General features: G+C 40.4%; 1 protein-coding gene across 1 annotated transcript; it reads right to left on the bottom strand.

Moving 5' to 3' along the window:
• Window positions 1–13,858: 13,858 nt before the first annotated feature.
• IQCJ (IQ motif containing J) lies at window positions 13,859–41,086 on the bottom strand. The gene is given in 6 exon segments (XM_040265293.1): window positions 13,859–13,897; window positions 13,899–13,961; window positions 16,226–16,361; window positions 28,555–28,635; window positions 37,489–37,553; window positions 41,063–41,086. Coding segments are annotated over 6 exon segments (408 nt in total).
• Between the last annotated feature and the right edge of the window lie 31,003 nt (window positions 41,087–72,089).

The raw sequence follows: 72,089 nt of genomic DNA, 5'->3' as shown, positions 1-72,089 counted from the left end.
CAATGCCTACATTTATAGTCCTCATAGTCCCCCAAAAAGTTAAATAAGGTTAGTTTGTATGGCTTGCTGTAAGGTATTGAAACTTGACATTCTTTTTCTAGCTATTCTCAAATCACTAGTCTGAGTCTATCTTAGACCATATCTTAAAATATAAAGATATTTAGTAAGTCATGAATGGTCAAAGAACATGTTCTCTGTGCCAGCACCGTGATCTGCCCAGTATAGTTCTATCAGTTCTGCTGCACCCAAAATGAAACTCCAGGAACAGAGATGTTTCCTGTGGTGCACAGGGGTCAGACATCAAGCACCAGAAGAGTACGCTGGAGAAGCGTGTTACTGAGTTAACTGCAGAGTGTTGCATTCAAAATGGGTTTTCCATCAAGACAGGTCTTATTAATGGAGTCAGGTGCTGTGTAATGTACTATGTCAAGTGTAGAAGTACAGATTAGATGGTGTCAAAGACACAAGTGAAATCTAAAAGAGAGTGAAATCTAAAAATACATGTATATATATATGACTCACTGACTCACTTTGCTGTACAACTGAAATTAACACAAAACTGTAAATCAACTATACTCCAATAAAAAATTTTTAAGAAGATACACATACGATGAGAATTAGGAGCACAGGAGAAGGTAGACAAGATGGAAATGGCCTGAATCCATCCCAGTGACTGGCTGCCTGGATGTGTTTTATATGCTGTGGCTTGAGTTTACTTCTGAAGCTTCATATGGAGGGGATGGGATTTGAAAGACGAGTTGCAATGAGAAAAGCATGGTACAGACTTCTGTCTCTTTGGAGGATATTTCTGGTATTTTAGCTTCCCTTGGAAAGTCTCTAAGCTCTGTTTAGTTTCCTGAAACAGTTCAGGTTACTCTGCAGTTTCTAGCAGTATTTAATATAAATCTCAAATCAGTTAGGTCATATCTATTTAGGTCCAATGTGTCCTGTAAAGTAGGAATGGCCCTTGTGAGTTACAAAAGAAAGAAAGAAGGTATATTAACAATAAAACATGGTAACTGAGGACAAAAATCATGTGGTGGTAATCTCTATGCAGAAGCACTGACCCAGGGCACCTGATGTAATCTGAACCCCACCCTTACTTATTACAACAAGCCTAGAATCCATTTGGAACCAGTCAGGGTCCTGCTTTATTGAAATAATCCCTAAGAATACCCATTTTCCTCTAAAAAGCTACCCTTTGGGAACTTCATATAGCACATTCCACTTGCAGGCTCTCCTTTACTGAAACTGCTCCTCTTGGAACTGTAGCTGGGAGAGTTGCTTCTGGCTGGAAGCTGTGATGGAGACATGCAACAGAAATGTATCTGTGAGTACCTGGGATGGAAGAACTATTTCGCAGAACTAACTTCCCTCTCTTAATGTCAAAAAAGGTTGAGATCAATAGAAAGAACCACCCTTGTCAGTCAGCTCCCCTTATGTTCAGCTGCCCTGCAAAGCATCCTAACTAGGGTGATTTTCATTATGTAAGTGAAAGTGTTAGTTGCTCAGTTGCAACCGACTCTTTGTGACCCCATGGACTGTAGCCCTCCTGGCTCCTCTGTCCATGGGAATCTCCAGGCAAGTCTGTTGGAATGGGTAGCCATTCCCTTCTCCAAGGGATCTTCCTGACCCAGGGACTGAACCCAGGTCTCCTGCATTGCAGGCATATTCTATACCATCTGAGCCACCAAGGAAACCTTCATTAAGTAAACACGCCCTAAAGTCCTTTGTAGCCAAAGGTTACAAAGCCTTTGCAAGGGTGGGTGAACCACAAAAAAAGAGATTCATGAGCATATTTTTACATTGGCAAGAAAAACAAAATGTCACTCAACTAAATTTAAGATTGTTCACACACATCTGCTACCACCAGAATGTTATAAAATATCAAAAAAGAAAAAGAGAAAAAGAAATGAGAATAGTTCACAGTCTAAATAGCTCTGGACATTTTTCTATTGTTCAAATGACTTATGCTATTTCAACAATGATTGAAAGGCTATCAAAGCAGAAGCCAAAACATGTTTGTGGTCTGTCATGTAGCAACAATTTCTGGTTAAATAAATATACAGACAACCATATCTCAACTAGAAAATGTATATGTTAGATAGCTGTTGTTATAAATATATCACTAAAATGTGTGCAAAAAAGCAAGAAATATAAAATGTTACACATCAGACAATATCATAAGTAAATCACATCCCTGAGAGATAGAGACAGAGAAAAGACTGCTAGAAAATATGTTTCTGAATCAGGTACATTTCCTCCCATTTCAGAGAATAAAGAAGGTACATCTTACAATATGAGCCTCAAATCTTCTAAATTAGAATATTACAGTCTAATTAACCAGAGCAGTTTGTCCAAAGTCTACCACTGCAAGAAATGGATACAGTTTATTCATAAAGCCACAATCAAAGTTTTAAAATCACAAAAGTGGGCTCAACAGTGTGCAAAAGGCTCTATTTATTCTTCTCAAAAATCAAAGGATAATTATAAAATACAGGGAAATAAAACTCAAAGAACTAGAATCATAAATCTATCTTTAATTATTTTCAAAAATGGAGTTCTTTTAAACATTGACATCAATTAAAGAAATCATCAGTGGATCGATTAAGCAAAGCTGACAAAAATATATAACAAGAGCTCCTTAATATAAAACTAAGTCATAAGTCTCCAAAATTTTGCACCAAACACACTGTCAAAATGTTTAAGTGCCATTTATCCAAAAATCAAATGCCAAATTACTGGAGTTAAGAAGTAACAGTAAATTTACTTGGAAGTTATAATAGAGAAATTAGTTATATTTGAATTAGCTGTTTAGTTAAGTGAGTTACATTTATAATGGTTTTTACATATGAGGAGAACTACTGAGGGAAATAAATTCCATATTACAATAATATAAAAGGTAGCTTTATTGGACTTTAAAATAAATGCTTCACCGTATTGTGCGAAACCTCACTTAATTGTCCTGAGAAAAGATAATTATTTGTTAAATTGCTTTTTTATGATACTCTGTTCCCTTAGACAAATTTGAATAGTTAATCAAAATATCTATGGAGATCATTCTTCATAGCAATTCAAAGTATCATGTCTTCATTGCCCCGTGTGATATAACAGCATCATAGAACTACACCTTTGACAATTTTAATGAGGTTGTTATAAGATATTTTGAATAAACTATTTTTTAAATTTCTGCTTTGAACAGTTAAATTGGACTACTTTGAAACAAATTAAATACTTCAGAGATGCTAAAAGTACCTCTCCAGTGGTCCATATCTAATCATTTTATAAAAGGATCTGCCCTTTCCACTTACTATCGGCTTTTACTATATATATTTTATACCAGTAAGTTTAAAGCTTTGTAAGTCATCAGATATACTCTATGAATGCCAACATTAGAATACCCAGACACTTTCTCTTTTGGCAAGTAAAATAAAATCTGCAATTTAAAAGTTTAAAACTGTCCTTTCAAACAAGTGCAAATCAGAAAAACTTTCCAAAGAGCCTCGTGTTTACAGAAGGCAACAAACTGTACTTTTAGGGCTATTTAAATAAGTATATAAAAATGCTATTCAAAGCTATTGTTTTGTACAACTGCAATTAATTTATGAAAAATTAAAACAAAAACTCAGATTATCAAAATCTAGTCATAGTTGACATTCATGTATCAACTGCTGCAATAAGAAAGCAATTCTTCAAATTAACATACTAACACTTTTTAATATTGTATTGTTAAATGGTTAACCCTGAATTTGAAATGTGATGAATACCATCACTTTTTATAGCTTAGACTGACTTGGTTAGAGTTTGGAGTTTCCTCTTTCTACCTGTAAAAATATGATAAACCTAAAATAGATGATAGACATTTGGAAAACTTACATTGTCAGATTGCTTGCCCTGGTCACAGTCCCACGTCGGCGTTGTTCGCTGGCCAGATCTCTCCATGGTGCTGAAGAGCTACTCTTGCCCATTTGAGAGGAAAGAGTTGTTTATTCAAACTGGCTTTGCAAGAAATCCATAAATGACTGTTTGCGTTAGCAAGTGAAGTTCTCTGAAGAATTTCTGTAACACATACTACAAACGAGATGCTTTGCTCTTCAGTTATCAACCACGATCCTCAGGCAGCTCAAAGAAGATTTTGGAGCACAAATCTTCAAGTATTGACAAGAAAGAGGGAAAGCTCTTTGGGAGATGAAGTTTGCTGATTTTTGTCAATGTTCTTCAAATTTGAGGGAAAAAAGAGAGAGAGAGAGACTACAAGGCTATTTAGAGAAGAGAGGATTCCAGAAAAGTTCTTGATCTTAATGCAGAAAACAAGCTCCCATTAGTCCAAAGAAGCCAATTCGCTTCATTCTATCATTGCCTCTATTTTTTTGATAAAAATATAATAAAATGAAATAAAGCTCAGAATTCCACAAGGCACTGCAGACACTGTGTAAACAGGTATGCCTCACTCTAGCCCCAGCCTCTGTCTGCTGAAGATTATGACAGCAGAAATCAGGCTCGTAAGGCTTTCACAGATTATCTTTTTCTGAGGCTGAAACGTATAAAGAGCCACATGATACCCAATGATGTCATCTCTAAAGCAGGTCACAGTTGCTGCTGTATGTAGATGAAGTCCTTCTAGTGAAGTATTTGGCATGGTGATTTTCTTGAAAATCTACTTGCATTAAACAGTGTGGTCTTCTATCAATATACTTAACCCTATCAATACCATAAAGAGAAAATCAATTTATTCCCCACATGTGAAGCAGAATTTCTGTTTAAATCAAGATCAGCTTCTGCTGCTCCTTTAGGTTGTAATTAACCCATGGTGAAGATAGCAAAGAAGGGATTTCCCCTCACAGAGATATGCAGGGAATGAGAGGACTTGCAGAGATATAGAATCTACTTCTAAAACATCTCTCAGAATTTTTAGCAAGTTTTTAAAAATTACGTTGTAACATCAATCCATGAAAATTGCAAAATAAAAATTAAGGCAACTGTCCTCAACTGCAGACATTTTACTTGATGGAATTTAAAATTTTCCATAGACAAAAATTTTACTATCTCATAAAGGATTTGAATATGTTTTCAAATGTTGATAGGAAACTTTTTTTATTCACTATTTCTAGAAGTTTTTCAGCTTTGAATAAAGTAACAAGACTTTAGCTATACTATAAATTTTACATGTAACTGTAATAAATTGTATACACAGATATTATTTTAAAGAATGTGTAATAATGACAAATTTCTATTCTGTGTAGTGTAATATATTTTCTCTTTCTCAACTATGTAGTCACACATCATAATTTAGGGTTTTCAGTTATAGTTGACATTCTTGTCAACTAATAATTAAATCATCAAATATCTTTTCATGCCAACTAAGAGCTCTCAAAATCAAAGTGAAGAATAAATTGAAACTAATCTAATCAGTGCTTATTGAATGTATCCTCTTTTAATATAAACCAAAATGGATCAAACAACAGAAGCCTTCCTTGGTGAGCACTGTATTTATATTTTTGAGAAAGAAAAGAACCATAAATCTTAGAAAGAGAAAATAGAATTTTCAACACAATGAGTGCCACTGGGAAAATTCTATTAAAACAATAATGGGTGTTTTGTTATCAGAACTTTGAAAATTTGCCTAAGCACCTCCTCAAGGCACATCATTACAGTACAAAAATATCGAGATGAAAATTAGAAAAAATATTGATCACCAGGATGATCATGTAAGTTTCTTAAATAAAATAGATTTTTTGCAATTTCTATAACTCAGTGTTTTCTATACTTTAGTGATAATGAAAGTTACCTAGAATATTAAAATAAAAAATACAGAATTCCCAGATATTTTGATTCAAACTATCTACTGTGATTATAGAATCTGTATTTTTTTAAGCTCTCAAAAATAATCCTTATTCAGAAAACTGCAGTAATGAATAAATTACAAAGTATTCAATATCTAAATGCAAGGGAAGTACAAAATATTTATGATGTTAATATTTGTCATAATAAAAGGCCAATTATTGCTGCATGAAGCATCCAATGTTGGAGGTTCCCTTCTTCCCTTCTCCTCAGGTTTCCATGAGAAAGAAATGTCCTAAATACTACCAGTCTTTGATTTCTACCCTTCGATCCATTTCAGGAAGGTGGAAGGAGTTACTCTAATTGGAGGATTAGGCCAAGGTCCTGGCAACGAGCTTCATTCTTCCTCTGCTTTTTAATGGGATCCACCTCCCTGCACAAGATCTGAGGGTGAGGTTGGCAGTATTTAGTGCTTCCTGGGACTCGTAAATTTCCCTAAAGCCAAAGTTTAGTAGCAGAAAGCACCATGGCTGCAAGTCCTAAGAATACTCTCAAATCCAGCTTTGACAGGAAATAAAGCTCAGATTTCTACATCCCTCTGCCTGAATCGCTTGCCTTTCAAAATATGTTTCCAAATTAAAGGCAGAAAAGGAGTTAGTTATTTATTAACTCCCTAAAACCCCACCTCCTGATACTGCTATGTTGTTGACTAGGCTTGGTCTTTGTAGCCAGTTAATGTAATAAGTTTTATATGTGAACCAACTGAGTAAATTTTGCATCATATAGCTCTGTGATAGAGACCTATTTTAAAAAAAAAAGGAGATGTCATGTGTAAAAGTTCCATTGGAAGTTTTCAAAATGCACTATTCAATTTATATTATTATTGAGCCACTTATAAACTCCAGTTCTTAGAATTTGATTCAGTAACTACTAACTCTAGTAGTGTTCCATGGATCAGTAATCCAATAAGATGTTACTCTTAATGAGTTTCCTGGTCAAAGAAGTTTGGGAAACATGGAGACATGACTGCCTTCTTTAAATTCAAAATGTGTATTAGCTTATTAGTAAGGCCCCAATAAGTCCTGAAGTAAATAAATTGACTTATTTCACCGTTCACAGAATTAGCATCTATCAGTATCTTATGAGACTAGTACTGCAGGTTTTACATTTTGGGAAATTCTGCTCTGGAAGATATTTTAGCAGTCAGATTTTTGTACCTAACCATCTATACAATTAATCACTGAAATGTTATTGAGGATCTCTTTTAAGTTGTCAGTACATCTGTTAAAAGAATTGCCAACCACTACTGGGGAATTATGTAAATTATGCAAGGGCAGAAGTTGTGTGTATTTAGATGGTCATTTTTACCTCCAGTGCTAGGAAAGGCCCAGCACACAGTAGGCACTCAAATATTTGTTGAATGAGTGAACAAATGCTGTAGACTTAACCCAAGGATGTGAATAACTCCCCTTCCCCTCAAGATGTCTTATTTACAAAAGCTGCATCCTAAAGAGTGACTTTCCTGTGGCTCAGACGGTAAAGCGTCTGCCTACAATGCTGGAGACATGGGTTCAATCCCTAGGTTGAGAAGATCTCCTAGAGAAGGAAATGGCAACCCACTCCAGTATTCTTTCCTGGAAAATCCAATGGACGGGGGAGGCTTGTAGGCTATAGTTCCCAAAGAGTTGGACATGACTGAGCAATTTCACTTTCACTTTCAAAGAGTCTTAGTCCAGTGAGCTATCCAGGAAAAAAGAATACATTAACAGACCTCACTCCAGTTCCACCACATCCAATTTCTCCTTGAATTCTAAAGCATCTCTCGATGCTCATCCAAAGAGTAAAATGCTGATTTGTGATGATGAAACAGGTTTTGTAACAGAAGGTGCATCTGGTTCTAAACTAGGGATTCAACATTTTATCTCATCTAAGCTGTAGAATTAAGGACAGGATCTTTATGAGGACAAATGCTGAGACTGGACTTGAGGTAAACTTCAAAAAGAACAAATTCTTTTTCAACCCTCTTTGTGTAAAATGAAGTACTTAATGCCTAGATTTTTGCATCTGTATCCCAAGGTCAATAACTTTTAGACTGCTTAGAAGGATTTATGATTTTACTATGGATGAATAAGTCAGTTATCAAATAAGGAATTGTCAATTTTGCATACCATTCTGAACTCAGGAAATGTTCAACGTTAGCAGTTCTTAAAATAATTTTTTAATCCTTAAACTGAAACAACATGCTCACCTTTAAACCTAACAGAAAAATGTCCACAAATCATTAAGTCAAAAGGATGATTTGGGAAAAGGAATCAGTATTACCAACCAATATTCAAATACCTAAAGAAGAGAGTGTTTGTGGTATACAGATACTATTTTTTGCTGGAGAGGACGTGGAGAAAAGGGAATCTTCCTACACTGTTGGTGGGAATGTAAATTTGTGCAGCCATTAAGGAAAACAGTATGGAGGTTCCTCAAAAAACTAAAAGTAGAATTGCCACATGATCCTGAAATCCCATTTCTGGGATCATATATAGGAGAAAACCATAATTCAAAAAGATACCTGTACACCGATGTTCACAGCAGCACTATTTACAATAACCAAATATGGAAACCACCTAAATGTCTGTTGACAGATGAATGGAAAAAACATGTGGTACATATATACAGTGGAATATTACTCAGCCATAGAAAAGAATGAAAAAATGCCATTTGCAACATTATGGATGAACCTGGAGATTATCATACTAAGTAAATCAGAAAGAGAAAGACCAATGCCGTATGGTATCACTTATACGTGAAATCTAAAATATGACATAAATGAACTTACGTATGAAATATAAACAGCTGCACAAAAATAGAGACGTGGTTGCCAAGGGACGGGGAGTGGAGAAGAGAAGGACTGGGGGTTTGGGGTTAGCAGATGCAAACTATTATATGTAGGATGGAAAAACAACAAGGTCCTATTGTATAGCACAGGGAACTATATTCAATACAAATCATAATGGAAAACAATATGAAAATGAATTATATATTTATAACTGAATCACTTTGCTACACAGTAGAAATTAATACAACATTGTAAACCAACTATGCTTCAATAAAGTAATTTATAGAAACATATTATTTTTGTACAATTCCATTTTATTCATTCACACTGTCATATATGGTTATAAATTATATAATTTCTAAAAGTTTGAAAAAGAAAACAGTTGTTCTCTAAAACCCTAGTTTGAAGAAGAAAAAAATGTATTTACTTCTATATCAAGAAGTCTTCTCTTTTTACATATGATTACTGTTGAGAAACCTATATGCAAGTCAGGAAGCAACAGTTAGAACTGGACATGGAACAACAGACTGGTTCCAAGTGGGAAGAGGAGTACGTCAAGGCTGCATATTGTCACCTTGCTTGTTTAACTTATATGCAGAGTACATCATGAGAAACGTTGGGCTAGAAGAAACACAAGCTGGAATCAAGATTGCCGGGAGAAATATCAATAAACTCAGATAGGCAGATGACACCATCCTTATGTCAGAAAGTGAAGAGGAACTAAAAAGCCTCTAGATGAAAGTGAAAGAGAATGAAAAAGTTGGCTTAGAGCTCAACATTCAGAAAACTAAGATCATGGCATCCGGTCCCATCACTTCATAGGAAATAGATGGGGAATCAGTGGGTGACTTTATTCTTTTGGGCTCCAAAATCACTGCAGATAAAAGACACTTACTCCTTGGAAGGAAAGTTATGACCAAACTAGATAGCATATTCAAAAGCAGAGACATTACTTTGCCAACAATGGTCCATCTAGTCAAGGCTATGGTTTTTCCAGTGGACATGTATGGATGTGAGAGTTGGACTCTGAAGAAAGCTGAGCTGTGAAGAATTGATGCTTTTGAACTGTGGTGTTGGAGAAGACTCTTGAGAGTCTCTTGGAGCGCAAGGAGATCCAACCAATCCATCCTAAAGGAGATCAGTCCTGGGTGTACATTGGAAGGACTGATGCTAAAGCTGAAACTCCAATACTTTGGCCACCTCATGCAAAGAGTTGACTCATTGAAAAAGACCCTGATGCTGGGAAGGATTGGGGGCAGGAGAAGAAGGGGACGACAGAGGATGAGATGGCTGGATGGCATCATCGACTTACTGCACATGAGGTTGAGCAAATTCTGGGCGATAGTGCAGGACAGGGAAGCCTGGCATGCTGCAGTCCAAGAGGTTGCAAAGAGTCGGACAAAACATCACCGACTTGATGCACATGAGTTTGGGTGAACTCCGGGAGTTGGTGATGGACAGGGAGGCCTGGCGTGGTGCGATTCATGGGGTCACAAAGAGTCAGACATGACTGAGTGACTGAACTGACTAAATTCTCTGAACCAAAATTTGAAACAAAGAGATTGGCAAAAAATTTGTGCTATTTCATGATCTGAAAGACTAGATAGATAGAACTTGGGTGCAGGAAGCATTAGAACTCATGGAACCTAAATTTATAACAGCTGAGCATAATACTGTAAGTTGTCCCTGACCTGGAAAATCTAGGTTATTAAATTATTAAGTAGCACAAGGCTTATATTCCCTATAATGTCACAGCTCTCAAGACTGTACTGGAAGTCCAGTCTTTTAGGGCCTGAGTTTCCTCCTAAAACAAGTGCAACTTTGTAAGACTTTCTCCCTTTAGTTACTAGATTGTTCCTGATGTATGGATCTTCCCGACCCAGGGATTGAACCTGGGTCTCCTGCATTGTAGGCAGATGCTTTACCATCTGAGCCACCAGAGAAGTCACATTTAAAGCCTAGAGGTTGTAAATGTCAAAAAGGATAATAAAACTTGAGGATAATTAAGCATATTTAATATAGGCACACTAATATAGGTATGGTGGGTCATCTGGCTGCCTGTTATTGACTACCCAGCACTTATGCCAAAAGCCAGGACCATTCCAACAGCCCCATAAATATGAGGGCTCCACAGCTTTTCACCAGGACAATTAGGGTATCAGGGTCTTGAGCTGGTCCAGACCACTGCCCCTGAACCTGGTTAAGAATTATAAGAACTACAGAAAGTACTCAAGAATCACAAGAACTGTAATTGCTCCTGACCAGGAGTGAAGTAGGGCCTCGTGGTGGTGGTGGTTGTGGGGGTGTGGGCAGCTGCTGGAAGGGCACTTTCGGCACTGGCCTGCCTCAGAGGTGAGACCAGGAAACCCTGTTCTCCCCAACATGCTGCAGAGCCCCCGATTTGTTTTTCCTCAGGTCTGAAGTGAGTAGAATAATCTAGATTTTCTTTTCAAACCAGTCAATCCTAAAGAAAGTCAACCCTAAATATTCATCGGAAGGACTGATGCTGAAGCTGAAGCTCTTATACTTTGGCCCCCTGATGCAAAGAGCCGACTCACTGCAAAAGACCCTGGTGCTGGGAAAGAATGAGGGCAGGAGGAGAAGGGGAGACAGAGGATGAGATGGCTGGATGGCATCATCGACTTGCTGCACATGAGGCTGAGCAAATTCTGGGCGATAGTGCAGGACAGGGAAGCCTGGCATGCTGCAGTCCAGAGGTTGCAAAGAGTCGGACAAAACTGAGCGACTGAACAATAAAATTTTTCTTTTACTACGTATGTAGGTATGATTTATCAAAAGAAACTTGTTTAGAGGCAAAAGTGCTTGCACCTGACTTCAACTTTGAGCATTGAAAATTCATTTTTAAAGGATCAATACTAAAATAAATGCATAATATATTACTTTTTAAAGTACAGCTCCAATCTCAAAACCTATTCATGTATGCATATATACCCTGAACATATGAAAAAAAATATATATATATATATACACACACACACTTTAGGGCACAATTTGATTCTCATGGATTCATCTGGTGAATTGAAAGCAGGCTGCGCGCAGCCTCGGCTCCCTCAATGGGAATCAAGGTAAAAATGTGACCTGTGCTCTTCACAAGTTCTCCACAGTGTTTTGAAGGCATGGAGTGTTTTCAAGAGTGGGCTCAGAACTGACTAACGTTTATTGAGAGACCTCAGGGCCCAGGCTCTGTGCTGTTTTACATATGCAGTGCCATTTAATCTTCACAGCAATAACAATCTATCTCTGTCTCTAAATCTCTTATTTCCAGTTGGCAGTTGAAGAAGTGAAGCGAAGTGGAGTGAAGTCACTCAGTCGTGTCCGACTCTTTGCGATCCCCAGGCACTGCAGCATACTACGCTCCTCCGTCCATGGGATTTTCCAGGCAAGAGTACTGGCCTGGGTTACCATTTCCTTCTCCAGAAGATCTTCTCGACCCAGGGATCGAACCCAGGTCTCCCACACTGTAGGCAGATGCTTTACTGTCTGAGCCACCAGGGAAGTCCTTGAAGAAGGGCCTCTCAAGTGATAACCTTAGACTCACAAGAAGTGGCAGAACTGCTATTTTAAGTCAGGTCCTCAGGTCCTCTTACCAAGCCAGGGCTCTATTCCCTGATCCACACTGCCCCCTACAGGCCAGACGGTAACAGTATGGGAACCAATGGGGGAAAGTGGGTGTGGCCAGGAAGGACGGCCCAGGCAAAGGGAATTCTGTCAAAACAAATAGGACTCAGAATGTCTTCAAACAATGAAACTTTTTTTTGTATTTATGCAGGGATATGCTATTGATTTGTAAAAAAGGTATAAACCTAATACTTTACACGGTACCATTCTATAGTATCTTTCCATGATATCTTATTGCACAAATCACAGATTTCTTAAAACGGGGAACAAAAAGAATAAGTATTTGGTCACATGAATTTGCTTAAGAAAAAAAAAAAAAAAAAGCACAAAGCATTTTCCAGTGTTGTCCTCTATGCAATAACTAATATTTTTACGGTTAAAAAAAGTTATTCTTTGCTTCTCACTTTGATACCCACAAGTTACTTTTCTTAATAACAGCTGCTATTCAAAATTGTTATTTCTAAAACAAATTTTTCTATTACCACATGATACACTGTGGTAAAGGGCACTTAATATGCAAATTGCTAACATAACTTAATATTATCTTCCCTCCTGTTGCTCTTTAATTTGGCACTGAGCAGCTGAGGTTTGAGATTTTAATCAAAGAGCATTGAATGAGGCAATTTATAAAATCAAATGAGCGTTCTTTTTTCAATTATTTCATTCACTGTTTATACCTACTAAATTGTAAAACAGTCCTAGAAATGCATTAATGCAATGATTGTGTCTTTCACTGCTTGACCATGTCTAAATGAAGATTTATTTTTCAAGTGCTACAATATAGTAGAACAGTAAAGCATACAGGCTCCAGCCCAGTGAGTAACCCAAGGCAAGCTGGTTATCTCTCAAAGTCTCATTTTCATCATCTGTAAAATGGAGATAATAACAGTACCTCCTTTATATGGTCATAGAGACGATTAAAGGAAATAATCCACAGAAAGAATTAGCGAAGTGCCTGGCACACAACAAGTGCTCAGTTCTTACTAAGATGATGAATTCGAGAGCTCATACAGAAACATTACTGTCACTGTTTAATTTACAGCCAAAACGTTCTAAGAACTGTATTAACTACATGCTTGGCCAAAAGAGAACAGGAGCATGCAAAAGCATCATTCTCAGCTCAGCCCAAGGACTCCCCCGGATCAGGTTTCTGGCTTCCCATGTAGCACATGCCCAGAGCAGACAGCTAGGATGAACAGTAATTGCAGTTATTATAGGCATGGGGCGGGTGAGCAGCTGGCAAGGCCCACGGGTTAGGCAAGGGCAGACTGGCCTCCAACTGAGGCTGTGTTAGAGGTTAGTAGAGGCTTAGGAGGAAACAGGCAGCTGATCAGACTGGAGAAGACAGACAATGGTCTCAGCAGCAACAGTGACAGATGAAGAGGACTGCAGTTCAGCAAGCTGAGAGGATCCCGCAGGAGACAGGGGCCTGGGAAAGCCCCTAGGGAGACACCTCATTGACAGAATTTTACTTGGACCAAAGGCTTCTAGCCCTGAAGTTCCAAAGGACTTTCTGATTATTTGAAAAAGCTCTTCTCTTTATGACAGGCTTAGCCAAGGTGAGCTGGGGGTCATCCTTATCCCGTCCGTAAACTTGAGGTCTACTCATCAGAGGGTGGTAAAACCAAGTCTTCCTATCTGGGGCTCCCCTGAGAATATATATGAACCCAGTGGGTGTGGCAGGTCAGTCAAGGTAGAGCAAAGTCACTTTCTTTTCATGGGACGGTCACCAACAAAAGATGTGAGAATGAATGAATCTTTTTGAATGAAGCCTCAGCAAAGGGGTAATTATGGAAGATAAAACAACCTTCGTTATACCAGTTCCAAACAATGAAGCATAAAGTTTTAAACAATTTTGGCCTTGGTATTTTACCTGCCTGACAAATGAGAGACTTGGGAATGTGCCAACATCTTATATTTTCATGTTTTATTCTGTATTTAGTGTCACACCATTGCCATCATCAATACCAAAGTTGTTCTCATAGTCAACATTAGAATTCCGGGCAGTATCTGCTTGCTTTCTGAAGCTAATTCCAGTAATGATTTTTGAAAGTCTGTTTTGATTTTCAGTGTTTGTAGGCAGTCAGGAGTGAGCCAGACTCCCACACAGGAAATAGAGTCATCTTTGTCCATGGGCACAGAGCTAAGGCATGATGACATGGTGGTAGAGCAGGGTGCCACTCTCAATTCAGTGTGACATACCTTATGGGAAACCAAATTGCTGGGCACACCAGAAAGGGAAAATCTCCGCTACTAAGAAACCTTAGGGCACCTGGAGTCTAGGCTACATTAAATAAGGCAAAACCATTAGCAAAGCTGTGCAAAGATAGATGTAAACATAGACCAACGAGGGGGAAGAACATGCATTTTAGGCACAAAAACACTTGAGGTGCTAGAATCAAAGCAGTGCAGCAGCATAAATATAAAGCAAAGATAGATTCTTCCAGAATTTCAATAAGCCAAAAGGTTAACTATCCTAAAGCAATACCAAAACCATCAGGGATTTCTAGACAGTTGGTATTGTCTGGAATTAGGGCTGAGAAAGCACAAAGGTGGTAATAAACTCAAGCCTTTAACTCAGGGGCAGAGTGATTTCTCATACTCAGTTTCCATCACTCAAATCAAGGCTTCAAAGTCATTTACTTTATACCTTCTATTAACATTCACAGTGAAGGTATCCTAAACACTTAATTTTCACATTCTTTTTCACTGACAAATCAAGAATTAAATACAAACTTTGCTAAACGCAGACATTTTACAAAGTGGTTCATGAGCACCCTCTAGTGATAGTGAGGCCAGTTAAGACAACACATGCCCCCTACCAAAACTGTCTTTAAAAAGTGCAGATGCACCGTATTCCATTTCTAATGTCAGCTAAAAATAGATCTTCTGCCACCGTTATTTGCACTTACTTCTCTCTTTAGAATCCGTAACTAGATAAAGCCATTTATTAAAGAATATGCAATGCAATCATCTGAAAACATTTCAAAGTACCTTTGCTTGATCCCAATGTGAATGCATTATTTTGGCTGTTAGGAAGCATTTTTACAACCAAATAAACGTGATTACAAAGTAGTCAAGGATGATTTTTTTAAAATAACAATACACTTGTATAGTTCATTTCTCTTCCTAACTTATTTCAGTACTCCAGTGACTATGGAAACTGATCACAATGGCTAAATCCACACAACTCTGTGTTACAATTGCCTGATCATTTATTTCCTTATACATTTAGTGTTTTTTTTTTTTTTTTAAACAGAGGCTTCCCTCAAATTCCTCCATTCCTCAACCCTGTACTCCAGAGTTCTTAAACTAGTGGACCTGAGAAAATTGTGGTCTGCCGGCATGGTCTATTTACATTTAAAATTTTCTTACTGGTCGCAAACATTTAAAAATCTTCTGAAGAAGGAAAATGATCTTTGGCAACACTTGGCAACATACTTCCAGGAGCCGGGGGAAGTGTGTGTGTGGGGGGGGGGGGTGGGGAGGGGTGTCCCTTTAGGTGAGCCAGTCACAACTCAGTCCCCATCAGTCACATGGGTTACTTACCTGGCCCTGAAAGCCTTTAAGATGCAATCTCTGATTCCAAGACCCCTTTCAATTCTTCTCATGAAAGTTCTCTTTAAAATCCTAGTAACCAAGCTAATCTATCCTATTTGTGCCACAAAAGGCTACCAACCATGCAGATTAAAAGGAACACACTATCATCAAGAAAAGTAAAAAGATATTCTCAGTAACAGAGGAATGCCAACACACAAATGAATAGTTTAGACTGATTTCAAATGCAGTCAATTCCCTAAGCCTTGATAAAGTTCACTTTGCCTTCATGACCCACATCTTTGAGATGACAAAACCCTCACCACAGCAAACAAGCAACGTGTAGATCACACACCACCTGCTCACATCCCCACATTCCTCTCTGGGAGCCAAAGCCCTGGAGGCCAACCAAGTCAGGAGAAGGTAATGTGCACTCACGGGTGTGCTGCTATCTGAGAAGGTGTTCATGCTGACAGAGCTGCTCAGCTTGTCCGAGGACACAGAGGGCGGGGACGGGCTCCGCTTCTCCAGGGGCTCCTGCCGCTGCAGGTATTCACGCCACGCTCGCTGAATGCTGCCAAAAACAAACAAAAAGCACAGGCCCCGTCACTCCAGGCATAGACTCAGACTCTGACAAGCACGAGGAGTCCGAAGGAATTGACTTTGACCAGGAACTTGAAGCACAGAGAACGTGACATGGGAAGTCAGAAGACCTGGGCTGTCTGTGTTATTGGTTTGACCTTCACAAGCTTACCTGAACTAAACCAGTCTACAAGAAACAACTTAGTCAGAAAAAGTCATCTGTCAAAGTGCAATCAGTTTGCACATGTAAAGGTACATGCTTTGACTTATGGGACACAAAACCTTTCAATTTCTCATCACTTTTTCAAGTGAGAATAATAAATTATTGTTGAAGAACTGTTCTGTGCCAGAGTCAGCACTTGGCTCTGGATAGAGGAGACAGCACAGCCCTAGGGGGCCATTCACACAGACTTCAAGGTGAAGGGTGTTCCATGATGTTAGATGGTATAGTCTATGTGACCAAATGCATTGGCTCTGCTCTGGGACAAGACAGGCAAGTACCGTGCGGTCATGGATTTTACATACTGTGGAAGGAAACCGGTAATGTATGATGAATAAATAAAGACATGGACAGAGAAGACAAAAATATTTGAAATTGTTATGTACTATTCAGAAAATTAACTCATGATTGGGTGGCTTCTTGAGATTTCACCCAAGGAAGTTTTTTATGTCCTATGGTTCAGTTCAGTTCAGTCGCTCGGTCGTGTCCAACTCTTTGCGACCGCATGAACCGCAAGAACGCCAGGCCTCCCTGTCCATCACCAAATCCCGGAGTTCACTCAGACTCACGTCCATCGAGTTGGTGATGCCATCCAGCCATCTCATCCTCTGTCGTCCCCTTCTCCTCCTGCCCCCAATCCCTCCCAGGGTCAAAGTCTTTTCCAATGAGTCAACTCTTCGCATGAGGTGGCCAAAGTACTGGAGTTAACTCTCAAAAGAGTCATCTTCTGATCTGAATAACAGAAACCTCTTCTTCATTTTTGCTTGGAAAATCCCCTGGAGGGAGGAGCCTGGTAGGCTACAGTCCATGACATCGCAAAGAGTAGGACATGACTGAGCAACTTCACTTCACTTCTTCATGAAAGCTAAGTGACTTTTCTCCATTTGGACTAGTTTCTAATCTCTGAAGAGAGTAACATCTAGATTTTCACATGTGACCAGGGAACTGAATTTATTTTCTCCTGGGACTTGCCATACATGAACACCTATTGTCAGGATTCAGCTTTTGAAAATAGTTTTAAATGGCTGCGCTGATTCTCTCATGATCTCTTCTCAACTCCTGGAAGCATTTGATCTTTTTCAATTCTTCCACATACAACCAAAGTCACTGAAGGTGTTTTTATATAAACAACATTTGTTTTCATTTGGCTAGAATGGTTCAGAGACTGTCCATTCTCAACAATCAGAGGACACACAGAACACATGAACATTGGTATGTGTTCCCTAATTTATTAAGGCTTTGTGAGTTATGATGTTCAAGGAAAAGTCCAGAAGCTACAGTGAAACAACCTTGGGATCAGAGGCCAGTTTTCCCTGAAACTATGAAACTTCAGCTTCTGGGGCCCTTACTTAGAGGCCAGGAGCTTCTTGACTTGGGTCATAGATAGTCACTGTTTCCTTATTTAATGTCTTCTCAAAATGTACCCTTATTTATTTATTTTCCTTTGGTTTAAAATTTTAAACAGGATCTCAGAGAGACTCCTGTAAGATTAAGAGGGTCTTATAAGTGTGGCTGAGTGTGGTAATCCCATTGTTTCTTCTGGGATCCATTTTACTAAAAGAGTATCAAACTTTTGGCAGCTAATTTCCATATCATCCAAAGTGCTTGAAGTGCTGGGCAAATGCCAGAGCGCTGCTGAGAAGTTTTGTCGCCTTAGGACACACCTACAGCTTGTAAACCTGCCGATCAAAGACTTAAAAGCATGTGATTTTTTAAAAGTAACTTAAAAAATAGAGAATACTGACAACCCGTAGGATACCCATACGTTTATAGGACTATGAAGTATTCCTCTCTCCAAGCCCCACTTTTTAATTGCCTTGGTTATTCAGAAAATATAGAAAGAAAATATTGTAGCCTTTTGAGAAGTTGGGCTTCCCTTGTGGCTCAGCTGGTAAAGAATCCACTTGCGATGCGGGAGACCTGGGTTCAGTCCCTGGGTTGGGAAGATCCCCTGGAGAAGGCAAAGGCTACCCACTCCAGGATTCAGGCCTGGAGAATTCCATGCACTGTATAGTCTACGGGGTCGCAGAGTCCAACAAGACTGAGCGATTTTCACTTTGAGAAGTTACTTTTTAGCTTGATGAACAGCAGGGGGCAGCATGACACTTTCAAAAAAAAAACACAAAACAACGCTGGACAAAAATCCAGGTGAGATGTGCAAAGAATTTAAAGCATTCTCTTCTCCCTTGTAGTTATGGGATCTGGAAAGTGACATACCAGTTTTCCTAAAGTCGAAGATTAAGAAGAGAGTATTTTTTCCTTCCAAGTGGAAGAATATTATCTTCTTTTCTTAATTGATAAAATGTGACATTTGTTGTTTGTTGTTTATTCTCTAGTTAGTATCTGACTCTTTGTGACCCCATGGACTGCAGAGCACCAGGCTTCCCTGTCCTTCAATATTTCCCAGAGTTTGCTCAAACTAACGTCCAATGAATCGGCGATGCCATCCAACCATTTCATCCTCTGTTCAGTTCAGTTCAGTTGCTCAGTCGAATCCCACTCTTTGCAACCCCATGAATGGCAGCACACTAGGCCTCCCTGTCCATTACCAACTCCCAGAGTTTACCCAGACTCATGTCCATCAAGTCTGTGAAGTGATCCAACCATCTCCTCCTCTGTTGTCCCCTTCTCCTCCTGCCCCCAATCCCTCCAAGCATCAGGGTCTTTTCCACTGAGTCAACCCTTCACATGAGGTGGCCTATAAGTATCGGAGTTTCAGCTTCAACATCAGTCCTTCCAATGAACACCCAGGACTGATCTCCTTTAGGATGGACTGGTTGGATCTTCTTCCAGTCCAAGAGACTCTCAAGAGTCTTCTCCAACACCACAGTTCAAAAGCATCAATTCTTCAGTGCTCAGCTTTCTTCACAGTCCAACTCTCACATCCATACATGACCACTGGAAAAACCATAGTCTTGACTAGAAGGACCTTAGTCAGCAAAGTAATGTCTCTGCTTTTGAATATGCTATCTAGGTTGGTCATAACTTTCCTTCCAAGGAGTAAGCGTCTTTTAATTTCATGGATGCAATCATCATCTGCAGTGATTCTGGAGCCCCCAAAATAAAGTCAGCTACCGTTTCCACTGTTTCCCCATCTATTTCCCATGAAGTGATTGGACCAGATGCCATGATCTTACTTTTCTGAATGTTGAGCTTTAAGCCAACTTTTTCACTCTCCTCTTTCACTTTCAAGAGGCTCTTTAGTTTCTCTTCACTTTCTGTCATAAGGGTGGTATCATTTGCATATCTGAGGTTATTGATATTTCTCCCAGCAATCTTGATTCCAGCTTGTGTTTCTTCCAGTCCAGCGTTTCTCATGATGTACTCTGCATAGAAGTTAAATAAGCAGGGTGACAATATACAGCCTTGACGTACTCCTTTTCCTATTTGGAACCAGTCTGTTGTTCCATGTCCAGTTCTAACTGTTGCTTCCTGAACTGCATACAGGTTTCTCAAGAGGCAGGTCAGGTGGTCTGGTATTCCCTTCTCTCATAATTTTCCACAGTTTATTGTGATCCACACAGTCAAAGGCTTTGGCATAGTCAATAAAGCAGAAATAGATGTTTTCTGGAACTCTCTTGCTTTTTCCATGATCTAGTGGATGTTGGCAATTTGATCTCTGGTTCCTCTGCCTTTTCTAAAACCAGCTTGAACATCTGGAAGTTCACGGTTCACGTATTGCTGAGGCCTGGCTTGGAGAATTTTGAGCATTACTTTACTAGCATGTGAGATGAGTGCGATTGTGCGGTAGTTGGAGCATTCTTTGGCATTGCCTTTCTTTGGGGTTGGAATGAAAACTGACCTTTTCCAGTCCTGTGGCCACTGCTGAGTTTTCCAAATTTGCTGGCATATTGAGTGCAGCACTTTCACAGCATCATCTTTCAGGATTTGAAATAGCTTAACTGGAATTCCATCACTTCCACAGCTTTGTTCGTAGTGATGCTTTCCAAGGCCCACCTGACTTCACATTCCAGGATGTCTGGCTCTAGGTGAGTGATCACACCATCGAGGTTATCTGGGTCATGAAGATCTTTTTTGTATAGTTCTTCTGTGTATTCTTGCCACCTCTTCCTAATATCTTCTGCCTCTGTTAGGTCCATACCATTTCTGTCCTTTATCGAGCCCATCTTTGCATGAAATGTTCTCTTGGTATCTCTAATTTTCTTGAAGAAATCTCTAGCCTGTCTGTTGTTTTCCTCTATTTCCTTGCATTGATCAGTGAGGAAGACTTTCCTATCTCTCCTTGCTCTTCTTTGGAACTCTGTAGCCCCTTTCTATTCCTGCCCTCAATCTTTCCTAGCATCAGAATCATATATATACAAATACCTTTAAAATAGGCATTAAAATGTCTATTGATATAAGTCCACTCACTTCCTTAATTAAAAAGCTATTTCAATTTTTGAATATTTTCCTTATTATCCTTGTCTACATATACGAAAACAGTTTTACTTAGTCGAAAGCATATTATATTTCGTTCTTTTTTCTTTAAATTTAGGGGTCAAAAATGAAAGGCCAGTCACATCACTTTAGGCTACTGTTCTAAATTGCTACACTATTTCTACACTATTTCTTTTGAATGGTAGAGCCTTGCTATTATTACTCTCTGAATCATAGAAAAGTATTTGCATCACACACTTACTCCTCTTTGCACTGATACGATGTTCATAGATTAAATTAGTCTAATATTAGCCCTCAGAATACCATCTCTAAATGTTATTTTACTGGAGGAGAGAATTAAAACAAAATGCAGAGGCATTTGTCCCTCGGTCAAAGGGAATGACTTTCACTCTCTTATTCCAGCTTTATGACAATTCCTACTCACAAGTCTCCTTTACCGCTGCCGTGGAAACCCTGAACACCAACTACCTTGACATTTTTACTTCTGAAACTAAGCAATACTATCAATACAATGCTTTAAAAGCTGGTTGCAGAGAGGGAGTACTCTCTGTGTGTTCCCATATGTTGAATTATAAATAAAGTACAGAAATTTACTTCAAAAGAGATGATAAATACATGTTTCAATTTCTTTGCCAGCTCAATTCCAATTTATCTTCCCTTGTCTCAGGGACGGCATAATCATCTGCCTCTACCCTTTCTTTGTCAGTTTCACAGGGCGGGTGCTTCTCTCCCACACTCACAGCTACTTGGGGACTCACAACCTGGGCAGCTCTGGTCATCTCTGGATGTCCTTACAGAGAAGAGCAGAAGAGAACACTCTGAGGGATGCTTAGAGGAGGTTTGAGGGAGTCCTGGTTTTCAATTAGTTTTCAAGGATGGATAGGATTTAGACTGCTAGGGAGGAAGAGGAAAAGACCTTGGACAAAGGCCTGGAAGTGAAGGTACCAGGCAGGATGCAGGAGGATCCCAGAAAAGCTGGCAGAGCATGAGGTTATGAAGATAGGAAGAGGATCCTGATGTCAACAGGGTCAGGTGGGGGCGAGACTGGGTCTGCTCCCTCTCGCTGTGCCCAGGGAGTGGTAACTGTTTATAAGAACACTTTCTCCACTGGTTTTGGTCCATATCCTTACTCCTCTGCTATAAAACGGCGCCTGTGTGCTGGGGCTGACCAGCTTTCAAATCAGCAAATGAGTTTCTTTGACATGAAGTCTGGGCACTTTTTTAAAGGATGCTTCTGTGCTGAGCCCTGGAGTGGGTGAATCTGCACACAGGCTCTTTAAGAGAGCTTCCTCAGTTCACCATAACCTCTAGGATTGCGTGAGCATGAGTCAAACGGTCCTCAAAGCCAAATGCTTGGGGGACTTATCTCTCAGGGGCCAGTCATGAAAGTTGGGGTGTTCAATGCAAAGTATAACTCTTTGTCTCCTCAGAGAGAAGCACAAGGTTTTGAGTGCACTCCCAAATAGGAGTCATCACACCAGCGTTTCATGAAGAGATTGTGTCTCCTATCCACTTTGATGTGGTTTTCCTCTTGTCTGCCCAATGTGAAGGGGTCACTCCACCAGGTTTTAATTTTCCCTCCCAGAGGGAATCGTTCCATTCATAGTTGTAGATTCAGTGTGTCTGTGGGAGGACATAGTTCAGAATCTTTGTGTGTTGATGTCTTGAAGCAGAACCTCCCGGAAACGAAACATGTTTGCACATGCTTAGTCATTCAGTTGTGTCTGACTCTTTGCGACCCTTAGGGACTCTAGCCCTCCAGCCTTCTCTGTCCATGGGATTCTCCAGGCAAGAATACTGGAGTGGGTTGCCATGCCCTGCTCCAGGGGATCTTCTCGACTCAAGGATTGATCTTGGATCTCCTGCATTGCAGGCAGATTAGAGTGATGTAGGTTCTTGCTCAGTTTTACCTCTTATTAGCTGTGGCCTTGGGAAAAGTACTAAACTTTCAGGCCTGCACTTTGCTGATGCGCAAAATGGGAACAACAATAATGTCTTCATAATTCTTGCAAGGAATCAAAGATATGGTATTTATATTTAAGTCACTTAGCCCCAAATTTGACAAATAGAGGTTCTAGATAAATCACTATAATTACTTAAGAAAACCAGACACTTTCAAATATTTTTTAAGTGTGTGTGAAGTCGCTCAGTCGTGTCTGACTCTTTGCGATCCCATGGACTGTAGCCTACCAGGCTCCTCCCTCCATGGGATTCTCCAGGCAAGAGTACTGGAGTGGGTTGCCATTTCCTTCTCCAGGGGATCTTCCCAACCCAGGGATCGAACCCAGGTCTCCAGCATTCCAGGCAGATGCTTTAACCTCTGAGCCACCAGGGAAGCCAAGTAATAGGTGCAAATCATAAGGGCTTCCTGGTGGCTTAGTGGTAAAGAAACTGCCTGCCAATTCAAGAGGTTCAAAGTCTATCACCAGGACAGGAAATCCCCTGGAAGAGGAAGTGACAACCTGCTCCAGTATTCTTGCTGGGAGAATCCTATGGACAGAGGAGTCTGGAGGGCTGTAGCATATGATATACTGGATTTCTGAGGATCTTTACAGGAAATATTTTATTAGCCCAATTTGATATAAAAAATATGTTTAGAAAAGGTACAGTTGCATGGGGAAGACACACTAGAGTAAATTTTTTCTTAGATTTTCTCATTGAAAGCTCACTATGATCTTTTAAGATATGGTTCGTGTTCTAATTTTATAGAAGAATGCAATGAAGGCCCAGAGAGATAAGCAATGGTCACTCAACAGACAAGGAGCAGGGCTGGGATTTGAACCTAGGGTGCTCTAGCTTCAAAGTCTGCTCTCTCAACCTCTCATCCCTCATGGCTTCTTTTAATGAATCTTTTGACAAAAATTGATAGGTAGTACTTTCAAACAAAGGCACCTCAGGTTTTACTGAGATTCGAGTTTGACTTTATTTGGGGAACTGTCTTCCTTCTCAAGACTATGTCTGTCTGTCTCTGTCTCTCTCTCTTTTAGAGTCAAAATGTTATTTCGTCACTAAATAAAACATACTAATAACAAGTAAGGAGAGGAATTGAACATATTTAATGAGAAGACTTTTACAAGATGATTTGTATTTGATAGATCGTTATGTTATTCCATTACAAAATAAACATATTGTTAAAAACATAAAGAGACAGACCACACAGAGTTAATAAACAATTTTTAAATGATGGCCTGTGTTCAGAAGATGCACTTTAGGTCTCATTGCAACACGCAAGGAGAGACCCTGATGTGAAGGGCAGGGATTTGAAGGGGTTTGGAGGGTCCATTTCCTTCCTCTGCAGCCAGGCCTCCCTGCTAAAACCTGCACTTCTCTGCTGTGTGCACTCATTCCCAGACCCTTGGGCAGCCTTGGCCCTAGCTCAAACCTTGTGCTCTGTGACAACCTAGAGGGATGGGATCGGGTGGGAGGTGGGAGGGGACATATGTATACCTATGGCTGATTCATGTTGATGTATGGCAGAAACCAACATAATATTGTAAAGCAAATATACTTCAATTAAAACAAAATTGTTTAAAGAATACTTTCTGTCTTAGGGCTGCATGGGAGCATTTGTCATGGTGCTTTCACTATTACTTTTGCTTTTACTAAGTTTTCTGAATTAAGAGGCTTTCCTTTGCTTGATCTTCCTGCCTTTCACCTCCCCAAAGTGACTTTTTATTAATAGCTGTGCAATCCTGATTGCTTTTGCCCTTTTGATGCAGTTCTTTGATCCTCCGAGTCTAAAACACAAAATTACCTCTTAACGGCGGCATTCTTGAGCCAGGGGATTTGCTCTTCCTGATATTTCCTCTAAATTCCACTCTCAACACACTTGTTCTTTCCCCCACAGGCCTCTAATTCCTTCCAGGTGGCAAATACTTTGCATTGCCACCTTCTGGTTGTGGTGGTTTAGTCTCTAAGTGAAGTGAAGTCGCTCAGTTGTGTCTGACTCTTTGCGACCCCATGGACTGTAGCCCACCAGGTTCCTCCATCCATGGAATTTTCTAGGCAAGGGTACTGGAGTGGGTTGCCATTTCCTTCTCCAGGGGATCTTCCCGACCTGGGGAGCGAACCCAGGTCTCCCACATTGCAGGCAGATGCTTTACCATCTGAGCCACCAGGGAATCATTTCACTAAACCTCCTAGCAAATCAAGGTTCCCCCAAAGTACTATTAATTAAATGAACAAGAGTCTAGATTTTTCTCTTTTTCTTCAAGGCCCCTGACGAGATCTGTGGTGTACTTTCCTGACTAAGGACTAAGTCTCTAAGTCATGTCTAATTCTTTGTTACCCCATGGACTGCAGATTGCCAGGTTCCTCTGTCCATGGGATTTTCCAGGCAAGAATACTGGAGTGTGTTGCCATTTCCTTCTCCAGGGGATCTTCCCCATTCAGGGAATGAACCTGGGTCTCCTGCATTGCTGGCAGATCCTTTACCAAGTGAACCACCAGGGAGGTGCTCTTATCAAACTGCCTCCTTTTAATGTTGTCCTGAGTGTGAGGGAATGACTGAGATCCTTTCCTGCTCCTACTGATCCCCACCAGAGATTGGCCTGCCAGAGTACATCCCATCTCGGGGCTTGCAGGAGCTGGACTGTCCAGAAAACCTTCACTGGAACCTACTTCTCTCTCCTCATCAGGGAGGGGATTGAAGAGTCTACAGGAAAGCAAATGTAATGATGTAGTAACCCCAGCTTCTCCTTCTCCCCATACCCCTTCTACCTGGGAAAGATAGGTTTCCAGCTGGTTCCCACCAAGAGAAGACAGAAGACCATAACAGAAAGCCTGTGAAGTTTGACAGTAACTCTGGAATATGGAATAAAACCCCACCTTTCATACTCAAGGCTCTGTAGGTCTAAAGGTCCCTTGAGAAGCAGGAATGGGTGTATGCCAAGATATTCCTTGTTGAGAATGCCAGGGTCAGCCTGGGGAAGACCATCAGCAAAGCAAGAGACACAATGAGGGGTGCAACCCACACCACTGGTGGGGGCTCAGGGGAGAGCCAGCAACCCTTCCCACAGAGTCCCAACTCTTTTAAGGAAGGAACTGCCTAGGGTGTGAAAGCTCACCATCAACAGGAAACCTGGAGCAGCCTTGGTGCTTAGCACTCAGAAGGTGGGAGAGGTGACCCCAGGAGGGGAGGGGAGGAGGAAGGAGAGGAGACAGGGAAAGTGAAAGAGGAGAGGGAAGGGAAGGGAGCCGGCTGCACAGCTGTAGGGAAGATATAATGTGTGTAGAGGGGAGGTGTTCAAACTGTCATGAGAGTTAAGAATTTAATAACCAGATTAGACAAGAGTCACTGAACTGGAGTCAATTCTCCGATGGGACTCAAATTCCATTATTGGGTAAGATTAAGTTTTCTCTCCCTCATCCCCCTCCACTGAGTGGAAATGGGGTTCAGAGTTATTAGAAGAGATAAAACCATTCTGTTTGCACCTCACTGAGCTGAGACTCCTCCATCATGCCAGCTACACATAAAATCCCAGATTCTCGGAGCTACTGGGCTCTTAGGCACAGAGATTCTTTTTTTTTTTCCTTTGCCTGCTCCTCTCTCTGGCACCTACCCCTCCGTCTCTACAGATTGGAGAAGATGAAAACTAAAAAAGACCAGGGAGGTTTCTTAACTTCATTTCAGCATACATGTTAATCACTTTAATTTTTCACACAGCCAACCTTCCTTTCCAGTGCTTTTTCAGTTAAGAGGACGTTATCTTAATGAGAAAATTCCTAACAATAAAGCAACCTATGTTTGGAAACTAACATCTTGTGGAATGAGGCTGACACACAGCTTACATAAAACGATTTGGTAGCCTGATTCATTATTCACATAGTAAGTGTGACACACAGCTCCTTAGCAGGGAGCCCAACTGGTTGAGAAGCCACATCTGAACTTTACCTTGAGAAGCAGCCCCGTGTGCTCACTCAGAGGCAAGCTTTTTACTGATAACCAAGGTCAATGTAGATTTATAGAGGTGTATACTCAGATTTGCTTTTATCCAGCAGGATATTATATATCTGCATCATTTCTGTTTCAATTTCTACATTCAGCAATGGCTTACTTTTTCAAAGCTGTACACCTCAATGCTCCCCTCTTCAAGGTGACTTCTTTCCTAAAAGATTCCTCTTTGGGCTTTTTGCAAATGATCAGTGTTCCTGACCAAGCACAGACATGTTCAGATTCTCCAGATACATGCTTTTCAGAGTGTTAAGCTGTGTGTGTGTGAGAGAGAGAGAGAGAGGGAAGGAGGGAGGGAAGGTGAGGAAGAGGGGGAGAGAGAGAGAGAAAGACTATATACACTCACGGTAAGGCTCATAACTTATCCCCCCCCCCAAAATCTGAATGGGAAAGGATCACAGAGTACAAACATAAACAGTTTAAAATTGCTTCTAAAGTGATTATTTGGAGAAGGAAATGGCAACCCATTCCAGTATTCTTGCTTAGAGAGTCCCATGGACAGAGCAGCCTGGCAGGCTATATAGTCCATGGGGTCACAAGAGTCGGACACGACTTAGTGACTAAACCAACTAGCCAACCAAAGTGACTATGATGGGTCCTTTCTTAATAAAGTTTTCAGTTCAGTTTAGTCGCTCAGTCGTGTCCGACTCTTTGTGACCCCATGAATCACAGCACGCCAGGCCTCCCTGTCCATCACCAACTCCCGGAGTTCACTCAAACTCACATTCATCAAGTCTGTGATGCCATCCAGCCATCTCATCCTCTGTCTCCCCCTTCTCCTCCTGCCCCCCATCCCTCCCAGCATCAGAGTCTTTTCCAATGAGTCAACTCTTCACATGAGGTGGCCAAAGTACTGGAGTTTCAGCTGTAGCATCATTCCTTCCAAAGAACACCCAGGGCTGATCTCCTTCAGAATGGACTGGTTGGATATCTTTTCAGTCCAAGGGACTCTCAAGAGTCTTCTCCACACCACAGTTCAAAAGCATCAATCCTTTGGCGCTCATTTAGAAGGTTGTTATTTTGTTCTAGAATACAGCCTGTCTGTCTTTGGATCTCATTAGTTTTATTTTTGTTAATACTGAGGTGTATATAGCAGTATTTTTATGCTTTAGTCATTTGCAGTGGGAGAAGGAGAATCTCGTTAGGCCATATTAAGAGAGAGTAAGAAAGGAAAGGACAAGAAGTGAGAAAGAAAAGGAAAGGATTTTTTTCTCAAAATAATTGACAAGAGCTGGACTGCAAATGGAAGGAAGACGGTGGAAAGAGTGCGCGCGTGTGTATGTAAAAGACGTGGTCTAAGGTGGAATAAATCAAGTTACTAAGAAGAAAGGCAGTGAAAAATACTAGTGAGATTTGAAGAATGTTACTTTGCCTGGAAGGGAAAAACCAAGAAACAAAGTGATGACCATCAAATACTTCCCTACGTTATCCATCGATGGTGCTGTGTGCTCAAAACAGCTTTGTTGCTACTTACAACTGGGAAGAAATACTGTTTAATATATAAATATAAATGTGAATAAATGTGTGATTCTTATACCCATGAACTCCAGAATAGTTCAGAGATTAATAGAGTAAAAACACAAAAATTTTAACGTGAACTTTAAAATAACTTACATTTTCACTTTTGAGTCCAAGGGCTGTAGATTGAGGTGACACTTTTGAATGTTATTCTCCACATCCATGGCCAGTTGGTGACTACAAACAGAAATAATGCCTCAATATAAATGAATCCATAAACCTGTCATTTATGTCAATAAAAGTGCCAAATTGACACTGTAATTGACATAGCAAGTACATATGCACTTTTGTTCATTTTATTATACAGTCCTAAAAATTCTTATTGATGGATAGTAGATAAATAACCTGGAGAAGGCAATGGCACCCCACTCCAGTACTCTTGCCTGGAAAATCCCATGGGCAGAGGAGCCTGGTAGGCTGCAGTCCATGGGGTCGCTAAGAGTCGGACACGACTGAGCGACTTCACTTTCACTTTTCACTTTCATGCATTGGAGAAGGAAATGGCAACCCACTCCAGTGTTCTTGCTTGGAGAATCCCAGGGACAAGGGAGCCTGGTGGGCTGCTGTCTATGGGGTCGCACAGAGTTGGACACGACTGAAGCGACGCAGCAGCAGCAGCAGCAGCAGATAAATAACCATACGATAGAAAGAAAGTGTGGTTTTGCCTTTTATCATTGCTTTTCTTTTTATTTCTACCACTTAGCTCAACATTCATATCTAAGGCATGCAAATCATTTACTTTACACAAAGACAAAGGCAGAATATTAAACTGTTTCAGAGGAATAAAAGCCATGAGTAGAATGTTACAAACCCCATGGTATTGTCCAACTAGTAAGTTGTAGAGAGTCTCATTCATTCCCAATGGTGTCACTACCACTGAACCTTTTCTCCTTTCATTCTGCAAGCTTTTTCAGAGCTCCCACTGTGAACAAAGCATCAGTCAGCCCTGGATAAAGATGGAGGAACTGTGACTATATGCCATTGCTCCGATGAACCTAAGACAATAACTGGGTGCTACAATGGTCAAGGAAGTCTATAGCAGCTGTGCTGGGTCTTGAAGAATGGACAGGGATTAGTAGGTTAACATGTAAAGGTAATACCTATGAGGAAGATCCTAAAAGATGATGCTGTTAAAGTGTTGCACTCAGCATGCCAGCAAATTTGGAAAACTCAGCAGTGGCCACAGGACTGGAAAAGGTCAGTTTTCATTCCAATCTCAAAGAAAGGCAATGCCAAAGAATGCTCAAACTACCGCACAATTGCACTCATCTCACATGCTAGCAAAGTTAGTCTGAAAATTCTCCAAGTGAGGCTTCAACAGTACATGAATGGAGAACATCCAAATGTTCAAATTGGATTTAGAAAAAGCAGAGGAACAAGAGATCAAATTGCCAACATTCACGGGGTCTAGAAAAGGCAAGAAAATTTTTAAAAAAACATCTACTTTGCTTCATTGACCACACTAAAGCCTTTACTATGTGGATCATAACAAACTGTGGAAAATTCTTCAAGAGATGGGACTACCAGACCACCTTATCTGCCTCCTGAGAAATCTGTACGCAGGTCAAGAAGCAACAGTTACAAGTGGACATGGAACAATGGACTGGTTCCAATCGGGAAAGGAGCAAGGCTATATATTGTCAACCTGCTTATTTAACTTATATGCAGAGTACATCATGCAAAATGCCAGGCTGGATAAAACACACTGGAATCAAGATTGCTGGGAGAAACACCATTAACTCAGATATACAGATGACACCAACCTTATGGCAGAAAGCGAAGAGGAACTAAAGAACCTCTCAATGAAAGTGAAAGAGAATGAAACAGCTGGCTTAAAACTCAACATTCAAAAAACTGAGATTATGGCATCTGGTCCCATCCCTTCATGGCAGATAGATGGGGACACAATGGAAACAGTGACAGACTTTATTTTCTTAGATTCCAAAATCACTGCAGATAGTGACTGCAGCCATGAAATTAAAAGATGCTAGCTTCTTGGAATAAAAGCTATGACAAACCTAGACAGCATATTAAAAAGCAGAGACATTACTTTACTGATGAAGTTTGTATAGTCAAAGCTATGGTTTTTCCAGTAGTCATGTATGAATGTGAGAGTTAGACCATAAAGAAAGTTGAGTGTCAAAGAATTGATGCTTTTGAACTGTGATGTTGGAGAAGACTCTTGAGAGTCCCCTGAACTGCAAAGAGATCCAACCAGGCAATCCTAAAGGAAATCAATCCTGAATATTCATTGGAAGGACTGATGCTAAAGTTGAAGCTCCAATACTTTGGCCACCTGATGCGAAGAACTGACTCATTGGAAAAGACTCTGATGCTGGGAAAAACTGAAGGCAGGAGGAGAAGGGGATGACAGAGGATGAGATGGTTGGGTGGCATCACCAACTCAATGGACATGAGTTTGAGCAAGCGCTGGAAATTGGTGAAGGACAGGGAACCCCAGCATGCTGCAGTCCATGGGGTCACAAATAGACACAACTGAGCAACTGAACTCAACTGATGAATAAGATATTAAAATAAAGGAGTAAAATCCAAAGAAAACAAAAACACTAATTTAAAAAGATACTGCTGCACATGCCCCAATGTTCGTGACAACATTATTTACAATAGCCAAGATAGGGAAGCAACCTAAGTGTCCACCAAAAGATGAATGGATAAAGAAGATGTGGTATAGACATACAATGAAGTACTATTCTGCTATAAAAAGAATGACATTTTGTCCTTTGCAGCAACATGAATGGACCTGGAGGGTATTATGCTTAATGAATAAGTCAGACAAAGACATACTGTATGTAATCACATAGATGCTGAATCTAAAACATAAAACACATGAGTGGATATAACAAAGCAGGATTACAAGGTACAAACTACTCTTAATATGTATGAAGTAAATAAGCTACAGGAATATATTGTACAGCACAAGGAATATAGACAATATTTTATAATAACTTTAAATGTAGTATAATCTATAGAATCGTAAATCACTATGTTGCACACCTGAAATTAATATAATATTGTGAATTAACTAAGTATCAATTAAAAAATTAGGTCATTGATTACAGAAACACAGCCTAGGCAGGCTCAGGCAGGACTAAATCCCACTGAGGTCCCATTCTGAAGGTCCCTCTCCTGAGAAAAGGGAGAGGAGAGCAGGAAGCTATTTACCTGGCCTGCCTACTCAGGTAAGGGGATCTGGGATGCAGCTATTGGTTGGGCCCAGTTAGATCTGGTATCTTTCTACACCACCTAAAGGATCTTGTTCACCTGTGACTTTACTGGGACAGCAAAATGATTCATTGAAAGTGACTCTACTGACATTATTGGGACCTCTGATGGCAATTTATTTCCATGACTGTGAGCATCAAACTAAATAAATGAATGTATTCTTTCATTGAAATGATGATTTGAAGTGCCATTGTTAAATGATTATAAAAGTGACCTGTGTTCTTTGGAAAAAACAGTAGAAGTGAAATGTTCAGGCTATTTTTGAACAACAAAAAAAATATTGTGGAAGGGGACAATACAAGTGGGAATATAAAAGGAAATAAGTGAGTATAAGCAGAAAACTAATAGTCATTGGTCACACAATGTGTACAAAACACTATTGTGACATTTTGCAGCTATTACCTCATCTAGTTCTCCCAGTGGACTCTATTAGTCAAGCATTATTTTCCATAGCATAGAGGTGAGAAATCTGAAGCTCAGAGAGGTTATGTGCAACTCAACAGAAATCACATTAAAACTCAGGTCTCACCACTACAAAGTACCATTTGGAAGATTTTAATATCAGACTTTACTAAACTTCTACTGACTGTGGTTACCATGAAATATTTGATATCTAATCACGTGGTAATGGGTGTATGTGTATGTGTCTGTGTGTTTAAAACTGAAGCAAAAGTTTCGGGAATTATGAATTCTCCAACTACATAAAATGTACTCTGATATTTTTAAATTATATTTCAGATTTTTTAAAAAGTCAGTGGTGACCCAACAAATCAGTTTAACAAATCATCAGTGGATTGTGATCTATAGTTTGAAAAATGTTGCTACAGGGAAACAAAGAACTTGAAGCAGGAAAATGAGATGAATGGGATGTTTTAGAATGGCTTGTGGTGGGAGTGAGGAAGGAGAATGAAGGCAGTCATTTAGTTGGGTATTCAAATTGGCCAGATAATAAAGACCAGGATTAAAGTTACAGTAAAGAAGAGAAAAGGATAAGAAAAAAATTTGTGCTAGAGACATCATTAGAATAATGAATGTATTTTCTCCTCTTGAGAAAGGAATACCCAAGTGATGGGGAAAACACGGTAGATTAGATATGGCCACTGCATGCTGCCAACAGCCCAACATAGTGTTGTGGTTGCTCAAGTGGGATGCTCAGGGGCAAGGGAAAAAACACCCTTGTCTGGTCTGTGCCACTGGTATTTGGGGTCCATTATTAACTTTATTTGCTGATTTAAAGATATATTAAATGTCTCCTTTATGCCACGAATGATGCAAAACATGGGGGACACAATAATGAAAAGATTAGACATGGTTACTGTTCTTATGGTCCTACAGTTTAGGAGATGTATATTGAAAAAGTAACTAGAAATGTGACAGATGTTATTAAAGGGTACCACAGAGACCTAAGCCAGTGGTGGTAGGCATGAAAAGCCTTATTTTTTAAACTCTATGGTCTTGTGGGAACAATAGCCTTGTAAAAAGGATACTTTAAAATACTGTATTATTACAATAAGAAATTAACAATTTGGGCAATACAGATATACATGAAGTATTGTGGGACCTGTTGCTATACACAGCAACCAAAGACAAGGCTCAAGTCCATAATGAGAACATTTTTTATAATATTAGCAAATTTGTTAGTGTTTGTTAATTTATACATCCTCAGGAAGTGATACACTACAAACACCAATAGGTTTAAACTAGATAACTTTAGTTCATTCTATCAATAATTGCCAGTGGGTAATAAAGTGATTGGGGATTCCCAGGTAGCTCAGCTGGTAAAGAATCCTCCTGCAATGCAGAATACCCTGGTTCGATTTTTGGGTCAGGCAGTTCCCCTGGAGATGAGATACGCTAGCTGCTCCAGTATTCTTGGACTTTACTGCTGGCTCAGACAGTAAAGAATCTGCCTGCAATGTGGGAGACCTGGGTTCGATCTTTGGGTTGGGAAGATCCCCTGGAGGAGGGCATGGCAATCCACTCCAGTACTCTTGCCTGGAGAATCTCATGGACAGAGGAGCCTGGAGGGCTACAGTCTATGGATAGAGTCACAAAGAGTCAGACACGACTGAGTGACTAAGCACAGCACAATAAAATGATTATATTAATATGTCAGAAGACTGTGTGACTTGCAATCATGAATTTCCTACTCTCGCACCCAGCCTGGTTCAATATTTACAAAAAATAGCACTCAAACTAAGGTCTTAAGTTAATAAATGATTTTCAAAAACAACAGAGTCACAAGCAGCCTTCTTCCTGATTAATGGCCTTAGTAGTTGTTCTTCTCTGTTTAAGGGAATATGCCAAACTTCACTGAGAGAAAGACAGACAGACAGAGACAAAAATGCACCCAAACCTCCTGCATATGGTCTCAAGTAGAATAGAGTTGCCTTGGAGAAGGAAATGGCAACACACTCCAGCGTTCTTGCCTGGAGAATCCCAGGGACGGGGAGCCTGGTGGGCTGCCGTCTATGGGGTCGCACAGAGTCAGACACGACTGAAGTGACTTAGCAGCAGCAGCAGCAGCAGCAAAATAGAGTTGCAGCCTCCCCTCCCTTCCTACCAACTGTCTACCACAAAATCCTGTTGAGCATTCAGAATAAATGCAATGTTCCAAGGGGGAATAACAGATCAACTGCCATGACACCACTATCGCTTAACTTATGGTCATTTCGAGTAGCTGAGATGATTTACATCAGCACCCAAGTCAGCTACAGCTATAATGAAATGCCTAATCTGCTCACTCAAAGTACCCCAATTTCTCAATCAAATTTGACAGCTTTCAAGGACACAGTGTGGCCCTGAAGTGGACCAGAATTCCAGGCAAATGGACAGAGTGGTTAGGACCAGCATGAAAGAGAAGCTTGCCCCGCAGGCCTATGTGTTTTGAGAGAAGACTCTGAATCCCATCCCTCGAATTCCTCAATCATGACTGGGGAATACAAGCGTACAAAACAGATTGGCCATTTTCAGAAGCTCTTAGCTTTCTCGGGTTTCTAGATAATTCGAGAGAAAAAAAGAGGGAGGGCAAGGAGGCAGAAGTCCACATATTGACCACTAGTCTTTGCATATCTTCCTGAGAGATATGCTGGGAGAGATACATGCTGGTGTTAGCCAGGGGTTTAATACAGAGTTGTGGTCAATTAGCAGAAAAAAACTGCTAGAGTTCACTTCCCACATTAAAATCAATAATGACAAAACAGCATAGTCAGATTTAAAAAGTAAACGAGCCGAGCTGAGCATCATAAAGTGTGTCCTCAGAGAATTAAGCTAAATGAGATTATTGAATAACTAAAAAAAAAAAAAATCTAAAATATACGTAGACCACTGGTTCTCAACCCCAGATCCTCATTAGTATCACACCAAGGAAGTTTTCAAAAAAATACTGATTCTTGGACCTCAGCCCCAGGGATTCATATTTGACTTGTCTGGGCTGGTATTTCTATTAAACTCCCTGGTGATTTGAAGTGTAGCCAGGATGAAGAACCACTGATTTAATGTCATTATAATACTAATTAATCTCCATAGAAGAAAAATCTTCTTTCTAGTTTCAGCCAAAAAGTCTTCAGTTATTATTGTTTACAAATAATTAGGGATGATGGTGATGAAGGAGAAGAGGAAAATCAAACTATTTTATTCTTATTTATCCAAATTAATGAGAACCTGCCTAACAAAGATAAATCAAATCCATAGATAAGTCAGCATCTTTATTTGATCAAATGAACTGTTCTTCAAGTGGTACCATGGAGAATTCTTAGAATTGCCATGGGATGGCGATGAACCTGAGAGGCTGGCTAATTCAAACAGCCCCCAGATGGCTGGGGAAGGAGCTGATACTGAAGGCACCATGCTATCATGGGTGCCACATTTCATGTGCTCAATAAGACTGTCAAGCCAGCATTCTTAGCTTCATTTCCAAAGATGGGGAAATGGGCTCAGGATGATTAAGTAATTTGTGCAGACTCATAAAGCCAGGAAAAAGCAGAAAGAGGAATCAAATCAAGGTTTTCCAATGTGCAAAAATGTTTTCAACAGCATCTCAGATGGCCATGTGCACTCTTCTTAGGCACTTCCAGTGTCTATTACCTCACTGCTTAACAAAAAAAGTGCTCTCTGTTGAGCAGGCTGAATTTTTACTAAATTCATTCTTTTTTCTGTATCACCACCTATTGCTCCATATATCCTGCTCATTAATCCTTGTTCCGCTTTCTAAAACAAGAAAAACAATGTGGTCCCTCTTTTATAGGAAAATTTCTTCAAATGTTTAAGTATAGGTATATGTCCCCTCGGAGAAGGCAATGGCAATCCACTCCAGTACTCATGCCTGGCAAATCCCGTAGATGGAGGAGCCTGGTAGGCTGCAGTCCATGGGGTCACTAAGAGTCGGACACGACTGAGCAACTTCACTTTCACTTTTCAGTTTCATGCACTGGAGAAGGAAATGGCAACCCACTCCAGTGTTCTTGCCTGGAGAATCCCAGGGATGGGGGAGCCTAGTGGGCTGCCTTCTTTGGGGTTGCACAGAGTCAGACACGACTGAAGCGACTTAGCAGCAGCATATGTCCCCTCCAAGATCTCTTTTCTCCAAGCTACACATCCTCAACTCTTTGCAGTAGTTTTACATGGTCCCAGAACCCTCACAATTTTAACCCTTTGATGCTCTTGGGGATGTCAATGTGCCTTTTAAATGTGGTACCCAGAGAAAAATGTGATGACCCCCACATGGACCTGGCCATGGGACTCCCTTTGAAGACAAAAGGAGAACGGAGCAGCAGAGGATGAGGCAGTTAGGTATCAATAGCATCACTGACCCAACGGACATGAATTTGAGCAAAATCCAGGATACAGTGGAGGACAGAGGAGCCTGGTGTGCTATAGTCCATGAGTCTATGAGGTTGCAGAGTCAGACAGGATTTAGCAACTGAATAACAACAATGACATGGGACTTTACTGGTTACCAGCATGGGCTCTGGTGGCACTGAACCCGACTTTCACTTTCATTCTTACCACTCTGAGCTGAGTGTCCTTAGACAAGTGCTGAAAGTTCGCTGGGTCTCTTTTCTTATGGGTAAAATGGAAATAATAATATTGAAAGGTCATCATCAGAGTTTGCTGAGGAAACATCTGTAAGCATCCACTGGTACAAAGTACACTGTAAATGCTCAATTAATGATAGCTCATTATTTTCTTCTTTTATCTTGATAGTATATACCTACCACTCAGACTATTACGGTGATATTTTTGGAAGCCATATAAAATCATGGTCTCGTGTTAATGTCAGATAAAACCTCTAAGCATTCACTGACACGGAAGTCAGAATATGTCTTTTACAAGCTCTAATTGTACAATTTTCTTTAAAATCTAAATAAAAGGCTGTACTTTTAATCTCCGTTCAACTTCATCTCTTTCATTCTTGCTTTTAATTCCAGCTCAGTCCGCAGTATTATTTTGAATGGTCATTCTATCAGTCTTAGTGTTACCCTTATGTTTTTACAAATTTTGACTTCCTTCTCTACACATCCCTGATTGTAGACAGAGTAGGGTTAAGTTTCAAGCCCTCAGACATACCATCAGATACATCTCCAGGAATCATGTCACTCTGTTAATTAGTACAATCTGTGTGCTGTAGCTCAAGTAGCTATAAGTCGGTTTGACTATATCTCAAATGAGCCACATATCTGGGTCCTGATCAAATAATATCCTAAGATGAATTTACTTAATTATTTTTGCCTTGTGAATAGTTTTTTTAAAAAATGCCAGCCTTTCAACTTTAGTATTTTTACTTACTTTTCAAGTAAATACTTTCCATCATTAACTTGTTTCAAGGGGTTCTGCAATCTTTTCAATTCTTCCTGTGAAAAAGAAAAAAAAAATGTCTTACAAGTTGACTCCATGTACTTATGGGTAATATTTCAGGAAAATTGTTACCAAAATTGAGATAATCACTGTTATGAGTTCTGGACTTTGCAATGGATGAGTGTTTCACATACAATTTTATCCTTGATCAAATTAAAATACAGTTCTTCCACTTACATTGTATGATTTTTTTTTTTAACCACTAAAGATAATGCCTCCTGTTATTTTTCCAGAGTGGCAATATGTTTATACAGATCCACCCACACACCTCCCAAATTTACTCTTATCAACAGTATTATGTTTGTTGGTTGGTTGCTGGGTGAGGGGCTCTAAGGAAGGTGGAATGGGTTTGACCATTTAGCAAACACCGTCTCTTGTCTCTTGGTAACTCTTGGTTACCTCAGCCCCAGTGCTCAGACACACACACACACACACAAGCAAACACACGTACACACTCCTTCCCTGAATTTCAGGCATCCAGTCTCAGTAATCGCATTCCCTCAGCCACAGCGATTGCTTCAGGGATGAGACAGAAGTCAGCCCAGGTTCCTGGTGAGACTGCCTGTCTCCAGACTTGTCTTCAGTCACAGCAGGATTTAAGGAAGGCCCACGAGAGCTACAGACTCCTTCAGAGTCACGAAGAGCCAGACATGACTGAGGAGACTTAGCACGTAGGCATGCACAGAAGTCTGCACCTGGGAAGACCACAGTTCCTTGAGATCAACCTGCTTGTCTCATCGCCACAAATGGCTGAAATGCCAAGAGGAAGCCCCAATATGCACTAACTACTCATTCACCTCTGAAAGACCATCAAGACTAGTCCCAACATGTTTCCAGCCCATCAGCCATCTGAGTCTCCTCTGTTACCTATTTTCTTTAACTTCTTACCCTACTGTACAACCCCACGTTTGACCCAGTCACCCAACTCTCCCCAGTCCCTCCAGTCTTTCCACTGAACCCTTTGCAACTCACAGTCCATCATCATTAAAATCCTCTATCTCCTCAGTTTCTTTGAACATCCCCTTAATTATCTCATTCTAACTGAACTCTTGCTGTTCTGGGGACAGCTAAGTCTTTGCTAGAGATAGAAGATCAAAGAACAGTTTCAAAAAGAGTTTTAGGATATAAAGGAGTCTGCTGATGACAAACCCGGCTGATCCTGAGCACCCTGTCTCCTCTGCAGTCCTCTGTAGAGGTGGCCATTTCCTCCCCATGTGCTATACACAATACACTCTGGAGGAGGGATGGGGCCATTTTTGCTCCTCCCTGCTGTTCCCAGATCCTCTTCATCCTATAAAACCTCACTCTTCTGGAAACACACCAGCAGCCTGTCCGAGGGCCCTGGTCCTTCTCATCTATCTTCTCTCCTCAGGAGGTCTTATCCAGTCCTCAGCTTTAAATCTATGCTTGCACCTGACCTCTCCTCTAAATGCCGTCTGACACATCCACCTGCCTTCTTGGGAGTTCTGTGTGCCTGGCTGACAGGCATCTCAAGTTCAAACCAAAGTCTTGCTTTCACTGCCTAGACCCTCCCACCCAAACCTCCTGCTTCCCCACTTCTTCCTCATTTTAACAAATGACATCAATATTCACCTAGACATGCAGCGATATGACTCCTAAAACCTAGAAGTCAGCCTCTACTCCTTCCTTCCTCTCTCAATCCACGGTCAATCAATCAGCTAATTATGTGGGTCCCAACTTCAAAATATACCCAGAAATTGACCATACTCCTCAGTCTGGTCTAAGGCAACTGTGGGAGTCTCCTATCTCCCTGCTTCCCAAGTTAGCCCTCTTCATTCACTTCCCCTTATACCAACCAGCAGGACCATTGAGCATTTGGGTTTGCTTTTTTAAGTGACTGAAAATCACACATCATAAGTGTACAGTACAATGAGTTTTGACAAATGCGTACGTTGGTAGAATTACCACCTCAAATGAAATACAGAACATTTACTTCACTCCTGAAGGTTTCTTCGTGTCCCTGTTCAATCAATTCCCCTCTCCCAAAGGCATTTCTGTTCTGATTTTTATCACCATAGATTAATTTTTTATTAATTTTTATTGGAGCATAGGTGCTCACCATAGGTTAATTTTGCCTGTACTAGAATTTCACATATATTTGTCTATTCTTTTGTATTTGGCTTAATTCCCTCAGCATCATATTGATACATAGGCAGCTATATATGGCTAATGGCTATGAAGATAGAGATGACTAAAGTGTAGACAGAGAGAGACACAGCATCCTTTTCACTCATATACATTTTATTTTCAAGGGAAAACTTACCCTTCAACCCTACAGACTCTGGTTTCTAGACTCTGGTTCCTAAGAGTAAATCTCCACCTCTGCTCTCTCACTGTCAGCCACTCAGTTTTATCCAACTCATTGTGACCCCATGGAATGTAGCCTGACAGACTGCTCTGTCCACAAAATTGTCCAGGCAAAAATAATGGAGTGGGTTGCCATTTCCTACTCTGGGGGGTCTTCCTGACTCAGGGATCGAAGCCGTTGTTCCTGCAGCTCTGGCACTGAAGGCAGAGTCTTTATCCTTAGCACCATCTGGGAACGCCCCTCTATTCTCTATTTTCTCCCAACCCTCCACTCCTCCCAACTAGTCCTTCAGCATATCCCACCCCACCTCCAGCAACCAGAGTAATAAATCCAAGTCAAAGAAAAGGTCAGGCTTAAACCCACTGTTATACAGAGAGGAAATAGGTTGGATAAGGATCCTTAGTTCTTGAAAACCAGAGGTGGATTTTTAGGCCCTGAACTTTTCCTTGTTTCACACCTGTTTCAGGATTAGGAAAGAGACTGTGTTGTGGTGGTCCTGGCACTTTCTTCTCTTGCATGTGCCTGTGGGTTTCTTTTCTTTTTCCCTGGGCATCTGTGGGGCAGGAAGGAACAGGTTTCTGCACTTGGGGCCAGCCACTCTCTTTCCTTTGGTTTTTTCATTGCGGGGAGTTTTGGGGAGGGAGAAGGAAGGCTTTGGTGCAGCACTTTATTCAATCTGACTGTCCACGTTCTGGGAAATCATATTAAACATAAGGTCAACGACTAACAAGAGCTTTCTGAACAGCTGCTCTGCTGACAATTTGGAGGATTGATTTCATCATTTGGTTATTTAAGCTAACTATACAAAAACACTTCAGTTCAATTGGCCAGCAAGTTCCACAGCGTATCCTTGTTTTCTGGGAGATGGACAAAGAAACTGGCTTATTCCATGGATCTTTGCTTGGAGGTTCACTCTGATAGTTTTCCATCGATTTACCATTAAAAACATATACATGGTGGTCTTTCCCACCCCTGGTTTCTCTCACTAGTCTTTGTTGCCTCAGTTTCACATCCAAGCCTGCTATTTCATATTAGAAACCAGCATGGCTCCCAGGTGCTTTCAGATGGATTCCAGGATCTCAGCCAGAGCTTGTTTGTCTTACCAGGGAGGGCCCTGCCTCCTGCCCTCCCTCACCAAGTCTGGTCCTGTGAAACTTCACCCAACCCTGAACTCACATGCTCTCTTACACTGGGGGACATTGGGGCCCCAACTCTTCTATTGGCCCACTCTCATTCTTCCTTCAGAAAGCCCCCCCACTTTCCCCTCCTCCACAGAGCCTTCCCTAACTCAACAAGAGGATCGGGTACCTCACCCTGCCTCCTCAGCATCCTGTGGTGATGGTGACCCTTGGTTTAGCCTTACCTCGTTACCTGACCCACCCCACCACTGGGCTTTTCAAAATCAGGGGTGGTGATTTCTTCACCTTGAGGTTCCTACTCCCCAAATGATGCATTTAGGTTGTGCCTACTGAATATATGCTGAATAAATGAATTGAGATGAATAGATGAAAAGAAACCTTAGTGGCTTAACGTTCCCTCCAAATCTCAAGATGGTCCCTGTCCTCTAGTGATTTTTCCCTGCCTCTCCACCTCTTTGGTTTGTTTGTTTTTTAATCGTTCTTTAGCTTTCTTTTTTATTTAACATCATACCTTTTCCAGCTTTACTTGGGCATACCTGAGAGTTACAAATTGCATATATTTAAGGTACATTCTTGATATATGTATATATTGTAAAATAATCATCACAATGAAGCTAATTAACATATCTATCACCTCCTATCCCTGCCAATTTCTTTCTTTCTTTCTTTTTTTTTTTTTTGGTGGTGGTGAGCATACCTAAGATCTGCCTTATTAGCACATTTCAGATTTACCCTGAAGTGTTGGGCTTCCCTGGTGGCTCAGACGGTAAAGCGTCTGCCTGCAATGCGGGAGATCCGGGTTTGATTCCTGGGTCGGGAAGATGCCCTGGAGAAGGAAATGGCAATCCACTCCAGCCCTCTTGCCTGGAAAATCCCATGGACGGAGGAGCCTGATAGGCTACAGTCCATGGGGTTGCAAAGAGTCGGACACGACTGAGTGACTTCACTTTCACTTTCATTGTTAAGTACAGTACACTGCTGTGCATTAGATCTTCAGAGTCTGCTTGTCTTGCATAAGTGCACGTGGGACTTTGACCAGCATCTTCCCATTTACACACTTACTCATCATCTCCATTCTCCTCTATGCTCTGGGAGGCTCAAAATTAGATTCTATCATGCAGGTCCCTTGGTTCTGTTGCTTTGAATAGGCTTTGAGCAGTGGGAGGCACTGGTAGCAGAGCAGAAGGGAACAGAAGAGAGAAGCTGGAGTATTTCTCCTCTGTGCTTCCTTCTTTCACTGCCTTCCGTACAGGCTCGAGTCCCTGCAGGCCATAGCGCCTGTGGGGTGGTGGCCTCTCTCACGCAGTCATTCTTGTCACATTCCGTAACTGCTCCATTTTCTTGCCCCTCCAAAACATTTCTCTCCCTCTCTTCCCTCCTCCCCCTTCCTTCTTCTGGCCCTTCCAGCTGTTGATAGCCCCAGATGATTCACCATTCCCTGTGGTTCTCCCTACATCCTGCCCAAATCTATAGTCACTCAATTCAACTCTTCAAATCACCCTTCTAAGTGAGTCATCTGCCTTCCCCCTGGACTCTGGCTTACATGTCTCAAGGATACTGAGATTGCTTTTGTTTGCCCTATCCATGCAATTCCTTTCCCATTAATATAATCCAACAAATTCGATTAACATTAATTAATCACATTCATTAACATAAGAATATGTCTGTTTGATGGCTGATCTCTATTAGAGAAGTTGTCCTAACTCAAGGGCCCAGCCCAATTTTATGACTCAGTTTGATTCACCAGATCAGGGGACAATTTCTACCGTGCTCAATTTAATTTGTCTTTTTGACATTTGGGCTAAGCCCCTCAACAAAATGCAAGTTGAGCTATTCAAGTACAACCTGGACATAGAGCATTCCATATTCCTTAATATCATTTCTCCAAATGAAATCTGTGTTATAAGGGGCTGTGAGATGTAGGCTGCCCTAAGGGGGAATAATTGACTGACTACTTGCCAAACAAAACCCATGCTTTCCACTGTCATCAGAGTCCTTCTGAAGTTGCTTTGGTGTGAAATGCTAGACTGGATGATGGATTCTGGATTTTGTTCTTTTGTGTCTGGCTTCCCCCTCCCACCTTAATTCTGTAGGTTTTCTCCTGTCACAATCAGGAGAATACAGCAAAGAGGTTAGACAAATGCATCTCTGTGGCCACTTGGTCAGCCCCTTAACCTGACCAATAATAAACACTCTACTTGTTTTTTCCTGTCTCTGCCACTTTCACTGTCTAAACAAGCAGGGGATGTTCTTTGGACAAGTTTAAAATCAGAAATTCACTCAAAATTGCTTTCTCTCTAAAGTGCACTTGTGTCTAAGTGGCAACCTTTTGACTTTTCTGAATTATGCCCTTGCCATTTTATTCTCAGCATATCCCAGAGCATTTAAGGTAACTTAAAACCCATAGCAACAATCTACAACTTACTTCATTGTGTAGCTATGGGTGACAAAACCGATACCACTTTCATTCATCATTTTTGAGTTGGGAATAATTTCATATTAACCTAAGGGTAGCTATTTAACAAAAGTTAAATGCCAAAATTACTTTTGACTATTCAATCGTTCAATTAAACACCACCAGGCTTCCTCAATCCCCTCCACCACCCGCCCATGGCCCTTTTTTTAATGGAAGTGTAATAAGGGCACTAAAAGAGGAGTTACTAATGTTTGAATAATTTGGAAAAGTAGAAGACATAAAATCTATACTAATTTTAGCTCTGCGTCATTAAACATGAAATATTGATTATTACTCTTTGCCACAGGATTTACGAAGCTAGTAGCTAGGCTGCTGTGTCCACATAAAGTGAGTCTGATGCTCTGCCCTCGGACCTCAGCGGCTGTAAATGATTCTCCTTGGCGACAGCTGGGAGGCTGGCATTCTGATCCACAGCCTTAAGAGATACATTTCCCAGATTAGACCAGGAATGACCCAGCTGCACAGCCCAACTTCAGAAAATTAAATTGGAGGGAGTCCAAACCTCTGTTGAAATAACTGTGTGAATTACAATGCTTCCATGGGTCTTGTTATAATGTAAATGTGCTTTACAATTTACTGCACTTCCCTCCTACCCCTGCTGTGAATATGAGCATTAACAGTCATCTCATATATTTAAAGGCAAAAAGGCATCAAAAATAAAAATACAAGATTCATGTTTTCTCCCTTTGGAAAGCAGACGCTAAACTCCTTTCTTTTCTTCTTTAGCTTTTTTTTTTTTTTTTTGCAAAAAGCACATACATTTTGTTTATGTATTATGCATTAATGTTTTTTATGGCTGACAGACCTGTAAATTTTACACGGGGAAGTTACCTTGCAGCTGAATGTGAATTTCTTTGGGAGGAAAAAAATGGCTAATAGGACATCAAGAGCTCATTTAAAAGATTCATTCAGGTAAGCTATAGGCACATGAAGCATATATGAGGTAGCAGACTTTGAAAGAGATTTGACTTGCCTGTATCTAGCACTTTAAGAACATTCTGAACGTCCAGTGAGATGTATCGGGGTCTGTGGTTTTATGGTGACAATCACTTAGTGAGGTGATCCTGGTTTCACTATGCAAGGTCTCAGTAGCATGATTATTCCTCACCTCATACATAGTGAAACCTACAGACTTAAGAACATACAGTATGATGCTAGGCATCATTGTGATAGCTCATTCTTTAATCTTGTTTGACCAATCAGGCTCTCATCATAGGCATTAGGACATAAAAGCCTTCGACTGCCAATGCTGAGCATGCCAAACACCTGAGCTCATTTGAACAGATGCCGAAGAGAAACATCTTAAGTAAAAATCCAGTTATAACTGTTTCAATCATTGGTCACCTTAAATCTGATAGGATATCGGTTCCTAAGATTCTCCTGGAGTGATGGATGGGAGGGTACACCTATAACCAGATCACCGAAGTCAACCCTATGCCCTAATCTGAACAAGCATCTACAACTCCATCCACTTTCACTATTCAGCACCAGTGGATCCAGGATTGTCAGACAGGCTAGCCAGCCCAAAGTCATGTGGAAAAGCATCCTCTAGGCTTAAATGTCCCCCGTGTCCTTTTCCTAAGATTGTGCATGATGTTCTCAAGGACTTTTGCTAGCTTTTAGAATCACTGACATTTTAAAGTTACTGTTAAGGAACGAAGCCCCAGCACATTACAAAGAGTCTAACCACTTCGACTAAATCTAGGATATGAGGAATTAAAACCCTATTAGTAGTAATCTTGAGTTGATTACTCAACCAATCCGGGCTTCCTGGATGGCTCGTGCAATGCAGGAGACACAGGAGATGCAGGTTTGTATACCGACTTGGGAAGATCGCCTGGAATAGGAAACGGAAACACACTCTTGTATTCTTGCCTGGAAAATCCCATGGAGAGAGGAGCCTGGAGGGCTACAGCCATAGGGTTGCAAGAGTTGGACACGACTGACCATGCACGTTCCTGTTCACTCTACTCAAAGTTAGTTCAGCTTAATTTCAGCAGGACAACCATGAAGACTCAACTGAGGCTGAAATACTAAGTTACAATCACTCAGTCAGTTCAGTTGCTCAGTCATGTCCGACTCTTTGCAACCCCATGAATCGCAGCACGCCAGGCCTCCCTCATCACCAACTCCCGGAGTTCACCTAAAGTCATGTGCATCGAGTCGGTGATGCCATCCAGCCATCTCATCCTCTGTTGTCCCCTTTTCTTCCTGCCCCCAATCCCTCCCAGCATCAGGGTCTTTTCCAATGAGTCAACTGTTTGAATGAGGTGGCCAAAGTATTGGAGTTTCAGCCTCAGCATCAGTCCTTCCAATGAACACCCAGGACTGATCTCCTTTAGGATGGACTGGTTGGATCTCCTTGCAGTCCAAGAGACTCTCAAGAGTCTTTTCCAACACCATGGTTCAAAAGCATCAATTCTTCAGTGCTCAGCTTTCTTCACAGTCCAACTCTCACATCCATACATGACCACTGGAAAAACCATAACCTTGACTAGATGGACCTTTGTTGGCAAAGTAATGTCTCTGCTTTTGAATATGCTATCTAGGTTGGTCACAACTTTCCTTCCAAGGAGTAGGCATAGGTATTTTTGCATCTTATATATTTCTGCATTTTGAGGGGAAAAAAATGTAGATACCATGATTCAAGCAGAAAATTCTAATACACATAAGCACACAAGCCAGCAAATAAACCCCTCTGAGAATGCAGACAGAACAGCAAAGGTGGATGAGTGAATCTGCACACACCAAGTCCAGGTTTCCTGTGCCAAAGGTCAAAAGAAAGTGCAGGTAATCAGAACAACATGTGACTCCTGAAGCAAAGGTTCTGGAATGCATTTCACTGTAGTGCAGCAAATGCTGTCCAGATTAGATTTTTGGCTTAGTCCAATCAGAAAATGAGTTTGGGTTTCTTGGGTACTCATCAAGTGATACTGTGGGAAAGCAGCCCAAGTGCCTGCTGGGAAGAGCTCTCCTAACACACCTGCAGCCCCTCAGACCTGTTCACCACTCCCTCTGTTCTCTCCACTCCCAGTGTATTCAGGATCTTTCCTGACTCTCACCAGGAACGGGTTGCACTGGCTTGCCTAAATGCTTTTTTTAAAGTACATTTCTAATAATTTAACACTCCTGCTCATAAACCCTACTGCCAGCCTAAACAAAAATCATCTTCAGGATTAAAAACAACTGTTAATTTCATAACCCCAGCATCGCTCCTTTGATTCCTTCTGAAATCCTTTCAAGTTCATTGCAAGTGCCATTTTGTATATTTTAATATTTCCTTCCACAGCTAATTGCAGGTCATTTCTTTGAACTACTGTTATTACTACTAACATTTATTGAATTTTACCAGGTGCCAAGCACTTTGCATAAATTATCTTTTGAAAATTATGACTTCAGCCCCATAAAAATAGCAAAAGATGTGATTATTATTCCCATTACCTGGATAAGAAAACAGACTCTGAGAGATTAAGTAACTCGACCAAGGTCTTACAGGAGAAATGGCATGTCAACCCAAGCAGTCTGATTCCAGATTCTTTCCTTTTCACTCTTTCCTGATGAATGACATGGACAGTGTGAGCAGCAGCAATCTCTCACCAGTGGTGCTCGTAAAGCAAAAGTCATACAGGTTGCAAAGTACTCAGACTGCTTACTTGAGTCAGACATGTCATCTACCCACTGTGTGACCTTAGACAACTGACTCACCCCTCTCACCTCACTTCTGTCATTTGTAAAATGATGACAACCTCTAGTACAAAATGTTTTGTGATGATCAACTAAAATGACATATTTTAAAGTGTTTTGTGTACAATAAAGTGCTGGCCACTCATAAAGAAATTCCTTAAGTGCCTGTGTTCCTAAGGACAGCAATGACGTCTCTCTTGTCATTCCTGTGGTGCCATCTCTCTCAGTTCTAGTTGTGAGCTCTTGGCCTGGGTGTCCCCTCAGTTTCATCATCTTCAAAATGAGGACACTAATTGTACCAAATTCCAAGGACTGCTGTGAGGCGTGATGATTCAAAATTCATGTAAGTCATTCAGCCTTGCACTAGGCACAGAGTGGGTGCTCAGTATGTTTGTTATTTTCATGGTTTTTATTAGTATACCTTCTGTAGCCCCTTCAAACATGGGTCTATACCTCGACACCTTCCCCTGCTGCTGCTGCCGCCGCTAAGTTGCTTCAGTTGCGTCCGACTCTGTGTGACCCCACAGACGGCAGCCCATTGGGCTCCACCATCCCTGGGATTCTCCAGGCAAGAACACTGGAGTGGGTTGCCATTTCCTTCTCCAATGCATGAAAGTGAAAAGTGAAAGTGAAGTCGCTCAGTCGAGTCCGACTCTTAGTGACCCCATAGACTGCAGCCTACCAGGCTCCTCCATCCATGGGAGTTTCCAGGCAAGAGTACTAGAGTGGGATGCCATTGCCTTCTGACACCTTCCCCTGGCCTGCTCTAAACCCATGCCCATTAGTCACCCTATTCTGCCAAACAGACTTGCTAATTGTGTCTAGAGAACACCTTCTCTGTTTCCACTGTCCCTGGTTGAGGATTTATCAGCTGCCAGATGGAGCAACCTAAATGCTAACCTCATCCTTGGATCAGTCCCCTCTGTTTGAAACCTTTCTTGCCTCTCTTCACCTATAGGAAGAGCTTAAGCCACTGGGCCTAGAAGGACCTCGTATGAGGTTCTGTGTGACCTGCCCCATCTGTCCCTCCAACTCCTTTCCCTGATCCCACTTAATCCTCTTAGAACATCAACAAGTCATTAAAACTCAAATGTAAGATCAAGTGCTCAAAAACTTAAAAAGAGTCAGTCCACACATGAGTTGAAATAAAACAATGATAAAGATATTTTTAAAAGCAGAAGCAAAAGAATAATAATGCATTATAGTATATATTTTATCATCAAATACTACAACATCACCTCAGTTATCTGGCGTGTGGGCTCTTGGAAAACTCCATACTACACTGGAACATGTCTCCTGGTCCTCTGAATTCCTCACACAGTCCCTAAACCCACCCATATTACCTGTGAAGTCTTCATTTAGAGTTTTCTTTAGAAAACAATTCTTGTAAATCAACTATCCTCTTATACATTTTTTAAAAGAAAACAACCCTTCAGCAAATCTAATGTGTTTCCTAACTTCCAGCAAATAAAGAAATTCAAAAAAATGAGATTATCAGAAGTTGTGAGCTGAGATGTTCTCAGACTAAATGTGGGAGGAAGAAATAGAAAAACTAGAAAGTGGATCCTGATCTATATTTTCACTGAACACATAATGGAAAATTCTTACTGCCTGGAATGCTGCCTTTTCTTGAAAACTTCCTGCAAGTTCTCCCCTTTTGAAGTAATTTTAATTTCCCGAAACCTTATATTTGTTTACACTGGGTATAGCCCTTATGTGGCTCATATAATTTGTATTTTATTTTCCTTAATATTACCTAAATGTTTAAGAGTAAAAAAATTTTTTTCATTAAGTGTAAGTATCTTTCAAGCTTGCAAACCCTACCTCTGAATCTGGCAAACTAGGGTGTGCCAGCAACAGGCCGGGGGAACTAGGAACCTGAGATTAGGACACAATTTCCCAGGGCATCACTTTACCCCAAGGATAACAAATGCATGGTTTTAAAATGAAGTTCAAGGTTTACATCAATTTTAAAATAAAAACAGAAGGCCTAAAATAATGTTTAGGTTTCCTTATGGCAACTTCTTCTCATAACCCTTAATAATAATATGTGCTCAGTTGCTAATTCACATCTAACTCTTTGCGACCCCATGGACTGTAGCCCATCAGTCTCCTCTGTTCATCATTTCCTAGGCAAGAATACTGAAGTGGGTTATATACATGCTCACTATTTTATGCTTTTGATATTTCTGTCTGAGAATTCGATAAGTACTACCCTAGTCAGGGCTATGGTTTTTCCAGTGGTCATGTATGGATGTGAGAGTTGGACTGTGAAAAAAGCTGAGCACCAAAGAATTGATGCTTTTGAACTGTGGTGTTGGAGAAAGACTCTTGAGAGTCCCTTGGACTGCAAGGAGATCCAACCAGTCCATTCTGAAGGAATTCAGCTCTGGGATTTCTTTGGAAGGAATGATGCTAAAGCTGAAACTCCAGTACTTTGGCCACCTTATGCAAAGAGTTGATTCATTGGAAAAGACTCTGATGCTGGGAGGGATTGGGGGCAGGAGGAGAAGGGGACAACAGAGGATGAGATGGCTGGATGGCATCACTGACTCAATGGACGTGAGTCTAAGTGAACTCTGGGAGTTGGTGATGGACAGGGAGGCTTGGCGTGCTGCGATTCATGGGGTCTCAAAGAGTCGGACACAACTGAGCGACTGAACTGAACTGACCCTAGTCAGGAAGGAAAGTGACTCTCATGTATTTTTAAAACTAAGATTGCTGAGCAGTGTGCAATAGTATGATTTCTATCAACACTGAATTAAAAAAAGAAACATTTTGTACCTGTAAGGGTAACACTGTTCTTTTCATTGCCATAGGACTATATTTCTACAGAAAGTCTATTTCTAGTTCTCTCGTGGCACTCATTGGTTTTGAAGAGGGAAGTGGAATCCATGTATGTCTGTCCATATGAGATCAAATTAAGTAGACATCACTGTACTTATGGAAGGGAAAACTCACTCCTACAACTGATTGCCCATCAGATCCAGTGATTGCTGAGCTTTCTAAGCTTGGATTATGATCTCAAGGGTACATCAATATGATAAATTTAGCGCCCAGCATAATTCTGGGACTCAGCAATAAGTTGACTGCTAAGAGGAATATTTAATAAACAGTCATTAAATGAAAACAAAGACACTTAGCGGTGAATGGAGGCCACAACACAGGAAGTATGAAACTGAAAACAGATTGAGGAAGAATGTGAAGAAGAGGCTCCACAAGTCAGCAAGCTGTCCTTTTGTCATTTTTTCATGGTGTCACTCAAGATTTAATGAAAATATAATCCTTCATGTCCTGCACTGTGCTAGGCATGAGGAAACAATGGAGCCCAGGGAAAAGACAAGCAGACACAGCCACCCACCTGCCCCTTGAAAGGTCCAAAAACAATCAGAGGAGGAAAGGTGAGTTTTAAGTAGCCAAGGAGTTGTCTTCAGATTGTTTTTACTCAAAAACTGGTTTAAATATTTCGACACTCAGAACACAATGCAGATCAGTCAAATAAGGCAGACCTTTGTGTGTGTGACAAGAGAGCCTGAACGATGATATCCGAAGAGGGACAAGCAAAGGAGGTGAGTGGGTCCATGTGCTCATGGTGGAGCCCTTGCTCCTACCAGCTGGCTAGAATGGTGTGCCTGCATGCAGTGTGCAAAGGTGATGGAGATGGTGCCATAGCTCTAGGGCACATATCAGGGGCTCATTCCAGAAGCATGACATGTCTTCAGGGAGGCAGAGACGAGGCAGGCAGGCAGACAAGAGAACAGAAGACAGTGTGTCTGAATCTGATTTGTCACACGATCAGCCATGACATCATCACAAACAAGAATGCCTAGTTAAGCCTTGCACATTATAACCTATTAATAATTGAGTATCACATACATCTAGCAACACCAAAGGCAGATCATACTGAATAATAATGCTTCCTTCTATAGATTATCCATTCTAAATTAAGTGTTAATTTTCTTGAGTAGAGAAACCCATGCTGAAGAGCAAATAAACAGAACATCCCTTTTCAAAAACCAAAGAAATTCCCAATGAGATAACTTTATTCTGCTTATACATGAAAATTCCTCATTACATTTCATGATTTTAGTGACTGCCCAGATTGCTTCATAACACGTAGCTGAACAACTTGATAAGAAGGAATTTATTCTGAACTGAGGTATGTTGGAATTGATGTTTCCTTCAACAGCTATAGCAGAATGTTCAGAAAGAACACCAACATCCCAAAGAGGATATTAAATTTCAGTTGATCTCTCTTTTATTAAAATTACTATTACATCTTTTAGACATGCAATTTCCATGTACTCAAGATATAGTAACATTGTTATCTAAAAACCAAGAGGGAATACACGGGGGCAAAAATGAGTGGTTATCTAAATGTGGAAGATGAAGAAGAAAAGAGAAGAGAAAATAAGAAATTACTGGAACAAAAAAATAAAAAGAGATAAATAAGAAGAAAATAAAAATAAATTATTGGAACACAATATGGAATGGCATCTGGATTACTAAACTCATGAGTGATATTAACTTTCCTGAGCAGCTCCCTGAAGCTCCCATCCCCAGCCTGGTGACTAGACTGCTCACCTCTTGTCTCTCTCTTCATGTTAAATTGCCTTACTGACTATCACTTAGCCCTCCCTATTCAATATGAAATAGTCACTCTCAATATCTGTAAAATCTTCAAATTGAGGATTTCATTCTGAATTCTCCAATGATTTCATGCACACCTGCTCTTCCACGTCCCCACCAATAACAGAAAGCTCTTCTGAAAACGCAATCCTTCTTTGACAGGAAATTTACACCCCATAGTCTTCAGGTAAATGTTTCTCCTTTGCTATATGAAAATCTGGCAGAATCTTCTCTGAAGAATGCTCTCAGCCACAATCTTCAAGAAAAACTTGATGCACACAATAGGCTCCATCCATCTAGCATCTGTTTAGAGTCCACTCTGGACCTGGTCATTCTCCGCCATCAAGCAGCTTTGAAGAGCTAAGGCAGGGAGACAGCCTTAGATGAATGAATCTACAATGTCACATTTAAAGGCCATTATAATACACCCCAGTATTTACCCAGATGAAAGGTGAGTGGGGCAAATGCATTCTGGGACATCTGCTTTAAGGAAAATAGTCATGCTTCCACCCCCACCCTGATCCTACACAAAACATAATAAAGATTCTCACTCTGTTAGAAGGTCTTGAAAATATCAATGTAAGTGGTTATAAGCTTTAATAGGCTTTGGAATCCAATTAGCTGCAATTTTGTGGTGGCTTAATAATTTATGATAATTGCAAATTCATTAAGTTATAATTCACCACAGCCAAAACTATGGATTTCCTGATATCTTTAAAAACATGCATTCTCAAGGTGAAGCATGGTATTGTCTATGTTCATTGCTACCAAAATAATCTAATTTTAACCATTCAGAATGCATCCTATTTCTTAAACCTGGATCATTTGGAGGTTTTCCCTGTTAATGCAAAGACATAAACCTAAGACTGTTACACCAGCTCATTAAGCCTTCCGATTTCAGCAGCTGTCTAGTATTAGCTGAATGCAATCTACTGTGTGTGCTTAAATGGTCCCTGTTCACCTCTTCCTCTGCTCCACAAACAAAAGCACATCCAGAGAGTGTATACAAGTATGACCATGCACACCACAGACACAACACTTGCACAAAAAAGGTAAAGTTGGTCAATTATTATTATGCATCTTCCTATCACTGTCTCCTAAGAAAGAGAACCTCACGAAACAAGTCAGAAGCCCCTTCACATGTCCATTCTGATTACAACTCCCTCCTCACTCCTCCAGAACCACTGTCACCACAGCTTACAGAGGAGCCACTTCCTCTCATTTTGCGATAGTTTTCTCATCCAGTTGTACAGACTTAACCACTATGGTCTAACTTTGCCTATTTTTAAAACTTTTGGAGAAATAATTATAGATTCTCAGGGAATTACAAAAAATTTACAATGTGGTTACACGCACCCTTCACTCTCCCTGCCCCCCACCAATATTAGCATCTTGAATAACTATTGTGCACTGGGAGCACTGTGAAATTGACATTGATACAATTCACAGAACTTATTCAAATTTAATCAATTTTATATTCACTCATTTATGTGTGTATGTGTTTATAGCACTATGCAGTATTTATCACACATGTAGCTTTGTGTAGTGACCTCCACAATCAGGATACCTGTTAATCACCACAGGCCTCCCTTATGTGCCCCTTTTTAGCCACAGCCACCTCTTCCTCTTCCCAATCCTGCTCCTGCCAACTAGTAATCTGTTTTCCATTTCCATAATTTCTTCCCAGAATATTCCTGAATGCATCCATAAGTCATGTAATTTTTGAGAGTATTTATCACATAACATAATATCCTTGAGGTCTATTATGTTGTGGTGTGTATTAATAGTACTGTTCCATTTTATTGTTGAATGCTGTGCTGTGCTTAGTCGCTCAATCATGTCCAACTCTTTGCAACACCATAGACTACAGCCCACCAGGCTCCTCTGCCTATGTGATTCTCCAGGCAAGAATACTGGAGTGGGTTGCCATGCCCTCCTGCCAGGGATCTTCCCAACCCAGGGATCAAACCCAGGTCTCCCACACTGCAGGCAGATTCTTTACTGTGTTGTTCCATTTTATTGTTCAGTAGTATTCCACAGTATGGACATATCGCAGTTTGTTTAACCAGTCATCCATTGAAGAACATTTAGATTGTTTCCAATTTCTGACTATCATGAATAAAGCTGCTATGCACATTCATATATAGATGTCTGTATAAACATAACTTTTTACTTCTCTAGGACAAATGCCAAAGAATGCAATTTCTGGGTCATATGATTGGTGCATTTTTAATTTTAGAAGAAACTGTTGAAACTGTCGTCCAGAGTGACTGTGCTATTTTACATTCCCACCAGAGTTACAGGAGTTAGCCTATTTCTCTGCATCCTTGCCAATACTTTGTTTTTCCCATTAAAATTTTTTTGATATGTACTTGATTTTTTTTTAATTTACAGATTCTCCCTTTATCTCTTTCTTTTTCTAAAAGTATGTTTGTTGAAAAACTCAGGCAAGTTGAATTACAGAGTTTCCTAGTCTGGATTTCACTGGTTTATATGTTCATGATGAATTTGTGCATACAGTTGGATCCAGAGGCATCATCAGATTTTAGTTGGGTCCTCTAGGCATGCAGTTGGGTGGCTGTGTTTCCTCTCATCAGGAGGTTCATCATGGTCTGATGTATCTCTGATGATAGTAACCACTAAAGCTTAGTGCTTCGTCTGCTCAGTTGCTCAGTCATGTCTGACTCTTTGTGACTCCATGGACTGTAGCCCACCAGGCTCCTCTGTCCATCAGACTTTCCAGGCAAGAATACTGAAGTGGGTTGTCATTTCAATCTCCCCACCCAGGGATTGAACCCACATCTCCTATGTCTCTAGCGTTGGCAGGTGGATTCTTTATCACTGAGCCATCTGGTAAGACCCTAGTGCCTGCTTAGTCTACATCCATTAATTTTGGGGAGTGAGTTGCAAAATGATTGTGTGCTAATTAAATGATTTTATTGTATTTAATATATAAAATAATTTTATAAAGAAACTTTCCCTTACTTACTATTTGCTTACCCACTAGTAGATTGATATAGGAGAGGCAGGGTAAATTTTGATTATTTTAACAGTTTTCAAGATGAAGTGGTTCTCTGTCATCCTGCAAACGTGGCCAATTATTTTTCTAACTAGGAATTCATGAACTTAAATTTGCTTTTTCCTTATCATTAAATATTACATATTTTAATTTTTTTTGTGTTTCTTATTATTAAAACTCAAATTGTTCCATTTTGGAGCATTGAGAACCCCCTTCAAACTGGCTCCTATGTCCTTCTGATACAGCCCTGTAATCCCTGATAGCTTCCTGGCTGTTTGCTCTGACAAAATAATCCAGACGTATATATTTCCTGCCACAAACCAGGAATCAGCCATTTCTTCAAGAAGCCCTGGTTTCTTTTAGTGGGAAATGGTATTTTAATATCATCATCTGGGCAGTAGGAATGCTCATTATCACTGCACTGGTCATTATTTCAAGGACTTTTCAGTAGACTGAGATAGGATATATAATAAAATACCTCACGGGCTCCTACTGAGATTTCCAATTCAATTTCAGGACTGCAGAGTTTTAGCTTAACCTCTTTCATAAATATCTCTATTTCCATCTCTCACACTGAAGTCCTGGTCTCAAGGACATAGGAGATAATAGAATTAGAATCCTGCATAATTACTCACTCCATAATAACATTATACACAGAAGAACTTACAAATGTAATATTACTAATACCACTACCACTCACTACAATTACCAAAAATAATTAGATTTTTACATATGTCATCCTCATTTTGATCCCTCACTTCTTTAAATAGCTTTATTATATCTACATTGTTGCCTGTGGCCATTGTATACTATATTCTCTCTTTTTTGATCCTGATCTTAATCTTAATTATTCAGTGAGTTTATGTTTAATAAAGACCACCATGCCCTCAGCTTGCATTTCTCTAATCAGTTTGGTTCTCTGAAGTTTTTTCTCTAGTAAATTTCTCTTAGAAACAGAATTCCCTACGTTCTTTTACGTCTGTAAGAGTTTGTACTGAAGAAGTTTAGCTCATGCCACACCAAAATGTGCTGCTTGTTACATTGATTATTTTGAGCTGAAGGAAGCTGAAAAATAGCAAAAGTAGGGACAGGCTTTCTCTGAACTCCTCTTATCTGCTTAAAGACAGATCCTCCAAAAGGAAGCTGATTGTCACAAATCCCTTCCCTGGGAGGTTTATTGACCATCACAGAGAGCAGATACAAGGCCCACGCCACACACAACTTGATCACAAACGACCACCTCTCCCAGCCAGTTTTCTAAGGGTCCATTCATCCTCCCTAAAAATCAATCCCCTCCCCTTCCCCTATTATGATGCTATAGAAACTCTCAAAGCTCACTGCTTTTAGAGTATTTACTTTCTTTTGTGATACCCCTGTATATGTCATATTAAAATTAATAAATGTTGTTTATAGTAATGGTCATTTTTTTTCCTGTTAATCTACCTGTTATCAGTTTATTCCAAGCCCCAGCTAATTAACTTGGAGGTAGAGGAAAGGCTTTTTTGTCCCCTACAGAGCCTTTTATACTTGGAAAATTTCTTTCAAATACATAAACTCTTTGGCATACTTTTTTATTTTACTTGAATCTCTTAAATATGTTACTCCATTTTCTTTGGACCTAATGAAAAATCTAAAGGTAATCTAACTTTTTTCCCTTGTAAATCACATGTTATTCCTGCCTAGATATTCAATGGCTATTTTTCTTTTTCTTTTTAGTTGAAAAAGTTCACTAGAATATATCTTGATATTTGACATTATGGATTGATAGGTTTGGGTACACAGGATTCTCTTTCAATATATAGTTACAAATAATTATTTTGGCAAAATTTCCTGATGAATTATAATTCTGTTATTTGGTTTCCTTGATTTTATTTTCTTCTTTAGGGATTGAGTATGTTAGACCTTTCTTGCATGTCCTAAGTATTTGTCATATTCTCTTAAATATTTTTTTCCTCTTCTGTTTCTTTTGGATTTTAAGCATTTTTCTCTTTTTCACTTTTTTCTTTCTCTTATGGGACTGTGTACGTATTCACTCATGAGCCTTCTAGTTTCATGTTCAATTCTAAAACTGTTTCTTTCTCTATTTTCAATTCTTCCTTGGGCTCTGTCATCTCCCTGGCAGAGAGGCTGGATCTAGGATAAGCCCACCAGATTGGAAAGAATGAATAGAGGAGAAACTTCTCTTAATAGCCTCTGTGGTCTGGCTTAAGGGACTGAGACAGCAGGGTTTTTTGTCATTTGGAAGAATCTGGACCAAATAGAAAGTTGACATGCATTCTATATTCATATCTCCATGAAGTCTGTGAGAAGAAGTCTGTACCTTTTAAAGCCCCAGTGTTAGTCTCTACTTAGAAAAACTTGTTGCAATTTATAATCACTTCACTTTCTGTAGGAAAACTCTCAGACTCAATCACCTTCAGGCTTTTTCCTTCAGAATTCTAGGGCTGAGATAACAATTTTAAGAACAACTTTTCAGAAAAGCATTACGTAATTCTCGAAGGTCTCTTGTTAAGCATCTGTGGTACTGGAGAAGGTGTCTGGAAGTTAATGGAGCATCTATCCTATATCAGGAACCTTACATTTATGACCCAACCAAATTCTCCCCCACAAGTCTATGACACTATTTCAATCATCATCATTTTAAAGAGGAAGATGCTAACACTCTGAAAGGTTAAGTACTTGTCTAAGATTATACAGAAGGGTGGGCATTTGAATTCAGACATGTTCTCACTTCAAGACTATAAATAATGTCACATTCTGTTTGAAATTTGAAAGATACAAAAACAAAACCCAGGTGTTGTTGTTTCTGACTTCCTAATTTACCTGCTCTCTGCTGGATTATTCTAAATAACCTTTCAAATGTTGGCAACCTGACTGTTATCCTCTCCATAACAGATTTTTCCTTTATATCATTAGGTCTTTCAAATCCTGAAAGAAATTGAAGGGTAGCACAATATGCTATCCTAAATATGCCTCTTTGACATTTTAATTATTGAGCTGAAAGCAGCTGAGATGAAGCAGATACAAGAAAAGCTCTCTGACCTTTCCTACTTGCCTTAAAGCAAGACATAAATTTATAAAGGTTCCTCCCCTCCCCTCTTCACCAGGAAGGACAGGCGTTAATCTCCAGAGACAATTCTGGACCTTTATCGGTGCAGAGACCACCAGAGGAATCTACATAACGCATCTTGCTGAAATTAGCACTTATCTATCATTAGTCCCATCATACATTCACTACTTTCACAGTTTGCTGCCCTAGAAACTCAAAGTTCCTTTCCTCTCCCGTGTTCTCTAAAAACTGTACTGTTCTTTTGTTAAGATGCTATGAAACCCAAGTTCTAAGCACTCCTTTGAGTTACTCATTGCTGAGTGCTCCCACATGTCTATGTAATGCATATGTTAATCAGCTTCTGTTTGATATTCTCTCATTGTTACTCTGTCTTTTGTCAATCTAATAAAGGCGCCCAAGTCTGAGAATCTAAAAGAGGCAGAGGAAAAAGATTTTTTTCCCTCCCCTACAAACCAAACATGTAAATGACATCTGCTAAGGAAGGAGTCTAGGACAGAAATGGAAGCTTTAGTTCAGGACACAGAAGAACTTGGGCAAGTCACCTAAACTATCAACTTAATTTTCCAATATTGAAGATGAAAATAACCACCACCATAGTCAGCAGCCAGGATATGCAGCCCCAAGTCTTAGTGTTCTAAACCCACAGAGTTAAAGTGTTTGCCTGTGTTCCATATTCATCACAGATCCACTGTTGTGCTGCTGTGTCTTTGTTGTGCTGAGATTGGGACCCAGGCCAACGGAGCAACCACCCTTTGATACTACCTGAAGTGTTTCCAGTTCAGATGTTTCATGACTAGAAATAAGAGAGCGTATTTGTTTTCTGGGATTCCCAAAGCAAAATACTGTAGACTGGGCAGTTCAACCAACAAAAATTTATTTTCTCACAGTTCTGGAGGCTGGAAGTTCAAGATCAAGGTCCCAACAGGGTTGATTTCTCCTGAGACGTCTCCTCTTGCTATGTCCTCACATGACTTTTCTCTATGTATATACTTCCCTAGTGTTTCTTTCTCCTTTTATAAGGACACTAGTCCTATTGGATTAGGGCCTCCACCCTAATGACCTCACTTAACCTCAATTATGTCCTTAAAGGGATTCCCAGGTGGTGCTAGTGGTAAAGAACCTGACTATGTAGGAGATATAGGAGCTGTGGTTTCAATCTCTGCTCAGGAAGATCCCCTGAAGAAGGGACTATTACCCCCAAATATGCCACTTTGACATTTTAATTATTCAGCTGAAAGCAGCTGAGATGAAGCAGATACAAGAAAAGCTCTCTGATTCTCCAGTATTCTTGCCTGGAGAATCCCATGGATAGAGATTAGAGATAAATCCCATGGTTTAGAGATAAACCCCTGGTGGGCTACAGTCCATAGTAGTCCATAGGGTTACAAAGAGTCAGACACGATTGAAGTGATTTAGCATGCCCACATATATCTTTAAAGGCCCTGTCTCCAAACACAGTCACCTAGGATGTCAGTACAGGAAGTTTTTCAGGGGAGGAGGGTTGCAAAATTCAGACCAAAACAGAGACCATAGAGAACTATGCATTGACTTCAATCCCATAACCTTCTCCCATTTAAAAAAAAAATTTTTATTTATTTATTTTTTACTTTATTTTACTTTTCAATACTGTATTGGTTTTGCCATACATCAACATGAATCTGCCACGGGTGTACAAAGAATGAAACTAGAACACTTTCTAACACCATGCACAAAAATAAACTCAAAATGGATTAAATATCTAAATGTAAGACCAGAAACTATAAAACTCCTTCTCCCATTTTTAATCTGCTACAGAGGCTGCCTCTCAAAGTCTAATGTGAGAGTGAAAAAGGAAATATCGGGGAGCTCGTGTCATGGAAATCTGAGACATACAAAGAATGAAACAGACCTGCTGTAGACTCACTGCTTGTCCATTAGGATTTATTCATGCCTCAACAGAGAAAAATTTCAAAAAACATAAAGGGCAGAGAGAAACCCGTCAAATTGCTCCAGAGATATTCCTGAGTGCAGAGGAAAGCATCCCATTTAACTAGGCTTCCACTTTCACTCATCCAGAGCCTCATCCCATGGGACCAACAACTGGCAAATATTGCAGAGTTGTATGTGAACTGGAAGTTATAAAGAAGTTGTTTTAGCTTAGACCAAAAGTCACTTCTCATATATAGAAATATGAGCAAGCCTATGTGTATATCCTGATGAGATCAGCCATTCCATTATGTCAGGGATACAAGCCAGTACAGTTAGGAAAAAAAAAAAAAAAAAATTAAAGCCTCTAGCAAAGGAGAGACCCTTAATGCTTTATTGGAAAAACCTTGTGATCCTTTTGAAAGATCTGGAGTTGACTCTTTCTCTTTCTCAAATAACCTTTTTGAAGTTTGCTCATTGATGACACAAAATTTACCTCTGCCTCCTCTGTTAAGCACCAGATAGTCTTGTCTCTCTTATACATCTAGAGGTGGTCCTCTTTTTTAACTACAGGTCAGAGGATGTGGGGTCCTAGTCTAGTCTCATGTATAGAAGGCCAGTAACTTTGATATGTACTGAACTGAGATAGGATAGTCCCAAGCTTCTAACTGGGAAGACTTCCCTCCATCCTTCCTGCAACACAATTCTTTTAAAAAGTAGTTTATTTTCACATTGTAAGTTTGAATAAAAAAATCTGAGTCTTTGGATTTATTTTCTACAATGCCCTCAACCAGATGTCCTTTGGCTACTCATGTTTTTCTTAGATATCATTCATAGTTGTCATAGACAGAATAATGGTCCCCACCCTGAATGATGTTCCTGGAATCTGTGTTCCCTTATGTAGCAAAAGGGTCAGTACAGATGTGATTAAGAGTCTTGAGATGGGGGGATTATTGCAGATTATCCAGGTATGTGCTCAGTTACTCAGTAGTGTCTGACTGTTTGTGACCCATGGACTGTAGCCTGCCAAGCCCCTCTGTCCATGGAATTTTCCAGGCAAGAATACTGGAGTGTATTGCCATTTCCTCCCCTCGGGGATCTTCCCAACCCAGGGATCAAACCCGAGTCTCCTACATCTCTTGCATTAGCAGGCGGATTCTTTACCACTGAACCACCTGGGAAGACCAATGATACAGATGGGCTAATGTAATCACATGCATCTTTATAGAAAGGAAATAGAGTCAGAGTGAGAACAAGATTTGATGATGCTCTGCTGCTGGCACTGAAGATTGAGAATGGGGCCGGGAGACAAGGAACACTGACAGTCTCTAGAAGGAGGGGCAGGTTCTCCTTGAGAGCTTCTAGAAGGAATGCAGGCTTCTGTACACTTGATTGTAGCTCAGTAAAACCCACTTATTTCACACTTCTGACCATCAGGTAGACAAGATAATAAATTTGTGTTGTTTAAGCCACTATATTTAAAATTATTCATTACAGGCAATGGAAAGCAATGGAAAACTAATAAAAAGTTTCAATCCATACAACTTTGAACTAAAGTTTGAAATAGAAAATTATGCCTACTTTTTTAATTTACCCCACTGACTTTGAACTCTCAAATACTTTTCTCCATGCCAGATCACCTAGGGATTTTCAAGTGGTTCAGTTAAGCCACAGGTAGATTCTGACACTACTTCTTGTCCTCTCTTCTCATATAAAAGACAAAGACAAGCTGATTCAAAAGCTTATGACACAGTATTGCATATTTACATTTCTGACTGCTCCTGAGTCATCCCATTGACTGACTTGTCATAATCTTGCATCTTGTGTATTTAAACTTCTGATAATATGTTATCTTTCTCTCCATCTCACCTCCCTATTCTCTTTCTCACACACACAAAAACACACACACATACACACAATTTCTCTTTGAGGAAATGTGATTATTACCATCTCAATAATTCAGCATACTCACTTAGAGCACACCTAAGTGAAAGCCACATTTATGGTGCCTCTCGGCATCTGTGACTCTGTACTAGTTCAACTATACTTGTTTATTCAGCTATTCATTAAGAACTCAGAATCCAGAGCCAGATTACCTGGGTTCAAATCCCAGTAACTCTTCTTGCTAGCTATAAGAACTGAAATATTCAAGTTAATCTTTTTGCTTCATCTTGTTTAAAATGATAATAATAGCAAAAACTACCATATAGGGTTGTTTTTAAGACTTACATGTATTGATTATATAAAGTTCTTGGAACAGTGACTGCCACCAAAGCTGCACTAGGAAAGAGAGCACAGCCCTTGTCATCAGAGTTTTCTAGCAGGAGATTCAAGTAAGAAAAGAGGCCAGTGTGACTGAAGGTTCATGCTTCAACACACAGGCTCTGGAAGTATTTAGGGGGATGCAGAACCTAGGGTGAAGGGGCAGTTAAGAAAGGCTACTTGAAGGAAATCCCTCAGCTAGGGTCTGAAAAGGAGTTGGACAAGTAAATGGAAGAATTAAGGGAAGAGGCTGTGATCTGGGACAGGCAGACAAAAGAAAAGGCAAGAGGGCAGTGGGAATTAAGCATTCCTGCAGCAAGGACAGAATGTGTCCAGAAAGGACAGTATCTTGGGTTAAAAGTTACTCTCTCTCAATTAACTGGAACCCAGAAAGTTGAACCTGCTTTTAGTACAATATGCAAATTCAAGATCATTGTTCCTAAGTAACAGAGATTGAGAGAGAATTCATGCTCCGGATTCTTACATGACAGAAATCATACATCTCACAAACTTTTAAGCCACCATGATGCAATTCAGCCAAGCATGTCATAAATCCTCAGCAAACACAAAAGATATTTTATTTTTCTAAAGAAAAGTGTCTTGAAGGACCACCTTGAAATCTAGATGACAACTCAATCATCCAACAATAAAGAAAGCACAATTTAGTATTATTTATGAGAGTTCCACTGAGCAAAATTTCTAGAGGTTTTCAACCCTGGTTGGATACTAGAATTACCTAGAGAAGGGGGTTTCCCTGGTGGCTTAGAGGTAAATAATCTGCCTGCCAATGCAAGAGACACAGGTTTGATCCCTAATCTGGGAAGATCCCATATGCCTGGGACAACTAAGCCCGCAGGCCACAGCTATTGAGTCTGTGCTCTAGAGTCAGTGAGCCTCGACTACTGAAGTTTGTGTACGGAGCCTGTGCTCCAAAACAAGGGAAGCCACCACAATGAAGAGCCTGTGCATGGCAACTAGGCAACTAAAGAGTAACCCCCTGTACCCACAACTAGAGAAGCCCACACAGCAACAGAGACCCAGCACAGCCAAAAGTAAATGAATAAAATTATATATACATGTAAAGAATTGCCTAGTGAGTTTTTGAAAATTACCTATTCCCAAGCCTCACCTCAAACCAATTAAAACTGAGCGTCTATGGATGGAAACAGTTCACTGATATGTTTTCAAGCCTTCTAGGTGATGGTTAACTGCAGTCAGGGATGAAAATTACTGGCTTAGCACTCTCTGTAAGATTCTAGAGTTTTGAAATTTTCCAAACTTTTCTAATAAGTGATCTATTTCAATTTAGATAACTATTTCAACCCAAATTTGTTAGGCAAAAAAAGGGAGAGATAATCGAGTTCTTAAACTGGTAAAATGGTAACTATTAATTCAATGATTAAATTGATATTGCTATTTGGATTGTCTATTTACCTTCACATATACTCACAGTCAAGTTACTGACTGCTATTTTTTCCAAGTCATTTTATTTTGGTTTTAAAGATAACTTTAGGGGCTGTTTGGATAACACCCCTCTGACATTTTCTTGTATTGCTTAAATGAATGTACCATTGATGGGAAATGGACTGAGTACATGTATGCACTCATTTATTTTGAGGAAAAAAAAATCATATATGTCAGTCAAGAAACAAGTCATGGACTGCAGAAAAAATGTCCTGCTGAACAGAAAATTAGGCAATGGGCAGGAAACAAAGGGCACCATAATGGAAATCTTTCAAGCTTGAATTAGGTTACTGACTAATGAGGATCCTGCAGGGAACAGTGATAAGGGGGCTGGATGTTTATTAAAGAACTATTCATGCAAATTACCTGACTGATGGTATTGCTGGCAAGGCCCCTAAAATCCCTGTGATAAGGCAGGACCTAAAGGGCAGCAGCCATTAAGCAATTCAGATGCAGAGGCATCTGAAAATAAAGTAATTAGGAATTTTCTTTACATGTATTAAAGGAGGAGAACTAGCAATATTTATTAATAGGAAGATACTTTGGCAAAAATGTCTTAAATTACACCTGGTTGACAACTGAAAAAGAGGGATCTTTTATTTGATGTTCACTCATAACAATGTGATGCATTGCTGTCTCAGGACACCTGTGCAGTGAAGTTGCCCATGAATGCCTGAACTCACGGAGCAAGCAGGGGGCTTCCCCGGTGATGCTGCTGGTAAAGAAGCTGCCTGCCAATGCAGGAGACATAAGAGATGCAGGTTTGATTCCTGGGTCAGGAAGATCTCCTAGAGGAGGTCATGGCAACCCACTCCAGTATTCTTTCCTCATACATGCATGCACACGGAGAGAGAGAGTGGGGCAGAGGACAGAAGCTTCCCAGTTCCTTTTCTGAGTCATATATATGACATAAATATATATGTGTGTATTTTTTTGCTCTCTCTCAAAATCGCTCCCTCTTTAATGGAAGGGAGAAAATCCTTCAGAATCTATATGAAACAAATTTATTCATTCCATCTGTAGTTAGTGAGTTATTTCTAAGAAATGTAAGATGTTCTGGAACCTGGATGTGTGACTTGAACCCAGCCCCTATTCCTGAGAGGAACTTGAAACACAAGACAGATAATTACAGCTAACTGTAGGGGGAAATTGGGCTTCAGCGGAAAACTACACATTGTCTAATCCAGCACACTCTCTAGTTTATCTGCTCTAGCTGTTCATTGCCTTTGAGGTACTTCACAACTCTGTAAATTGTAGATAACTGACAACGATGCAAAATAACTCCCACCTGCCGACTCTGTCCTGTCCAGGAGAGGTTTAGTTTACCTCTCTGCACTATAGAAGCCGAGTTTATCTCCATTTCATTTGCACATTCATATTTCAATATTCCTGTTCTATAATGGGTGTTTTTCAACTTTGCTGGTTTTCTCATTAATGAATTAAATAAAATCATTAACGTGTTCATTTGGAGATTGGAATGAGAGCTATTTTAACTTCTTTTGAAATTATTTTTTAACAGCCGACTTCCCTTCAGTGTGGCAGGCTGAAAAGGGATAGCAATACCTCCTCTGACTCCAAACACATGGATCTGCTGAACAGACTTTTAAAAAAAAAAAGTGCAGGTTCATAGCCAAGCTCAAAACTAAGAAAGGAAAAGCTCCGGTTACCAGCAACAAAGAAGGAAACAACAGCCAAATCTACAGGCCAGAGTTGAAATTGTGCTGCTTCCAGAGAAACTGGGTTAGTGCCTGCCTCGCAGGTGGGTTTTTATGTTTGTGAATGCACGGGACCTGCTGATAAGGTGAAAAAGGTCTCATCTATGGGCTGGGAGGCCAGAAAGAAGGTTTGGTGTATGTGAATGAGTGAGGGGAGATCATTGCCAGCAGCCTGCCCTTGGCCACATGGTGAAACTGAGACATCACTGACAGATGAGGACCTAAAACCTGTGCTACATAAGTAAGAGGCTTGAATTTGAAACACCCATTTGATTAAAAACATCAAGCCAAGAAACTAAGCTTAAGAATCATGCAGAACCAGTGAATCCTGTGAAGATCCTAATAGAAGATCTTGAAATAGTTGAAGCAAAAATATGTTGAGGAGTGAACTAGGTCAATGGCAGTGAGGATCCAGAGAATGTGGGATACAGATAAGAGAACTCCAGGAGGCCGAACAGCTAGCACCAGCCCCAGATCAAATCAAGGAGAGAGAGAGAGTTGACTATAATAATTCCGAAGTTTTTTACTCCATTAACAAGTGTCATTAATAAGAGAGTAAAATGATAGGCTCAGGTGGGTGAGGTGATCATAAGTCCAGTGCTGTGTTCTGGTCATGCTGAGTTTAAGGTCTAGATTGATATGCCCAGAAGGCAGGTCAGCAACTCAAGGAACAGTCGAGGATACAGACAGACATTTAGGAATCAGCAGGTAGTAATAGGAAAGAAAAATAAAAGCTATGACAAACCAAGACAGCATATTAAAAAGCACGGACATCACTTTGCTGACAAAGGTCCATATAGACAAAGCTATGGTTTTTCCAATAGTCTTGTATGGATGTGAGAGTTGGACCATAAAGAAGGCTGAGTGCCAAAGAACTGATGCTTTCAAACTGTGGTGTTGGAAAAGACTCTGGAGAGTCCCTTGGACTGCAAGGAGATTCTAAAAGGAATTGATCCTGAATATTCATTGGAAGGACTGATGCTGAAGCTCCAATACTTTGGTCCCCTGATTCAAAGAACCAACTCACAGGCAAAGACCCTCATTCTGGGAAAGAACGTGGGCAGGAGGATGAGATGGTTAAATGGCATCACCAACTCAATGAACATGAGTTTGAGCAAACTCCAGGAGATGGTGAAGGACAGGGGAGCCTGGTGTGCTGCAATCCATGGGGTTGCAAAGAGTTGGACATGACTGAGTGAATGAACAACAACAACAAATAGGAAGGAAGGGATTCCCCAGGAAAAGTGTGTCAAGTGAGAATCAAAGAACAAAAGTGGCTCTTAAGAACATAAACATTTAAAGAATGAGTTGAAGAAGAGAAGCCCACAGAACAGATGGAACATCCCAAGCTAGTAAAATAGGAAGAGGAAATGGAGGTCACAGAAACCAAGTTAGGAGTTTGCCAAAAACAAGGTAAAAGCAATCAAGAAGATCAGAATTGAAAACTGGCTTTCATAGGTGGGAGACGGTGGCAACAGCAAAGTTTATTCCTTTGGTCTAATGGTATGTTGTGGGCAAGTGCAGATTTCAGTAGTTGAAGGGTAAATTCTTTCCAGAGCCTTCTGCCACTAAAGTAGGCTTAGCTTCTCCCTAAAACACTATGGCTCCCTAAGAAATCTCCCACATGGAAGCAACCTAGATGTCCATTGGTAGATGAGTGGATTAGGAAATTGTGGTACATATACACAATGGAATATTACTCAGCTATAAAAAGGAACTCAGTTCTAACGAGGTTGATGAAGCTAGAGCCTATTATACAGAGTGAAGTAAATCATAAAGAGAAAGACAAATACCATATATTAACACATATATATGGAATCTAGAAAGATAATACCAATGATTCTATGTGCAGGGCAGCAGAGGAGACACAGACATAAAGAATAGACTTTTGGACACAGTGGGAGAAGAGGGTGGGATGATTTGAGAGAATAGCATTGACACATACATTACCAAATGTCAGCTCAAGTTTAATGTATGAAGCAGGACACCCAAAGCCAGTGCTCTGCAGCAACCTGGAGGGATAGAGTGGGGAGGGAAATGGGATGTGGGGGTCAGGATGGATGGACACATGTATATCTATGGCCGATTCATATTGATGTATGGCAAAAATTGCAAAGCAATTATCCTCCAATCAAAGTAAATAAATAAATTTTTAAAATGAATTTTAAACTTCCTAAGAAATCTTTTTCAAAGACCTGGAGAGGTGAATCGCCAGCATTCATTCTTTGATTCATTCAACAAGTATTTATTGAGCAACAAGTACCAAGAAGAATTCTGCTAGGCAGTGAGATGTAAAAAGTTATAAGACCTAATATTTGGTGGAAGAAGTTTAAACTGAATTGGAGTCCAAAAGTCTGTTCTGTACATCTATGTCTCTTTTGCTGTCTCGCATATAGGGTAAAATAAAAATAAATAAATAAATAAATGATTGTATACCTGAGCACCGAAGAATTGATGCTTTTGAACTGTGGTGTTGGAGAAGACTCTTGAGAGTCCCTTGGACTGCAAGGAGATCCAACCAGTCCATTCTGAAGGAGATCGGCCCTGGGATTTCTTTGGAAGGAATGATGCTAAAGCTGAAGCTCCAGTACTCTGGCCTCCTCATGCAAAGAGTTGACTCATTGGAAAAGACTCTGATGCTTGGAGGGATCGGGGGCAGGAGGGGAAGGGAACGACAGAGGATGAGATGGCTGGATGGCATCACGGACTCAATGGGCGTGAGTCTGAGTGAAGTCCGGGAGATGGTGATGGACAGGGAGGCCTGGCGTGCTGCGATCCATGGGGTTGCAAAGAGTCGGACACGACTGAGCGACTGAACTGAACTGAACTGAACTGAGGATCACACAGCTGGAAAGTGATAATGCTAGTTCTCTGCTTCCACAGTTAGTGATTAAAACCACTATACTACATTTCCTTTTGGGGCTTCCCTGGTGGCTCAGATGGTAAAGAATCTACCCACAATGCAGGTTTGGAAGATCCTCTGGAGAAGGGAATGGATACCCATTCCAATATTCAGATGAGCCTGGCAAGGCTACTGTCCAGGGGGTCACAAAGAGTTGGACACCACTGAGGAACTGACACTTTCACTTTTCACATTGCCTTTCAAAAGATAGCTCAGAATTTGTTCAGTGGATGAGATGGGAATGGTTGTTCCTAATCTAAGAAAGAGTATGCATGAAGACAAAGAAACATGAGGGCACATGCAGTCACACTGGGCTTCACGCATGACTACGCTGGGGTATGTCATCTTAGTTTTGTGCTCAGTAGCTCAGTTGTGTCCAATTCCTTGTGACCCCATGGGCTGTAGCCCACCAGGCTCCTCTGTCCATGGATTTTCCAGGCAAGAATACTGAAGTGGATTGCCATTTAGCACTCCAGGGCATCTTAGTCTTACCTGCTATCTAATTCAGGTTGTGCTTTTATTTTAAATCTGATTTATTCTCTCTATAGTTATACACTCTTCTACTGAATCTCAGCTGACTTTACCCACACAGTTCAACACTAGAACTTCTCTGCCTCCTTCAGCTCTTGTCTTCACTACCATGCTGTAGGATTCGACTCTAGCTGGGACAATTTTCACATCTCAATCTCAATCTCTTTTCTGTCTGGATTGCCTGTCACCACTCTGGCATTCCTTCTAAAACTGTTAAGCAAAGAAATAGAAACCTGATGATCCACACCAGTGCTTTCCTTCTAAACTTCTTATTGGCCTGCTCAACCAGTGAAAAGAGTTGCAATTTATTGCCATTTAAACAGATTAGTAACTCCCTCTCTATTTGCTGGTTATTCAATATTTGTAACTCACAACTGACAATAAAGTTGTCAATTGCCATTCTTACTAATAGAATGACCTTAATGTCCGTTTATTTAAAACTACAAACAATATTTCGGATTTTTAACTCTGTTCTGTGTGGGCAAAACCTGCCCCTCATCTAAAGGATAATCAATGGGACATGCTGATGGGTGGGAGGGAGGAGCTCCATTGCTGAGAGCTTAATGCCCAATGCTGGGCAATAGGCTTAAGTTAGAGGTACCCTAGGAAAACCAGAACATATGGTCACCTTCATTATTTGAATAGCCTCCTTCTTTTCTTTAAAATTTTTATAAAATAGTATTCAGATTGAACAGAGTAATTGCAAGCAAAAGATTTAAATTTGGAGGAATGAACTTAAAACCCACCATTCCTCAAATTCTACATCTGTTTTTCCTCATCTACACAATTTTTGCTCATTCGCTCAGTCATATCTGACTCTTTCCAACCCCACAGACTCCAGCACGACAGGCTTCCCTGTCCTTCACCATCCCCCAGAGCTTGCTCAAACTCATGTCCATTGAGTTGGTGATGCCATCCAATCATCTCATCCTCTGTCAACCCTTTCTCCTCCTGCTTTCAATTTCTCCCAGGATCAGGGTCTTTTCTAATAAGTCAGCTCTTCACATCAGGTGGCCAAAGTATTAGAGCTTCAGCATCAGTCCTTCCAGTGAATGTTCAGGACTGATTTCCTTTAGGATTGACTGGCTTGGTCTCCTTTCTGTCCAAAGGGCTCTCAAGAGTCTTCTTCAACACAGTTAAAAAATCATCAATTCTTTAGCAATCAGCTTTCTTTATGGTCTAACTCTCACACCCATACATGACTATTGGAAAAACCATAGCTTTGACTAGATGGAACTTTGTCGGCAAAGTAACGTCTCTGCTTTTTAATACGCTGTCTAGGTTGGTCACAGCTTTTCTTTCAAGGAGCAAGCATCTTTTAATTTCATGGCTGCAGTCACCATCTGCAGTGATTTTGGAGCCCCCCAAAATGAAGTCTGTCACTGTTTCCGTTGGTTCCCCATCTAGTTTGCATGAAGTGATGGGACCCAACACCATGATCTTAGCTTTTGAATGTTGAGTTTTAAGCCAGCTTTTTTGCTCTAGTCTTTCACCTTCATCAAGAGGCTCTTTAGTTCCTCTTCACTGTCTGCCATAAGGGTGGTGTCATCTGCATATCTGAGGTTATTGGTATTTCTCCTGGCAATCTTGATTCCAGCTTGTGCTTCATCCAGCCCAGCATTTTGTATGATGTACTCTGTGCATAAGCTAAATAAGCAGGGTGACAAATATAGCCTTGATTTGCTCCTTTCCCTAATGGCATATCTCACATATTTGACACCCAGGGTGGATCATTTTTTAATACCCCACCCAATATAATAAAATATACTTTAAGAAAAAAAAATTCACTGATCAGCAATAATCCTATTTTCTTGCTCTGTTCTTCATTCTTTAAACAATTAATAATTTTAAAATAATTCATTGCAATTTTAAAGATATTCAAATTCAGTAAAATACTTCATGTATGAAACAAAATTTGCATTTGCCATAGAAAAATAGTACACATTGTGATGTGCACTCTATTTCACTGTTTCAAAACTCAGTCCCAGATAAAATTTCAAAGTATTTGCAAAGTGACAGAATTGAAGTAACTCCAATTATTTCTTGGTCTTTAGAATCCATGAACTATCTCTGATTTTTATGAATCAGCCCCTTACACACAGGAATATGTAGTCCCAGGTACTGAAAACAAGAGCAGTCCCAAAGAAACATCAAACAATACCTGACCCTAGACACTGACTCCCAAAACAACCAAGTGTAGTTGGCTCTGCCTGTCAGGTTGACAGCATAGACTTCTATGTAGAACACATTGTTTATTAAAGTCTAAGTAGTAAAAACATGCTCATTTTAAGCTTTATATATATAATACTAAAACTCATAAGTACTTCAGCAATTGTTTAAAACATAGTAATGATAGATTTTTGAGGAGGAGACAGACAAAATCATTTTATCAGACAAAATCATTTCTAATTGTTGGCCCATGGTGTTAACAAAGAGCAGACTGACTTTTAGTAGCTTTTGTTATTTTGTTATGTTCCCTATAGACTATTAGATTTCCCTGGTGGCTCAGATGGTAAGGCATCTGCCTACAATGCCTGAGACCCGGGTTCAATCCCTGGGTCGGGAAGATCTCCTGGAGAAGGAAATGGCAACCCACTCTAGTATTCTTGCCTGGAAAATCCCATGGATGGTGGAACCTGGTAGGCTACAGTCCATGGGGATGCAAAGAGTCAGACACGACTGAGCAACTTCACTTCACTTCACATCACATAGCCTATGAGCCTCTCACTGTCTGCACTGGGCAGACCACACCCACGGGCCCACTCCTGGCCAGGCACAGCTTTCTCACGACCATGGCCCCTGCAGCTCACTCAACCACTCCTTCTTCTGAGCTCTGGCTTCACTTCTCCTTAGCTGTGTCAGTTTATTTTGGTGGGCCTGGTATCTGTCTTTACCAGTAAGATGACCCACGACATAATAACATAAGTTTTTTTTTTAATGTTGAGGCATTGTGTTGACAGCTAGAATATAAACTTCCCAAGGAGGGAGGTAGATTTATTCTCATCCTCAGAGTGGGAATTCACAAGTCTTCACTTCTGTGATTTGTTTAATGGTCACTGCCAAGATACCCCCCATCCCTCCAGCTTTCATAGTACAAATCTAGGTTAGTATGGAGCAGTTTCATCCAAGTCCATCCCTGACTACAGCAAAGATAGTTTATTAGTTTCCTGGAGCTGCCATAATGAATGATCACAGACTTGGTGGCTTAAAACATCAGAAATTTATTTTTTCACAATTCTGGAGACCAAAAGGCCAAAGTCAAGGTGTTGTTAGGGTAACACTCTCCCTGAAGGCTCAAGGGGAGAATTTTTCCTTACCTCTTCCAACTTCTGATGGTACTAGGCTTGCATCTGTGTAACTCTGTATCCAAGCAGGACTCTATGGAGTCTTTCCAGGACAGGCTCCTC

Source organism: Oryx dammah, unplaced genomic scaffold, assembly GCF_014754425.2.
Source record: "Oryx dammah isolate SB20612 unplaced genomic scaffold, SCBI_Odam_1.1 HiC_scaffold_2, whole genome shotgun sequence".
Classification (NCBI taxonomy): Eukaryota; Metazoa; Chordata; class Mammalia; order Artiodactyla; family Bovidae; genus Oryx; species Oryx dammah.
Note: the sequence above shows the minus strand (reverse complement) of the source record. Positions and strands in the feature narration are given on the sequence as shown.